Raw genomic sequence first — 72,089 nt, 5'->3', positions numbered from 1 at the left:
ATTGCCATTGAATTTGTCTTATACACTGCTAACAGGTAAAAGCATATCACCAAGATTTGATTCTAAACATTTTTGAAATCCTCTGTATAGATAATGGCTTTCTGAGCAAACTAGGTATTTGTGGCAAGATGCAAGTTAATGCATCTGTTAAAAGGATCTTGCATATTGACAGTTTCCTCAAAATCGAAGGTTTTTGTTTTTGTTTGTTTTTAAAGCAGTTGGTGGTTGCTTTGTGAAACAATTCAGCTTTGCAAAACATCTAAAATCTCACCTTTCATTTCAGGCCAACGTTCCTTATATAGCTATAATATATATCTATATAGCTTTATATAGCTGTAATAGCTATAGCAATGACTTTAAAAGTTACTGTTTTCTTGAAAGTACAGCTATAGCAAAATACAATATAAAAAAAGCACACAAAAATGTGTGCTAGCTCCTAAAAGAATGAACACATTTCAAATATATTTGAACGCTGGTTCAAATATGTTCAAACATATTTGCATATTAAGCACTGTTCAAACTGCTCAATCTGAATATGCAAAATCATTAGTTTAAATGAATCAGGACTGAGTTTTTAATTACTTCCCCCCGCCGCCACCACCCCAGAAGGGTTCCTAATAAATGCTACTCCAAGCACCACAGACTCTATTTCTCCTACAGGGGTCTGCACATCAGTTGTTAAATAGACGTTTGGCATGTAGAAGCTTTCAATGTATCCATAATGAACAGGAAATATTTTACTATTCATACTATGCACAGAGCAAAACAAAAGCAGTCATACTTAGCCTGGGAAGAAAAACAAATGCTGTACACAATTGTATTTATCCAGTTTACTATTCTTACGTCAATTTATATTAATAATATCCAAGATGTACTTTTGTCTTGTCACATATTAGCAACTTAAAATAGACAAATAAGATCCCATTTTGTTTTTCACCACTTTTGAGATCTAAAAAAGAAAAGATGAGCAATTTTGTCATCTAGTACTGAAAATAATAGGTGCTGCAAATAATAGGTGATTAATTTACCATCCCATTTTCTGAACTGTATTAAAGACAATGAATGCTGATAATGAATATCAAGAAAATGTGTAAACTCACAAAAAGATGAGCTGCCAATACCTGAGGTAAAAATACTGAAAAAAGAACCAGTTAAATTGATACAACGCATCTTTAAATGTCTGATGCTGAAAAATGGCAGAACTTTAATACTAACACCAAATTAACTAACATGTAAAAAAGCCCTTCAAAGATTTGGACTTAAAAACATTTTGTCCCACCAGCTTGCAAGGGTACACTAGAACAGCACTTTCTGACCCCTATCTTATGCCACAATGATTTTATATATTTTATATATATATATAAATATTCATCTATGTGTGCATATATATATAGTACATATCACAATCCATTGCCTCAGGCCATTTCAGTTGACTGGCTTTACTTTAGTTATAGCATAGTAAACATGAACTTTTTATTTTGCCTTTATGAAAGGCACAGACATAACAAGACATAGTCTCTTTATTTAGACGACAGTGAAAGGTCTGAGATCTTGGTTAGGACTGCCTTTGCCTAAGAAATTTTTAGCAATTAAAAGTCAAGTTACTGTTGCCTTGTTTATCTTAAAGTTGTTACAGTCACTGCGTAACAAATTATAGCTTTTTACATCAACTATAGGCAGGAGTCTATTCGGCAACCTTCAATTTTTAGTTGGTGATCAGCAGACTGTGTTGAAGAAATACTATTAATAACAGACCCAAGAAACAGAAGGTAGAAAACCTCAAACCTCAGATTACTCTTAGCAGAGACCTCATGATGCTGACAGCTTGTCACAAGCTCCCTCTCATCCTTCTTGAGGAAGACAAACCCTCAGCTTTGGGATAGAAAGAAACAGAATCCCAGAATGGTTGAGGTTGGAAGGGACCTCTAGAGATCATCCAGTCCAACCCTCCTGCTCCACCAGGGACACCTAGAGCACATGGCACAGGGCGGCATCCAGGCGGGTTTTGAAGATCTCCAGAGAAGGAGACTCCACAACCTCTCTGGGCAGCCTGTTCCAGGGCTCTGTCCAATTGTCCACAGGCCGCACACTACAGAAAGAGCATCGTTCACCAGTCATGAGGAGAAGTAACACTGTAAAACAGTTGCACCAAGAAGGATGACACCTACTAGTCCACTATACTGTTATTAAGACACCTTAGAAACAGCTCCATTTTACATACTTGAGAAAACTATACCATCTCTGAGATAAATGGATGCTAACAATCAGAAGTAAATATCAAAAAATACCAAAAAAACATTTAGAAGTTCTTTATCTATTTTAAAATGCATCATAAAATAGCATAAAGTAAAAATTCTGTTCATAATGCATTTAATAAGCCTGATTCTTGAGTGCAATAAGCCTGAGTCAATGTTTTAAATAACCATCAGACCTTGCTTTCTTGCCTTCTGAAGGTTGGCAGTGCGAGCAACAGTAAACACATTGAAATTTGTTTTTCTCTATAAACATACAAATATTTAGTGTTACTAATGTTACAACACTAGTGTTAACTTACAGAAGACCAGTACCTACTCACAATTTCTTCCAGGTCTCAAATTCTATAACTGAATCCATCCCCTTTGTGTCCTACTAGACAATGCTTAAGATAAAAAAAGGTTAAAAAATAAAAAAGAAAAAATTACTATCGTGAAAAGTAAAAGTCCTTATTATGACTTCACGGAAAATCAGAAAGGTTACTTACCAATCGGTAACCATGAGCTGTCGTCACAGAACCGTATTCTTTAAATGCAAAGCTTCCTGGGTATATAAGCAGATATCCCAGAAGCCAACATATTGGTCATGAAAACTATTTTCTTAAGGGTCTGAATCATATACTCAGTCTGAAGCTGTAAGCAGTAATATATCCATTAGTGTTTTGGACAGAATCCGTAAAGAATACAAAACAGGAAAGACCTGTAAAATAAGTAACTAATAATGAGCAATATGTCTATGCAAATTACTATATCTCTGCTTTATGGAAAAGCAGAGCTCAGCTTTTCTAAGTGCAAATGGAATCCTTGGGCCATTCAAAAACTGAAAGGAAACAAGCATTAACTTTGGGAAAAATGCGAACTGAAGCTCGAAAAAGAAAAAATGCATGAGAAAAATCTTTGTGCCTAACCAAGTACATCTACAGATCCACAGAGCAGGGACACTGTTTAGTCCAAAAAGTTGAAGAAGTAGAACTGGAATCAAGATATGGACTGAATTCTCCAACTGGGATCTAGCTCATGTGCGAGGGGGATTATTCAACCAAACAACTGCTCAAGCAATTCGCACGTAGCTATCTCTGGACAAGTTTTGAAATGAAACTAATAAAAGTTCCTATCTCGCAGTCACCTGCAATATTTAATCTGACAGGTCTGTGAATGTTCATTTATTTTTTTACTTTATTTTTTAAAAGATTTCTTATATTTGATCTGCACTTACTATTTGATTTGTTTGCTAGTTTTGCAAGTGCTATAAAACATGACCCAAACCATGGATGTTCTTTTCTCCTTAAAACAAACAAAAACACCCCCACAGCTTTGAAAATAAAATATTGTAGTGTAAGAAGTTATTATGAATACTTAAGCATAAACATAGCAGAAATAAAGATTACATGCCAATTTTAACACTTTTAAAGCATTAAAAATTTTTATAAATAGCTTTCTTAAATAAACTTGACTGCAGCATGGGAACTGTTGTACGTTGAACACACTAATAACTTATCTGAAGGAAGCAAAGTAACCAGAGATCTGACTACTGTGACATCACCCATTAAGTCTGTTTTGATACTGCAGGGCAGTGACTAAATAGATGTTTCCTGTTCCTTTAAGCCTCAATAGATCCAAATTACTGCTGAAAACAAGCTGCTCTAATTAGATGGTGTCCAAATACAGTCTTAAGAAGTGTTTGCAATCTAATACAACTGCTCCTTGAATCAAAGTCGGTACCAATGTTCTGACTCATTTAGACTCAGTGCTTCACCTCTGGCTGTTATAAATGCCTCCCATTCTGTTCAATTATTTTCTACATTCACATATTTGACACAAATAGGAAAATTACTTAACATTCCAAACAGATAAGCTCAAAGCAGCATATTTTGCGTTTGAGAGCTTGCTTGCATTTCAAACTTGGCTGACATAGCAACAAGTGATCTGTAGAAGTTATGGGCATTTGGTTTGTTTTTAAATCAGCACACCTGTAGTAATAAGCTCTGTAATGGATGCAGCTGCAGTGATATAAAGGCACTTTATACTGAAACTCCTTATTAGTTCTAAAGGAAAGTGGGGAAAAAAAAGCATTTTAGAAATGCTTTACCAAGCATTTTTACATTACAATAAATGCATCTCTACTAGGAGAAAGAACAGCTTAGAAATAGTGAAAGCAGCAGTAGTGAACTTCCTAAGCAGCAGCAGCTTTCTACAGAACATACAGGTATTCTGTAACACAGTCCCTTGAAGCACAGCATACAACAAGCACAAAACAAACTTTCACTTAACACCAGCCTGCAATAACAGACAAGTTCCCTATTGAAGCACTCAGGAAACAGAAGGCAAAGCAAGCTATGTGTCATTAATCTTCTGTAAGCATTAATGCCTTTCTTCCTCCTCAGCTTGAGTATTTATAGAGCAGTAAATACGTGAAGCAAGAGCTGCAGCACCTGTTTAAGCACTTAAATTATTTGCTGCAATGCCTGGAAAGGAAAATATCCAACTACAAGATTGAGAGTTAGGCACATAAGCTCCAGAATGAACCACCTCACAAATGGTGGTTACCAACAAATCCCCTTTTCTCTTTTTCTTGGTGCCAAAATATTAATCTAAGGCTGCTGGTTTTAGGATTACCTGAGGCTGAGAGAGGTCAAATTTATTCCTTCTACTTCTTCCCTGTCCCTCTCTCCCCGCACCCTGCCCCCCCCCCCAAAAAAAAAAAAGCCTAATGTAAAGTAGTCTGAATATGTTTATCCCGTTTGAGGTTGAACCTTTAATCCTTGGAATGCAAGCTATTGTGCACAAAATGCAGGGGGGGGGGGGGGGGGCAGGAGAGAAAGCAAATAAACACAGCAAGTTAAGAGTTAAAGAAGTAACGTTAAGGCATCAGAATTACAGATGACAGGTTTTTTGTGCTCATCCATGGAGACTTTATCACATACAGAAGCACCTCAATTTTATGATATACACGTTCTTTCTCAGTCACTTTCTGGAACTTGGAATGCAATACCATTACTTTTGGACATAAACTTTAAAGCAGCATAATCCAGCTTTGCTCTCAAATGAGAGAGTTCCCCCTTGTCCCTGTTCAACACACTCCATTTTCCCCCAGTCCCCGCACTGTCAAAAGGACTTCTGTGGCCATGCAGAAAAATATTCAGCCTGTCCCTACAGCACATCACTGAAGGATCTAGATGGGATCTCTCCATGGAAAGGAGAGAGAGAAGCAGAACAGGAAAAGAGAAAAAGAAGAAAGTATTGTATGTAAGTGATATTTTCTTGCATGTCTTTACTCACCAGGGAAAGAGGTAGATATGAGGTCATGGTCTTCAAAAGAGGTATTGCTGGATCAAAACGATCATGCAAATTCTGCATCAAGTAGTTTAAATTGTTTTCTTCCGGAAGACATTATTGGTTTAAATAAATGCACACATATATTGGCACTCTACCCAAGGATGAAACATAAGAAGAAAAACGGCTAAAGATTAAGTGATAGTTATACACACTTTTAGAGGTAATTATCATAAATCTGTCAAGTGGCATCTGCTGCTTCATAGGTCTGACATTCAAAAACACCATTCCGTCTATAATATGATATTTGTCTCCAAGATGCAGAGGTTTTTACTACAATCTGCAATTTTGTTTCAAATATAATTTACTCCTAGAGATAAAAGACTGAAAACCTAGCCTTGAGAGATGGGAAGGGGAAAAATAATATCAAAAAGATGCACTTCTGTGCTGTGGGAATACGTAAAAAGACATGAGATAAAAATCAGTCACTATTTATACACGCTATGTCATTTGACCTTTATCTTATATCTTTGATTTCATGATTCCTTTAGGTACTGCATGTTAGGTTGTTTACTGACACAATAACGAAAGCTGATATTAACCTCAGAGGCAATATTCAGACATTGGCAAAATACCCCATATCAGTCATTGATACATCGGCCTAGTTTTTCCTGAAACTCCCAGCTATTTCTGAGGAAACCAGAGATGTTTACTTTATTTTGCTGGGGCATAGGGTAGAAAGGCAGAGCAGAAGGGGGAAAAAAGTAATCTGCAACTATTCTGTAAAAGAGCACAGCAAAATCAAGTTAGAGAATACAGTTTCTGAACTTAGGAAAAAAAAGAGCATTGACTTTGAGCATCACATCAGATTTCTCACATTCAAGACAAGTCTGGGCCAAATTTATATTATTTATATTATAGCTGTGATTTCAGTCCACGTACAGAGATTTATCTATAAAATTCTGAGCAACTTGTGTGTAGGTACTTGATGGTCACCAAGTACTTCAGAGGAAGTTTTCCTCCAAATCCTCTTTCTCACTGGACACTGAGGCTGCAAATAAGTCTAAAGCAGAGATTTTCAGCACAGATTTACAAGGATTTGTGGAGGTGCAGATGGCACATCCACAGCTGATGGGACAGAAGACAACTCTGGTCCTTAAGGAAACTCAGATTCAACTCCAAGCTTTTGACTCTCTTTGTTCAAGTTTTAGCTATTCAGTGTCAGCACTCTGGTCGTCTGAAGAACAGTATAAGAGTATGAATCTGGAATCATTAGCTGATTAGTATTAGCTGATCTTGTTATAGATAATATTAAATAGGAGTAATAATTGATTCCAGTGTAATATTCTAAATAGCTCTAGCTTCACATCGCCATTGTCACAGTTGCCTCTGAGTGCACTACAGCTCACTGCTTTAAGTCTGAGAGGCAAATGAAAACATCTGTATGAAGGAAAGCTCTAAAAATCCTAACTAGAAGTCTACCAAACAATTCTGTTTATAAAGATTGCATATGTCTTGCTTTTATCATAGCAAATGCTCTACACTTAAGATTAATTTCGATAGTGTGTTTGTTGACTGAAGGGTTAACTAAGACCTTTTCTTGACACCTATCCTGCAAAAAAATATATATTTACTACATATGTCAATGCATCTACAATGGTAGACTATATCAAGGGCAGACTTTAATCCATGGCTACCTGGAGTAGATTTTCTAGTTATTAACATTTGTTTGAAAAACTGCTCATTATTTTTATCATTAAATGTGCTAAAACATATTACAATAACCTCAGTTAATTGAAATATATCCATAAGTGCAATGCTAAAGTACTGTTTTGAGTAACATACATTCGGTCCTGACACCCAAACAGATAAATATTGTTCAGCAATTCTCAAAATAACAGCTGTAGGAAAGGAGGAAAAAAGGCAGGTTAGAAAAACTACCTTTATTTTTAATTTACTTACATTTAAACAGAGGTGTATTTTCATTATTTAGACATCCAGGCAATGTTGACTTCATTAGTTTAGACAGGGAAAAAAAAGCACACAAATGCAAATCTTAAGTGGCTTTACTTGAACATACCTACGTTACTCACTACTGATTGATTTCTTTTGCTGGAAAAAAATTTCTTTATCATTAAAATGCTGAAAGAAATACTTGAGCACTTAAAAATATTGCTGAACAGCAAGTGTCTAAATATCTGTCATTGCAGCAAATAAACAGATTTTACATTTTAAAGTATTGCAATTCCATAACTGGGTATATTTTCTTGTTACATGCAAGGAGTTATCATCTTATAAACACTGTACAGGCCAAAAATCTCCAAGAGGAAACTAATTAGGTGCATGAGAAATATAAATCCTATAAGTATTTACAATATCATGAGGCAACAAATTTGGTCTAATATTTAAAAAAAAATCACATTAGAACAGTCTCTGCTCTGACCTCTTCAGCTCAAGAGAAGTAACTCCAGGAGTTTGAGATAGTCAATACACAAACAGGTAAAGTGGAGATCAAGTTGTACAGCATGTTTTTGTAGGCCAAGTTCAGTTACTTAACAAAAACTTAAGATCATCAATAGCAACGTGACAATAATGACCAAAGTACGCAATGGGTTCATATGAGCACATAACCCTATGCACTACCCTTTTCGTTGGTAAGGAAAAATAAATTACAAAATACAATTAAAATTCCTACAAATGCAATAATGATTTCAAAGATGTGCATTTATCTTTATTATACATTTCAAGTGTTGTTGGGGCCTTAGTAATGGGATTCACCTAGAAGAGAAGAAGGTGTTCGTGGGGAACTGGACTGACGCCTAGTGACCAAGCACCTGGAGGAGCACTAACCAGCTGGGAATCTGTAGCTGGCCAATGAGAACGCCGCTCCTCAGCGCATGCCCACCTGCACCGGTATAAAGCTCTGCTGCAGACAACAGCAGGGTGGAGTTGACCTCACTTTGTGTGGAGGTGTTGTTTGCTCTGGCTTGTGGGGAGGGCCTCGGTGCTTGGCGCGGATTGAACCGGCTTCGAGTTGGGGTGTTGCTCACTCCGACTCGTGGAGTGAGCCTCAGCATTCGAGTGACCCTCGACATCGTGTTACCACAAAACAGTTTAAAAATAAACAAACATGCCAAAAGGCAAGTGTGTATAGAAAAAAAAATAGTAGTTAGCTTTAGAAGACTTATTTAAAAAATTGAGAGAATTTAAGTTTTGGTCAAAAAGTATGTCTAGTCAATTCTGTCTTTTTACTTCATCTTTCCAAGTAACTAGCAGCTAAACATGACAAAAGCACACCTCTGTCATTATGGCTTTAAGAAGTAAACTTGCAAAAAATTTAACAGGTTCTCTTTTCTACAGAAAGCTGTTTTGTTCATACTGCAGGCACTTCTTAGATCTGCACGGAAAGTACCCGACCCATCCTTGTCATAGTGTTTTACAAAAGTAGTAATATTATAATGAAAGACAACAAAATTCCAGAAAACAAAAAGAAATCACAGCAAATTTCAGGTGCTATGGGCTAACATACAGAAAAGGCAACAGAAGTCTAACCCACTTTCACTGCATTTGTTTTCTATTTCAGAAAGTCAAATAATTTAAACACAGCGCTCTAACATCATTACATGGCACATTCACAGGTTCAATTTAAAGATGTTGTCAATCAGTAGTTACAGTAGTGAATACTTAGGCTTTAATACCAATTCCACTTTAACCACATTCACGTTTATTTCTTCTGAGTGTATTTTATAGTTCCTCTGTAGATCCTCTCTTCTGAAGTTATTTCAATCTTACCCATATTACTGGAAGCACAACTTACATTATACAAGCATTTTATTTATTGTACAAACTCTCATTATTTCTACTATACTGCAACTCCATTATAGATACGACAAAGGAAGATTTTGAACTACTAGAAATGCTTCTTGTTTTCTAGCATCACCAGCACTTAGACCACTATCATCAGCTTCACTGCAGGTTCCTACTTGATATCTCATGGAACAGTCGCTGTTCCGCTGTTTCGTGGTATCACAGAAAGAACAATGCTAAGACAATTTGACTGCTGTACCATCAGTAATACTGGAAAAGCAAAATCAACGCAAAAAAAAAAAGAAACCTTAAAGTAAGACTTACTTTTCTAAATGCTTGTGCATCTATTTTTTCATCATAAAAAAAAAAGACTGCATTTGATATGCTGTTACAGAACTCAATTACCGGATTTGTGACATCTTTCTTCCCTCAGTTAAGAAAGCGCTAATGCTTTGTAGGGCCGGTGAAATGCTTTTGAAATTTACCATTAATGAAGACAGCGTCCATTTCGTTGGTCCATTTATTATTACGGTCCATTTATTACGGTCAAAGAACTTATATTTGACAAAACTTCAAAGCTTCCAGAACAGATGAACTGAAAAACAGACGGAGGAAAACCAAACCAAAGCAGAGAGGCATGAGATTTTGTTTCTAATGGAGTTCTTGGAAAACACCTGCAGTCACTGTAGAGATGTTTTTTCTTTAGATCACAAGACAGCAGTTGAACAAGTAGGCAATCCTCCATGTTCTCCTCACTTCTAAAGTCATTTCTGGTGCTGAATGGTTTTTCTTTTCTTTTGCTTGAAAACACAGCAGCACCTGTAGGTATGACATGGATTACATATGATATAAAGTGACAAGCCATGCGGGGTGGGGGTGGGGGGTGGGGGAGTAAAACACTGTTTCTCTTAAAGTATGTAGATAAATTATAGCCACTTCTGCAAGAAATGTATTAAGCTCTATTGTAGGTGATTGACTTTTAAGTGAGTTAAGACTAAAGTGAAGTGGGTACATTTCACTTTTTGGAAACATATTGTATCAGTGGTAAGGTTTAGGGTAATGTGTGGTAGCATAAAAAGCAAGGCAAGTTTTAATTCCCATGTACTCTTTCACGTAACTTAATACGCCAAATACAAATTTGAACATCTCAACTTTGCCTAAACTGCATACTTAAGACTTTACTGTTGCCAACTCAGTGGAACGACTGAAATTTCCCTTTTGGCACTTAAGAGTTTTGAGAAGCCCTTCGCCAAAACACATTTTGGAAATAATGTTTACCAACAATAAAAATGATCTAATCACGCCTTGATATTAGTAAAGTGAAAACCATGGCTTTAAGTTCAGTAAAGTATACTGATATTCTTTTTTTTTTAATCATATACATATATGGAGAACTGAAATTAACAATTGTCAATTTCACTTAATAGAGAAAATCCAACAGTAATGACACATCAAAAGAAAAAAAGTAAAAATAAAAAAAAGGAAAGGGGAGTGCAAGGAGGTAGCACAGGGAGGAATTAGAGAGGTAATACAGAGAAGGATTACAGAAATCCAAGAAGTATTTTTGAAAGCAAATTAAAGAAAAGAAAGCAGCAAGTAAAGAACATTTCATTATGTAATGCTAGCCTGGCGTTATCTTAAGCAATTCCTACCGCCTCACCATCACCTATAGAATCAAAGCTTCCATTCAGGAAATTATTCTCAGTACTTCAATTGCAATCAAAAATGAACACGCAAGCTTCCTGTCTCAGGACGATTTACCTCCCACAGAGGGAGTTCTGTAGCTTGCTTAATGAACTGCTTATTGCACTGCCATTTACACTGTTAAGACTGTTACTTGAGAGTTTCTCCTCAAGCTATGGACCACAACAGAAATGACAAACTAGGAATTCAATGCATCACTACACCATCAGCAAGTCAACAAACTCATTAAGCATTATCTGTAGTTAAAGCTTCAAAAAAAATCTTGCTGATTTTGTTTGGAACATGGAAAAAGGGGAAAGATTTTGAAAACCAGGGAGAACCAGGGTCTAAAAACAAGGTTCTAAATGAGGTGAGAACAACATCCAAGGCAAGAGGAGACAGTTGTTACCTTCTCAAAATATCCGAGGGCACCCTGCTGCTCAGTCACTGAAAAAGTAGCAGTGGGCAGAGGCAGACCAGAGCTGCTCTGAGAGTTACATAACTTTCAGTAACAAAACAAAACAAAACAAAATGTTATAGATAGAGAGGGAACCAAGAATTAAAACTCAGTAGGGGAAACTATGAGGGTAAGAATTTTTATAGCTATCAGAAATAACACTAGATTTGCCTTAAAAGACTTAAAGAAGTTTGTAAAAATCCTAGCCACCAGCTGCAAGCAAAATCTTTTATATGTACAAGTCTTTTTTTTTTTTTTTTTTTTTTTAAATCTGTCTACAACCACTACCATTCATTTTACTTTAGCTTTGAGTTTGGAAACATATATACGGGGTCCAGTAACTTTACCCTTCATCCAGCAAAAACTTTTTCCGAATATTTTATTTATGTATATATACACGATTTACATCACATGAAAACAAAACATTTCATAATGGTTCCTTTCCTACATGAAGTAGGAAAGTTCCTACCCTGTGATCCTGTGAACAAAGAAATTCTATTTCATATTCTGAAGATAAACCACTTCTGTATATGCTTCAGCGTAAAAGACCTCAAGGAAAGCTTACAGAAGTGTTTTGTCTTGATTCCTAGTTTTATTGTATGGAGAAAGTATTACATAAGTAATGTAAGAAAAATTAAAGTGTGGTAGCCTTTTCTAGAATTTAAATTAACAATCTATCTAGAATTATTTTTTAAAGGTAGCTGTAGTATAGTTAAGGCTGTTGTGGCATATTTTGCATGAATGGAATGTGTACAAAGAACATCAGTCCGTATCCCAAGGATTGGTTCTGCTTTGACTCTCTGTGCAATTTAAGGATGCTTTGGGTTTGTTTGCTTTCTAGCAAATTCCAGCCCAATCGCTGTAATCCCTGTGCTGTCCTTTATTCTTCCTCCATGGCCTATTTAGTTTGTTTCTCTCTCAGCCAGAGAAACATGATATCACACAGTAGAGAATTCAAGAATTTTACCCTTAACCAATATTAAGCACTGACTTTTCAACCTCCTCATCTTCCGGAGTCTGCTTAATACTCTTAGGAAGTGTACTGTAATAACAACTATTGATTTTATTTGGTAAATTATTCTACTGTGTTCTAGTTCAGGAAATTTCACTATATAAGGCTCAAGATTTCTTTGGTGTGGAAAAATAAATCTGTTAACGTATTTAAATATTGTGCCAAAAAAATATAAATTCCATATGGCATTGTAAATCAGGAGACTAAGCTTGGAAGTCTTTCCTGAAATGCACGCTTAACATCTAGAAATTCTAGACCTAGTGAACCTCCCAAGGCCAAACAAATTCAGCACATTTAGATGGAATTGCAGGCCTGGGGTGAAGTTTTACAAAAAATGCAACCCTGTTGCTAGAGATCCACAGTGTAACCTCTTGAAGAATCAAAACCACTGTTGTGACACCATTGCAAACTATCACAACCAGCAGAGTTATGGCATGCATTTAAGAGAACAGTCACAAGAGGGCCTCATTATCACTTATGCACACATTACATGTCTTGAAGACAAATTTAAATTAGAGAACAAGGACACTGTTATGGAGTAAAATACAAGTTTATCGCAATATTGAATGTCCACTGAAAACATACAAAAAAAGCCCCTTACCTCCTTGCATGCTTTACCCAGTTTCATTAATAGTAATTATACTATCGTCCAGAAATGTTTTTACTTTTTTCTGTGGATTTTAGGTGACTTAAGACCCAGTCTAGCAAACTCAGTATTGCTTAGTAGTATTTATTGCCCTGCTTCAAAATTTTTATTTTTTGTTAAATATTCTATCACTTGGGAAGTCTCCCAGCATGGCAAAGCAACTTCAGTTCTCATTTGTGTTTATATAGCTGCATTTTTATATTTCTCATCTAGTATGTGACAGCAGTTTACTGTAGAATTATTAGCATGTACTTCAAGAACGTGGACTGCAGAAAGGATACAAAATCATTTCTCTTTTTCTGATTGTCCTTGTATGTCAATTTATAGCTGAGTCTTTTGATTCCTCAAACTGAACATTTCTGAGAAACACTTCTGATGAAGATGTCTAGCCATGGGTTTAGGCAAGAAAGCCTAATTGCTTAGTAGTAACTGGAAAGCCACCCATAGAAGTCCAGATCAACAGTCAGATACATCTAAATGTAAAAACTAGTTCCTTACATCATAAAAGAAAGCTAGGCTCTGCAAGTGCTCAGGTAGAGCAGCAATCATGTTATTTGCCCTCCTACAACTGGTGATATATTTGAAAAATGGCTAAAAGCTACTTTTCAAGAAGAAAAAAAATGCCTTAATTTAACATTGACAAATTAACTAATTAAATACTAAACTAAATTAAATTAACTCTGCTAACATCAGGCTTGTCTGACTTTACTTGAGGAAAAAGCCCTCAGAGGCAATGCAATATCTGAGGAGTATATTATAAATTACAGATTAGAATTTATGTGAATACCTATGTAAATCCAGAAATTGAACAATGGAAGTGTACTGGTCAGACCGTCCCCAGAACAAAATGCTTGCTGGAGGACAGCCTGATTTACAGGGTCACACTGAAAGTGTAATGGTACAGCCAATATTCAAACAATACTTATGTTCATAGTTAAATCACAGGAGACTGAGAACATCTGTTGAGTTTTTTTAAGCTTAGATATAGTCATTGTAAGTTTCCCAACATAGGTAAAAAAATTCAGAAAAGCGTTTCAGAAAAAAAAAAATCAAGTGTTTGCTTTAAGAAGGTGAGGAAATATTACAAGGTATCAGCAGGAGACGTTACCTTTCTCTGTATTTTTAGTTGGAGAAAAGGTTATTAAAGAGGTACAAAGTAATAACTTATTGACAAAACAATAAGTCTCCTTGGAAAAACAAAATGCCTATGCTATAGACAGGCATGAATACTGATATTGTATTTCCTTACACCGTTCAGCAACTATTAAACAGCAACACCTTTGATATTAAGCTTACAACTATTATATCAAAAAATAAAACTACTTAAGCCTTCTCAAGCACTGGTCGTAATGGTACTAACTGGTACGTACATTGGTACTAATTGGTATGTATACCTATACAGGGGTGTTTGGTAGCCCTTTCAAAATTATATTCTCAGAAAGATGAGATGTTATAAAGTGTCTTTAGCTATCAGGATCTGTATTTTTTGTACTTCTTTCCAAGATTTTGTACTTTTTTGTACACTTGATTATTTGAATGTATAAATGTATCAAGGATCTACCACATATTCTAAAAAAATAGTAATTGCCCCATTCATTTCACTGTAGTTTTGAGCATCCTGAACGTTTTTTTAGTAAGTCATTAAAGGGTTAAAGACTAAATGTTGTACTTAAAGTATCAATGTGGTAATGAACAAAGTTAGCACGTATTGCTTGTTCATGTATGTGAGTAACTTTCTATATGTTAAAACACTAGTTGAATGCCCCAACACTTGAAAAACAATCTTTTCCTCTTTAAAAGAGCACAGCAAGTAAAAATACCGTACTACTCATTAAAAAGGATTAAATAAGGATACACCACAGATTACACAGTTTAAAAGCAAGCAAGATTTGCAGCAGGCAAAATAGCTCCTCAGCATGACTATTTTTAAAAGTTAAGTGCTTAATTTAAATACTTTTCCCCTCCAATTTCCTCTATGAATTATTATATTAAACTTATCTGTAATAAGGTTTAAACCAATAGGAATACAGCCTACGGGGCTATTTCTGCCTGCATCTGCTTTAGAACTCACCACATGTTCAACACTTTCTGGCAGCTATATACAAAGAAAATAAGAAAGAAATGAGAATCAGAATGCAATGCAGGGGAAGAATTGTACATATATTTTACACATACATTTTGGCGGTCAGAACACTATTTTAAATTAACTATCTTGATGTTAGTTTAAAGAAATCATACATGCAAGCACTCCTCTAACAGACACATGCTATTGAGCGCTGTAGTCCAAAATAGCACAAAAAAGTATACCATTTAAATATTTAATGCCAAAATTAAGGATAGCACTGTACTATTTTGTCCCTCACCAGTCGTTATTTGGTTCAGACAAGATTTTTCAAATAACAGATAAACACAGGATCAAAAGAATCTAACATGAAGTACATACTTTGTTTCATCCATGACTTCTACTTGCGCAGGAGTCGTGATGGGTGCATTTGAACAGCCTGCAGTTGGGTCATCTCTGTTCAACTCTCCATTTGTTGAACTTACTACCTATAATCACCAGAAATAAGTGAAATCATGCTAGAGCCAGACTCTGTATTTGTAAATCCCTGAAGTTACAATAGACCTTCAAGACTTATTTTAGTTAATTCCACAACCCCCTGGTTTCCTAGTATACTTTCAACATCTTCACTAGTGGAACAGAGATCTGTGTGAATGACTGTTTAAAGATAACAGACTAAGCAGAGTAATTCTGCTCATCAGGTTTGCTGATTTCTTCTGATTTCTGCTGTTTCTTCTACAGGCCTTAAGGAAAGGCATAAAGCAGGATCAGGGCCTTTTCCTTTCTGATACTAAATTGGGCTGTCTTATCCTATCTCTGCTTCTCTGAAGCACTCAAGCTCCTTTGTGTGGGCTGACTGAGCTTTATCTCAAAGAGCACTCTTCAAGAAAAAAGGTTGCAGATCCAACAGTCTAGGTGTTGTTCTTGGTTCCCAAGATCGCAAGAGCACTACCACAGAAAAAGAGATTATGTTCAATGCCATCAATTTCCTCTCAAGTTCCTTCATAATTCAGGAGTCACCAGAAAAATCCCAGTTCTCAGTGTACATTTGTTTTGACTTTAAACCTAAAGCAACCCATTATTTTCTCTCACTATTCCTATAAATTTTACTCTTACTAATTAGCTTTTAACATAAGAATCTCTTTTTACTTTGGTTTGGTAAAGGTGGAAACAGCAGACATATTCTGAACTGAAAAACAAGTTTAAGATGAAAACAGGAATCACATTACGCAATAGAGGTGGCTAATATTATATAAGTAATCAATCATGCAAAGAAGCAGAAAATACCTGTACTGAGCCACCATGTCGGTCAGCTGCTAAGTAAGTTCTTAAGTGATGTGGATTGGTGTGTTGGGAATCCCAAGCTGCCCTATGATCTGTTGACTATCATTGTTGGGATGTGTTAGGCGTATATGAAAAGGAAAAATAAAATCCAGAACATTAAACCATTCACGCATAATCTTTCTAAAGACAACAGAATCTACATGTTCAATTCCTATAAAGGATGCACAATCATCTATCTGTATAAAAGCATACGTTTACAACTCCACTTGTAAACTAGAGAGCTGCAACTCAGATAAAACTAAATCCCTTATAAGAAAATGATCTAAATTCATGTTTTTCTACCATCCTGGTTTAAAAAAGAAAACACACCTGGCAAATCATTGGTTGAAAGACAAAGTAATGCTGCTAGTGTCACATGAGCAATTTACCTGATTTTTGGATTGCTGTATCTTTTCTTTGTGCTGATGTGTTTCGCTGTTTGATGGCAGTGCAGTATCTGCATGAATTGAACCCACTGGAGTAGGCTACAAATATAAACATTATGTAGCAACTGGTAAAAAAAATAAGTTTTCTAAGTCTTATAAAAAAAAACTGCATCAAAATCCAAAATAGTCTAAATATGTCACTAACTTTAACGCAGTTATCTCAAACCATTAAGTTAAAGCAAAACTACAGAAGAAATTTACTAATACCAAAAATATCAAAGCAAATCTGCTTCTCTATTTTCTTTATAATGTAGCATAACTAGGGCAACTTGCTGTTAAATCATAAACTTATTTACTTGCAATAAATTGTTATCCTAAATTGGCATGAATATAAGAGGGTACATATTTAAATTTATCTGTTAGCCCTGTAGTTTTCAAATGAGTCTGTGCTTTATTTAGAAGACTGGACCCAGAACAACTACATAAGGTAACAGTCATGAATATTCTCTTATGTCAATCTGCTGCGAGGTCTCTGCTTATTAGGATCCATTTACAGAACACTCTGGTGGCAGTCTAAAGAAAAAAGATTTAAAGCAAATTTTAATGCTAAACACTGAAAAAACATTAGCATTCAAGTGTCACAATTTTTCCACAGACTGGCACAGGGAACTTCAGGGGAGAATGGTTAATCTGAAATTGTTTAATTTATGCACACAACTACTCTCCTATTCGGTAAAAGACAACTTCCACACTCTAAAAAAAACTTATTTTACTATTTCTTTGAAAAAAACACAGTATTTAATTTTACACTCAGGGTACTGAAAACTGATTTCCTACACTGTATTTCATTGAAGATTATGCTTATAAAAAGTATGCAGTTTCTTCACAATAAACTGATCAATATTTAGCATAAATCTCTGGTGTAGAGAAATGTTTTTAAAAATATAGTAGAAACTCGGATATTACCCAAATAAAAGGAAAAACAGGCAGAGATAACAGTCAATTGCAAATTTTTGAAGTCTTTCTTCAGCTGAAAAAAGTTTTCGTTTCTACTTTTTTTTATAAAAAAAGACAGATAGATGGTATGAGAAGAACATAGACTAAAATTCAAGACTAAGGTACAAAACTGATGAGAAAATCCAGCATCTTAGCACATTAACTGTACTCACCAACTGTTTGCCAATCCAGTCATATTCATAATCAAACATATAGCCCTTGCGATCAAATAAGTCTGTGAAAAGCTTTCGTAAGTAGTCATAGTCTGGCTTTTCAAAAAAATCTAGCCTTCTCACATAGCGTAGATACGTAGCCATTTCCTCTACACAAATAAGAAATGTGCATAATTGTCATGTGCGTTTCAAGGACTCTCCAAAAATATTATGACATTTAAAAAAAATCTTTCTTCTCCCTCTCACCACAAGAGCAGGTTATTTGTCATGATGCAGTGAGTTATTAGAAGGAAGGAGAGTTTAACAATATTCAAGATGCATTGCCACATTCTAAATATTTTCTAGGAAAATACACTTACGTTTTAAAAAGTGAATCCCTTTAATTTCACCTTTGGTAAAGAACCTGCGTAGCACAGGGTTGGAAACAACTTCAAGAGGACAGCTAATATACCGCTCTCTATCCCACAGAGAATCAGTTATACCTGTCTACTCTGATTTCATACAACGACAGTGAAAAATTGTAGTCTTCCCGGCAGCTCTTGATAATCCCTAAAAGACAGGACTTTAAGTCCAACCTTAGTTGCTTTGGATTAAGTCCATTACTTTGTCTTCTCTGCTGTGGATATTACAAATAGATCCCTTTCATGTTTGTAACACCCAAAAGCTACAATAAACACTCATTTCGTAAGTCTTACTTAGGCTAAAACAATACCTGTCCTTCGGTCTTTGGTAAAACATCTAGCAAATATGACTTATAAGTATTCTCGCTGCTGTTCACAGGAAACCTTTGAACTAGGGCACTTTCTTGAAGCACAGTCCCTAAAATTGGACATGCTGTTTCAGCTGAGGTATTAGAGCGCAAATGGTATTTCATGTTTCTTGCAGGTTAAATCTTGTGCATATAACCCAGTTTGGTGTGTGTGTATGCACAAATATATATATTATTTTTAAATACAGAATAGCACTGTCCCCCATTCACTTTGTGTTTGGCTGGCCTTTAAACCATTACCAAAAGAACCTCACTGTAATCAATTTGTATTTGATCCTGTTTTCACATTACCTAGAATATATCCTTTTTGTATGTACCATATATTTTTAAAACATAATTTGTCAGGATCCTTTCATTCTAATTCCACTGCCCAAGCTACACATTTGAAGATTATCATTTGCAAGTTTAATAAACATGCAGAGTATTCACTAAAATACTGAGCAGTCCTAATAGATTTCATGTCATGTTTTCAATATGACACTTACCAGTACTTGAACAGCCCAATGGTTTTACAGCCTTTCTCCCAAAGTAGATTCATTTTGATTATACTTCTAAGCTAATTTATGAGAATATTTTGAATGTGCCAGAAGTACTAAAGTCTCGTGATGTAGGACATCTCCTCTCTTCTCCACATTACCTGTCTTGCCATAAAACAATCTAATTGCTTTGCCATGAGCTGGCAGTTTGATTTTGCTTATCAATCACCTCCTGATTACCTCTAATGACATTAATTTCTATTCTGATTCCCCACTATCAGCCAGAGCTTTCCAATTCTTCCGTTACTCCAACTTAAAAAACATAACTTTTTTCGACTCTAACACCTTACCAATACTCCCTGAGCTCAAATATTTCAAGCGGTCACTAAAGAGCATGTACTAACTGAAAAGTGGGTCATTTTTAAAAACAAATTTGAAATAAAGGGCAGTTTTAGACTTCAAAAGCTTGCAGAATTTTCTATTTGAACACAATTACAGGCTAGCTAATCACTGTGAGAATATGCAGGTTAGTGTTCCCTTTAGAAGAAATTATCTTTGAGAAAACAGTATTAGTTTATAACTTAAAAGGACAATTCTTATAACCACAGTTAAAATACATAAAATCTGATTTGGAAGGATTGTTTTACTTACAATATAAAATTTTATGAAAGATTATCTATGCCAGTTTTGTTTCTGAGATCAACATACATTTTAACAGCAGTCATTACCTGGGAAGTTTTCACACAATACTGCTATAGGTGTTGCTCGCTTTGTCTCTCCAATCTTCTGGTAACGTTCTTTTAATGTATCAGCCTAGGACACAAGAACAAAAAAATGCTCTCTGAAGTTACCCAATTTGCAGACAAATTCTACAAAAGAAAAAGATCATGCCAAGAAAAGCTAATGATCTGAAAACAGGAAGGAGGAAAAGATATCAAAAAAATCACTACCTTCAAACCTTGCCACGGAAGGCTTCCTCTGAGAAAATACATAAACATATGACCTAAAGCTTCCAAATCATCTCTTCTACTTTGCTCTGAAACAAAATCCAAATATTATTGGGACAATATAGCTACATAATTTTACATTAACAATATTTGCTTTCAAATTACAAAAATCAACTGAAAGGTAAGAAGTACTTGAAAACAAACCAAACTTTTTTTTTTTTCTTTAATGTGCCATCAAGTACAGATTTAAAACAGAAAATGCAGATGCAGACTGCTGGTATGTTCATCAATAGTATCAAAAAAAAGTTGTAAAAAACTGCTGTGATTTTAAGCTATACTTTGACTTTTTTCACATATCGATTGCATTCCATTATCAAATTCCATGCATTTGTAGGAAATTTGGAACAATTTAAGACAATTCTAACTGAATACACTCTAAAAAATAATAACCCCTTCATAGGGCTTCTAAGTAAGCCAAAAGTCTTCTGAAGACGACCATGGAGTATTATCATTTAATCAAAAAGGAGCATCTATGAGGCATGTACATACTGCCTGTTCTCTGGCATGGTTGACTTAAAGCTAAGTTATGTAAGAAACTGTTTAGCACAAAATTTATTTGTCTGCAGCCATGAAGTGCCAATTATCCAATCAGAATTCAGATTTTGGCTGAAATCCTTCAAATAGTTTACGGCAGTTTTATGAAATTGCAAAGTAACAGAAATGCAACGTACTCAAAGTGTATTCATATTACTTTTAAATAAAATACAATATACTTCAAAATTCTCAATGTAGTAGAGACAATAGTCAAGGTCTTTAAAGGACTTTTTTTTTTTTTACTTTAAAATAAAAGAGTTTTTAAAATTAACTTTTAAACTTTAAAACTTTTTAAGAAGTTTTAAAGTTTTTGAATTTAAAGCAAAACACAGATTTTACATTATCAACCAACTGCATTCTGCATTGCTGTAGAAAGAGGAACTAGTGTGTTACATTTGGTACTAGGGGGCATTACTTCCCTCTGACACCTTCCCCAACAGAAGATATAAAAACCAAATATTAACATTCCTTCTATCCAATATTTTCTCGACGATAAAATGACCATGCCTTGACAAGGAAAGCAAAAGAGCACAAAAAAGCAGATGAAAAACTGTTGCGGTTACAGTTTGAAGAAAGTTCAGCAAAGCCAGTCAACCCATCGTTATACTTTGTAAATACGTAGTGAATATTCTGCAGCCAAACAACAATTCTTAACTCAAATGAAACGAGAGCAGTTTTATGTCTTTACTTTCTTTTAAAAAAAAAAAAAAAAAAAGCCCTGTCTTGGTCATATTTGAACACTAGATGAACACACACTAACAAATGATTAAGGAAATATCAGTAAAATGTATTCAGCACGGACTAGAACCCCTCACTCCAACACACACTTGTCAGTCGCATGACATGCTCCTTTTGCTCTTTTGCTCTCGTCATTCAAGTGGGCCTAACCCTGCTGTCATCCCATTTGCCGCTTCATACTCCTTAAGTCCCATGCTGATGCATCCATATACATGAGGACAGGAATAAGTATTAAAGCTCCATGCCTGACGGATTTCAGTAGGTGACTCCAGCTGCCTCACAGAACCCTGTGCTCTTTAGGAGATGAGGTGGACATGGAGATAATCAGCACTTAATGAGCACAGCTCACAACAAGTTTTGTAAAATGCAACATAAATGTGCTTTATGTAAGACAGTTCACTGGCTGCACAGAGATCGTGGCAAAACAAAGTTTGAGAGGTAGAGTTAAATGCTTGTGAGCAGTATTAAAATACAGTCCACAAAAGGATATAGGAAAGCTCTATTTGGTCTTAGGGAAAAATAATTCCTCTCCTCTACATTAACTTCTGCAGATCATGGTGACGAAATGTTACCCTGTTCTCCTGTAAAATGGTTATTTCTGAGCCACTGTTCCTTCACTGAAAGCATTTTCCATTAAAAAAAAAAAAAAAAAAAGCTTTAATCCTTATTCTGATGACTTTCAAGTAAGAGTTTGGGTTTTTTTTTTTTCTCCATGAACTTTGGAAAGTTTAAGACACTTCTGCAGGAAGATTATTTCTAGGATACATCATTCAAAATTCACAAGATTCTGCCATAGGAAAGCTTCTTTAGTATCTCAGATTTTGTGTGTTACTACTCATAATACATTTAAGAATTCTTTGTTGATCACTGCAATGAACAATAAAACAACAATCAAATATCTTTTCCTCTAGTATGGAACACTCCAGAAACCTTGAGAAACAGAAAGTTCAAAGACTACTACTCTTAAGAGAAAGGCCTCGATGAAAGCTGGAAAAGAAGTAGGAGTGAGCCCGCTGATAGACAAAAGGATTTCAAATATCAGATGGAGAAAGAGCTGCTGACGTACATTGATCCTAGTGCATCACAGTTTAATGAGACTTAGAGGATCTGTTAATACGATCATTAGATGGCAAATAGAAATAAGGTTTTAGGGCACACAAAATCCTCTCTTAGGAGAGAGGTTTGAGGCCAGCTAGGGGATAGGGAAACTGATTGACTAACCATTATTTAGCTGACAAACTACAGTCAAATTAATCATCTTAATCAGGGTAGATTGAGCTTAATTAGAATTAGGACCTCATTCGGTAGGCCATCTGCAGAAATTACCTTTTCTTTGTGATAAAGTAATCATAACATAAGCCAAGTAGATGTGTACTGAAGACTGAATGCCCTATTATAAGCACTGTATTTTCCCTTCAAATAAAATATGTTACTGCTTCCTACAGAAATGCTGAAACAACAGAAATTTATTAACTATTTAGTGATCAGAAAGCACAGTATTGGCACTGGGGTGATTAAGTAGCCTGAGACAGAGGCTGTTTACTGTGATCACAGAACTGAGGGATAGTTCTTATCAACACAAGCTGAACTGCAAGTCACCCAGTAATAATGTGAAGTCTTTTCAAAATGGCATGATTCTATGCAATAACATAATAGCACCTCCTTCTGAACAAAATGATTAAATTTAAAACGAAGTTAAATGGTACTTTTACCATAAGCAAAATGGTACTTTATTATAAGAACATATTTCATTCCACATTGTTACATAAGGAAAACATGAATTTTAAGGGAAAATCCTATTTTAACTTGTAGCTTGAGGTGAGCAGAGCAACTTAATAACAAATGTTGAATTTGAATTTTCTTTTCTTAGCTTAGCATCTTGATTTAGTAGGGCATACTGTTTTATACTACTGAGAACTCTCAGAGTTTAAACAGAAAAAAAGACTTTTCACAGAATCACAGAATGGTTGAGGTTGGAAGGGACCTCCTATTCAGCTAACACTTGCACAGAAGTTGACCAAGATCAGAGAACTACAGACTTCACCATTTCAGAGATACTTATCTAAAAAAAGGCATTAAATAGCTATTAAAATTCACTTTAAGCATATTTATTTCACTGTGGAAAGATGGTCCTGATACCTGGTCAATACATGACTGAAGCTACTCTATTAACTTAAGCATAAAGACAAATTAGTTTCTCAGGAATAAGCAAAACAGTATTTGAATCACTAAAAACTAATAAAATCTCTGGGGAAAAAAAAAAACACAAAAACCACGTAACAACATTCTATAATTTTCAACCCCATTTGCTTACAAGTCACACCTGTTCACAGCTGAATAACACTCAACCCATACTCTTCTTGCCACACCACCAGCTTTGCATTAGCCCCATAAGGGTTACTGCTGTTCTGACCACACTCTTAGGCCTACGACCTGGCCCCCTGAGGCCAGGTGATCCACTGAACTTCAGTGGATCAGAGGAGACTAGCGAACATGTTAGGCTGGAAAATCTTAAGCCTGGAAAAGGACTTTTCCAAGCATCACCACTTCAGAAGCAAGAAAAAGTTGCTAGGGCTCCTGGATGGTCACGTCTGCAAAGGCATAGTCTGTAAGCACAGGAAACATTTCTTCTCAGTTTCATTACGATATAAGCTACTAGTTTTGAGTACAGATGTACACTATGAACAAAAGTATGCTTAGAAACACATTAGAATTGATCCACTGTAGAATTATCTTTGCTGTTCTGGATTTCAGAAAAGCTTAATCTTTAGAAAATTTATTTTAAAATCTAGAAGATAAAACAGTCCTTATAATTGATAGTTTAAGTTCTGATATGTTCCTTGATGAGAACTCCTATTTGTGAGAAATAAGGTTTCATTTGGCCTTTCAGTTAGTGTTACTGGGAAATTATTTCATTCCTAAAAGAGTTTAAAGCACTTATTACAAGACATCTGCCTTCAATAATTATGTGCTTGCAAGAGAAGATCAATATAAACAAAGATGTATACCCCTGTTTCCCCTCAGAGGGCATTAGAGATAGCCTTTCTATAGCACTTACAGCTTCATGTGACTAAGTTTTCTGTAATCGAAGTGTTATTAAACAAACAGAGAAGCCTTTTTTTTTTTTTTTTTTGAAATTAAGGAAACATCAGAAACCAGTAAAATCCCAGAACAATTTTAAATATTCATATTTTCAGAAAACATAAAAAATTCTAGCATTTTTACCGACATGGATTTCTTTTTTTAAAACTTCTTTAGTTAGAACACGATTTCTGGGATTTCCTTCTCCCTTCTTGTAAGGGGGGACAGGAAAATACGCATGAAATAATTTTATGCCCAAGGGAGATTACCTGATGTGTGCAAGGGAACCAATCAGTTACATGCTGATAAGGGTTATGGAATATCTGTCCCCTGCAAACAAACAGCTATCTAAATAAAGTCCTGTTTGTTGCTAAGTATTTGCTATGATACTTGCAAATGCTCTGGATCTTCAAATACAATATTGAAGAAAGGAAAACATTCTCATATAACATTCACATAAACAACATATATAACAATGTAGATCAAGTTAGGGTTTAATAAAGGTGTGTTTTAGATCACCTATAAAAGAATTTCAATCTGATAATTTAGTCAAACTGGATTGAGGCCAGCTGACACCTTAGGGTGTCAAGAAGTCATAATACTAGCTAGCTTTGCTATAAAGCTGTTCAGGTAGCTAAACGAATTACCTTCAGGCTGAAAATACTGCCCTGAAGTTTCAGTACCAGATTTTCAGACCTATACTGCTCAGCACAGAGAAATATCAGAAGAGAGCATTCAGCATTCTCTGTCCTGCTACTGTAAATAAAACTTTTAATTTTTAAGCAGGCAGCACAGAACATACACGGACCAAACTTCACACACAGCCTAAAGAGTCTATAAAAACAAGAGCCTCTTTTACATTATTCAGTGTGCGTTACAGGCCCAGGAGATATGACTAACAGTTCTCCCTCATCCATGAAATGCCTGAAATATACTTAGAAGAAGAGGTGTGGCTGTTTGAACTGGAGCACCCCAAAGTTCCACACTCATTCACTGCTTTGAGTAGACTCACTTTTTTCTGCTTATATTTAAAAATTACCCATGTCTTTGAGATGGAGACATGTTATAATGAAATGACACTTATTGCTAAAAAACATTAGTTACAGCTACCTGGCCAGAGGTGTCAGTATATATCTACCTACATTCTCAGTTTTGTATGGCTGAGAGGTATAGATGTATCCATGACACAATAATTAAGTTTGGCAGAATATTCAGACTGTTTTAATGGTTGAGGTACCATTAAATGGAAAACAAACATATTCAACCAGCAATCAAGACTCTGCCTAAGCAGTCAAAAATACTTTCTCTGAGGCTGGGGGGAAGTGTCTTTACTAGGTTCTCATTGCAATATTAAACATCTAGCCTTTCAAAGCCCAGTTGTGCTCCAACTACTTACCAGTTTTAAGCTTTGATTTATTTTCTTAAATGATACATGGGAAGGTACAAAGTATTTTATTTGAGAAGGACTAAAGCATGTTTGACTTTAAAAGTGATTGTGTTATCCTACATTTTGTTAGCATAAAAACACTTTATTTAATCTTAGAGTTATCTGTCTTTAATACAGCATAAACACAGTGCAATCTTTGAAATCTTTACTTGGTATAAGAACAATAGGATCTAGCAGATATGAAATACTTAAAATAGCTAAATTACTATTTTTTCACATATTTGTATTATACTTGTATATAAGTGTATTAAGGTGTGTGTTCCATATTTGAACAGTTCTTGGATGGTGAGCGGATTAGAAGAATCTTCATTACATCTAAAAATTAGAAAAATACCTGTTTTAATTGAGAAATAGCTTCTGATCAGGAAGTTCAAAGCCCTCTTAGACAATGCTGAAGTCTAGTAGTGATAAATTTGTCATCATTGCGCTTACAACCAGAAAATATTGTAGCAGTCTGTAAAGATTGCCGAAGCATTAAAATACGCTTCTCTATTTCAAACACTAAACTAAATGCTGAAATAAAGTTATTACACTTCCCGTGTGGCTAAAAGGCCAAAAAAACGTAGCTAGGCCAGTCCTCAGAAGCAATTTCAAAATCTTTGCAGAGATAGGTCAAATAAAAAAATTCAATTTTTCTTTTTTTTTTAATGAACTGAACATGATAACGAAAATTATAAGGAATTTAAGATTAAAGAATACTAGATCAGCGGGGTAATAAATAATCCTTTAAACCATCTGACAAATTTCTGACTTGAAAGACTGAGCATTCACAACCAAATGCACAAGAAAAACATAAAACTTTTTCTGCTTTGCATCTATTAGAGAATTAGTGGCCCAATAATGGAATCTATTTTTGCTGCAAACACTTTTGTAGTGAGGAAAGGAACTTGAGCGGTCAAGATGCTATGGTCAGTGTACACACTGATCTTGTGTGACCACAACTGAAATACAAACCTAATACTTTTCAATTCCAAGATGCTTTCTGAGCCCAAAAGAGTACTTCAATCACAAAATAGTGAGGCTAATAACATCTGGTATAAGGAATGATTCCACACCCGCCTTCACAAACGGCTAGAGATCTGAAAGCAAATATTGCAATCAACTCTGCAAGTACTCTGCTATTAAACTGAGAATTACGTAACTATTATCTAAACCCTACATAAACTAATTCACTTGCATTGATTCAAACATAAGCAATAAAAAACTCCAAATTCTTAAACTTTTACCACTATACTCAAACACAAAGAATAAACTTAGAATGAATACTAATGAGCAATCTTTAAAACCACAAACTAACATGGCAATTTGCACCTTCATTATGCTTACTGCATTTCCAAACACTACACACACTAATAACTTTCAGTATTCATCCTATTTTATAAAGTGTTTGTGATTAAATTTAAAGCTCTGCATCTAAGTGAAGAACTGAGTGGAAAACTGACATATTTCAGAGGCTGAAAATCCTTAAGACAGACTGTCATGGAATCCACATATGAAAACAGGTGCTATTTAATTATCTGAAAGTCAAAAGTTGTGAATCACTGAAGCCTTGCTAGTCCTCAACTTTTATTCGCACCAACCATCTTCTGCATATGGCGCTTATTTAAGGATGCTTCCAGCACTAATTCTGATCATCAGAAAATGAAGTTTGGAAGATGGATGACAAAGCTCCCCAAAACCACAATGCCTCAATTTGTATGCCAGAGGAAAATATTTCGCACTGATCTCATCGTATCGGCTTAACTACAATAACTTGATACACTGAGTAGCTTCTGCTTATGTGCCTTACTCTAAGAAAAGCAGACTGGATAACTTTTTCACAGATGTTTCATTATGTATGAACCAATTTAGAATGCTGAAAAGCTATATTTTATAATGCTCCTAGAGTCAAGGGTCCCAGGTGCTTATCACAATACTCAGTTATACTCTATGTATATACTGTTTTTGACAAGCAATATTGTGTGAATTATGCGAATTCCTAATGTGTAAATACCAGTAATTACATGAGTGTTTCAACCATTCAGTAAAACTTTCAAATATATTTTAATTTAATATGCACTATAGAAGCAACTCCAAAAAAAAAAGGAAAAGATAATCAGAAAATTTAAATTTCCCACCTTTAAAAGGGGAAGCAACTTACTAACATTTTATCTTGCAACTTCTCCTTTGAATGCATGTTTAAGGAATTTAACCAGCCCTTGAAGATACTTCCAAGAGGCAGGATAAGATTTTTAAAGCAACTTCAAACTACCTCTACAAAACAGTTATCAAATAAGGGAAATGAAGTTATTTATTAAATAGCAGCTTTTTCTACTTCTCTAAAAACCTATGTTAGCATGCAATAAGTTACTTCAATGCAGATGAAGAACACTATGCAATTATAGCTCTTACCAGACTTAGTTAGGTGGCCTTTCAGCAATTGTCTGATTCAGTGATTTGCGACCATATATTCCTAATTACCTGGGGATACATACAGCTAATCTTACATTTGGACATCTAACATTGGCATACATGATCCTGCCTCTTTCTCCCTACTTAATGCAGATATTTGAAGCTGCTTTGGAAATTCATAGGGAGAGAACCAGCCTAATTCACAATGAAGTCTGGTCTGCATACCAAAACTGGTTTTCACATAATAAAAGTGAAACACTTCAGCTTTATTTAGAAAAAAACAAACGTGCCAAAGGATGCAGAGATGAAAGTGAAGCGATAATAAAATTTAAATTAAAACGAGGAAGTAATTTATGGCCATATAGAATCAACACCCTTTGGAAAAGTGAACAGAAAAACCTCATCTTTTCATCATCAAGGTACCTACCTGAAGTCTTTTCTCTATTTTGAACATCTGCATTTTTTGTTTATTTTTGAAGAGCTCTGCATTCTTTAACTTGGTAGGAGATACTACAAATTTTCCAAGTTAACTGTACTAAAGTGCTATTGAAGAGCATGTTATAAATATGACTCTACACTTGTCATGAAAAGCTGAACATTAATTGTATATATTTATCTCTATATTTGTGTAGAAAAGGCATATTTGAAGACAGCATAAGCATTTGTGGAAGTGAAGGACAGTTCTTTCATTCACATTTACTGAGCAACTGAAGTGGAAAACAGAAGCAATTTCTGTCCTCCTGTCACAAAAGTATAAATTTTGAAATAAAAGAATAAGGAGAAATGGGAATATGAGTCCAAATTAAGTATAAAAATGCGCCTTTAAACAAGGTACCTTAAAAAAAAAAAATCAAGGTTGAACATGTGTACATGATTAGTCTCTTAACGGAATCAGTCACAAAAAAATACATGAACATGTGTTTTTGAAACATGTTAATGTCTTCAGCTACAGCAGCTAACTACTAAAGGTACAACTATTTGATTTTATTGATAAAATCTCTTATCATTATTAGGAATATTTGCCATATTAACAAGAAGTACTTTTGAAGTATAAGCACTGTGCAACATTATCACTGATTCAAACAGCATTCTATTTAGTGACTGTCACAGTGATTTGACTTTTTTTTTTTTTTTTTTTTTAAAACTAGGGTTATTTCTAATGTGAAGATTTTATAACAAAAGTATATCTTATCTTTCTTCTACATTCATCTAACAAAAATATTGCAGTTACTTGCTGAGATATGCCCATGATGATCAGAAACCCAAAATACCTTAATCCCATAAATGTTATTTTAATAAGGCTGAACTATAATTTTACGAAGTACAGGAAACTTCAGTTCTTAATGACTACAGACTGTTGACAAAAATTACAACTTGAAAACAAGATGATATCACACAAATAATGACAGCTGTTGAATTCTTGTTTCTGCACTTAAAAAGTACACGTACCTTTTCCTAAATGTGTATTTATACTCATGTATCTAGCTGTTCCTGTAAGGCTCTTGTGTTCTCGATATGGTATGTGCTTCTTTGTTTCTGGATCTATATACTCCTTTGCCAAACCAAAATCTATAATATGAATAATTTGCTGGGTTTTGTTTCCAGGTCGTCCTATTAAGAAGTTCTCGGGCTTTACATCTCTGTAAATCAAGTTCTTTGAATGGACATATTCCATACGAGAAATCTTTAATAAAAGGAAAAAATGACAAAAAGTTTAGTTTAAGCTTCAGACTGCTACAAGAAATTGTGGTAGAAGCTAAATATTTCTATATTAGTTTTATATTTAGAGGGTATTACCCTCTCAACCTTAATCTAAAGGGTAATTGCTCTTAACATGGTAGCTCCCAGTTAAAGAAAACAGCACACAGGCCTTGAGCAGATACACGCACGCACACACACACAGTGCACAGAAAACTATTCACATTTGAAGTCAAACATGAATCACTATACAACATAAGTTACAAAATCCGACCTTCTTTGAGAACTAGCAATAATAGTTTCTTGTGTACATTAAAACTAGAACCAGATGCCATCAAGATATAAGCAGCAAGGCTCCAGGTAGATCTATTACGCATTAGAGATGTCAAACTAAAGAAGTATTAGGAAGTCATCAATATTCATGCAACTTCCTTTTTAGGTGGATCTCTATCAGTGTTTACTTATTTGGGCATTAATAGTTATTAATGATGACTTCAAATCTGTGATGATTCAAGGTGTAAAAACAAAGTATTTATAAATGCTGTAAAATAAGGTTTATGTTAGTTTCAGACCTGTTATCCAAATAAAGTGTTTTAAATGAATAACATTTTTACTCTTCATTAGAAAAAACTGTCCCACTGTTTCAAGAAGAGGAGGCTCTGAGTCTTTAATATTTTAGAATGACCTATTAAAATAATGCACAAAATTAAGCTTTGTCTCTCCCCACTCAAGTGAAAAGAATACAACAAAAGAAGGAAAAAATGTTAATTTGTACTCTTAGCTTTTTTTTTCTTTTTCAATCTGAGAACCTCCAGGAAAAAAAAAAAGTTAAAAAACGCATCATTCAACTGCTTTATGGATTAAAAATACACGTATTTCAAGAAGATTTTGCTTTACTAAATGTCACTAGAATTCATGATTTCAGGCTGTGCTTGTGACAACTCAGGAGACAATGATACTATTTTCACACAACAATTCTGAAAAAACTAGAACAAAATGTAAGGAAAGCAATGTAAAGTCTTCCAGTTAAAACAGCTGAAAATGTCTACCACAGGCTCTTCAGAAGACTGAAATACCACTAATACCAATTTTAAACATGAAAAAATACAAATCTTCATTAAGTCAATGTGCATTTTAAAAATAGATCCAGTATTCTAACACTCAAATTAACATGCATAGCTGTATTTTACTTACCAACTGTATGGCTATCATAAGAACTGTTTTAAGAGAAAAAGTCCTATCACATAAATCAAATAAGTTTTCCAAACTAGGTCCAAGTAGTTCTAGCACCATGGCATTATATTTGCCACATGGGCCAAAATAGTAGACCTGAGGTATTCCATCTGTAGAAGGAAGACAAAATGTAAAGGGTTTAGATTAATGAACATAAATTACCTGTTTCAAAATTAAAACACTTTACTGACCTTAAAAACAAAACAAAACAAACAAAAAAACACAATAGATTAACGAATCCTCAAACACTGGTAAATTAAGGAGTATTGATTTTTATTTATGCAGAGCAGAAAGAAAAATATTTAGAAAATATTTTACACACATCACTAAAAACAAAAATGCTGTTGACAAGCAGTTACAGTCATCACTTTTTAGCAATATTATTTTTTCAAATGCAAGTATTTTCTGCGTAAATTTGCAAGGGAAGGCCTTTCCAGTCTTCTCCATTACTACTTCTTTCTGCTTATACAGCAAATAAAAATATTTTTCCTAAATCTGAATTAGTTCATTAAAAAAGTCAATAAACACCAGAGTTGAACTTTAACAAAAAATCTAGATTTCTAATAGACTGCAATGTGAACCGAGAGCAATTTATTCAAAGCACAGAAAGGATAGATATTTAAATATTAAGAACAGACGTCACGAGATTTCAGAAGTCTTACAAGGAACCTATTATGAAGAAAATGCACTTTGAATCCACTTCTGAAGTATCGCACCAGAAACTCATCTTGAATTTTTTTCAAAATTGAGTCCATGCTGTCCAGACAACACAAGAGTTTCAAATACTACCATTATGTCATTTAAATGGTCTAAGATGAAAGCTTATATTAACAAATACAAATTAAGTTTTAGGTTTTGTATTTATGACTTTATAACTTCTACCATACAGTCATGCCAAAGGTTTCAGAACTCCAAAATTAAAGACTCACAGCCTTTTCACATATATGCGTTATACCATTGCATAATTAAAAATAATCTGATACCATCAACTCCATCCTGTACATACTTTCTCATATGCTCAGGACCTTTTCCTCTCTCAGCAGATGGACCAGTTGCTGTTCATTAATAAAAAGCTTGCTCTTCAGTAGATTTCCTCAATGCCTTCCTTACTGTAGCTATTCAAACCTGGTTCCAAAAACATCTTTCCTCCCATATTGCCTTTTCTGTGGCATATATTATTACAAAACAGTTTTAAAAGTAACTACAGAATTTTTTCAGAGTAGCTCAACCTGTCTATTGTATTTCTCTCAGGGTCAAGTTGACGTTTAAATTTTTAAAAAATCTTCAATTTTCAGGGTTTTCTTTGAGGAGCATCAGGCCTTATTATTTTCATATCTTATTACAGCACTATTTACATTCAAAGTATGGATATGTAACTGTGTCCATTTCACCCCAAGTAAAAATACTTACTGTTCAACAAACATAAAAGCAAGAGAAAGCAGCATTTCATAATTACTTTTTCATCTTTTCCTACAGGTGATAATTAAAACCTTTCCATTAGACCCCCTAACAATTAGCTAGCTTAACTCTTTCAATTGCTAAAGTCTAGGGCTTGTTTAGCTTAAAAATATACAATCATATCTATATCAATATATTTAACGTACATAATTATACCCATTCCAGAAAGACTTGCACATGAATAGCTTATTCCTGCACAGGATTGCTACAGACTACATCAGAACATCATATTATTCCTGTTTTTTTTTTTTCTTAAAAAATATTCTCAATCAGAATATAGTGCTGCGGGCAAGATATACCATAATCATAAAATTCAAATCTCTGCTCTGCTGAGATTTGCTGCTCTGTCTCTGCTTTCTAATATGGGGAGCATACTCATAAATTCAGATTAATGTGCAGCAGTGATTTAAGTTATGCAACAGACAAGCACAAATGAGTCCAAAACCAATAGCTGGAGGGTAGATATAAAAAAGGGAGAAAGACTACAAGACTACTTGTAGTAGTACAGAGATACATTCTGAGAATCTCTAACTCTTATATCCAGATGTTTAAACCCATCTCACTCAAAAATATTTTCTAAAAGGTCACCTCCCCTACTATCATTGTCTCTGCTCTGTATCTGTTTATAATACTTTGAAATATTAGAAATACTTCAAAAATATAGAAGTCAGAAGACTTTGAGCCTTTCTTTAGATTTATTTCCACATGCTAGTTATCTGTAGGAACAAATTTATTTTCCTATGGGACAAAAATTCTAAAATGTTCAATATATTTGTTTACTAATTTCTAAGAGGTAAAAACGGAATTTTACTCCCAAAATTCCTTTGTTCGTAAATGTCAAAGATTAGTGTCTACAGAGCCATTGTACTGTCTACTCTTTTATATGGGTCTGAATCATGGGTCATCTACCGTCACCACCTGTGACTCCTCGAACGCTTCCATCAGCGCTGCCTCCATACAATCCTAAACATCCACTGGACAGATTACATGACTAATGTGACTGTCCTTGAACAGGCAGGGTTCACCACTATTGAGGCCATGCTGCTGAGAACACAGCTGCACTGGGCAGGGCACGTCTCCAGGGTGGAACATCACCGCTTCCCTAAGGCTGTGCTCTATGGTGAACTCACTACTGGCTGCCGCAAGAGAGGAGCCCCAAGAGGAGATACAAGGACTCCCTGAAACACTACCTCAGCTTTGGCCGTATTGACTACTATCAATGGTCCACTCTTGCCTCCAATCAGGAGACATGGAGATGCACCATCCATAACACTGCTGCTTCCTTTGAGAAGGCACACAGAATCAGTCTCAAAGACAAAAGACAACGCAGAAAGAACCGGGCCTCACCAATACTGCCTAAGGAGACCTTCCGCTGTGCCTTTTGCAACTGCGTTTGCCTTTCCCGCGTAGGTCTTTTTAGCCATCAGCGCGCTTGCCGCAAACATGGGTAAAGCCCTTTCCATATATTCGTTCGCAAGGCCTAACCATGATGATGGTCAACAATTCAAAATTCCTCTCCCAAAAGTTTGTCCTGTTTTTGCTTAAAGACTTTAACCTTTGATTTGCATCAGTTTTGCATGTCTCTACTTTCCCAGGACAACAGTAAATAGTAACATGTTAGTAATTAAGTGTTTTCACAATAGAGTTTTACATGTAAGATCTTACATAAAACTTCATGAAAGGTAGGGTAGGTTAAAAAAAGCTGTCAACCTAGACAGCCTTTGAACTTAAACACACTTTAATGGCTTACTGTTAAATTCTGAAGACTCATTAGGATCTATTTACGTGAAAAACAATAAATTACATAAGAGAAAGGCAACTGCCAAAACACAGAAGATGTAGGCAAGTTGTGAAAGGGTAATTTAATCTCTTCTCTTTATGCTTAATGGATCAAAAGCTCCAGTTTTTGATGGTCCTGTACATAACCTAAAACTCACTGTTTGAATAGAAAATAGTCATAATCAAAATCTATTAATCCTTTTCCTGCAGTTTTTATTAAAACTTTAACTGTTAGCTAGTCCCTTCAAACGTCATTTATAGCAAGACTTAAAATACTATTATTCACTATATAAAATATTACAGCATTTGAAGCATATTTTATATGAAATACTATCTGTACAACTTTACATAATAAACATTAATGCTATATAACACCCCAGATCAACAAACTATAATGTATTTAATATATTTGATATACCATCTATATATAATATACAAATTGTGATAATCTGTGATATACTATATTAGATGTAGTATATCAATTTATGATACAAAGCTCGCTTTGTATAGTCTTATTTTTGAGTAAATCAAAAAAGTTAATTTAGCAGTATATTTCTGCTTTGTGTTATGTACTTCGTTCTTTTTTGAACTAGTAGTCTGACATTTGAAGTAGGTAGTCTTATATTACTTCCCCTTTTGTAACTTTTGTTGACAAGAAAGGTATGGTTGAAGAATATTAAACATGACTAAAAAGAAAGTCAGAAAACACAGTTTGCATAAGATGCATTTACTGAATGTACTAGCCTTTTAGGAAAAAAGCTGAAAATTACTACAAGACTTTTTTCCTCCCATTAGAAGAGATCTAAAATCTAAGTTATTTAAATACTGAAAATAAATTTACATCAAATGAATCTCTATTATATGTAAAGATCCACTATTCATCTGTCATATATTCAGAACATTCATAGTACTATAGCAAACCGCCTGTTTACAGCTATCTCCTTCAATTTATACAAAAATACAGCATTTTTATTGGAAGCCATCCAATCAATATATTTTTTGTATGCTCTCAGGCTTCTTACAGTCACCTGTTTCCAACAATTTCTTACAACTACCTGTTTCCAAAATGATTTAAACATGTGCATCTATCAATCTAATTTAAATTTATACCACTGTCATTCTTACCAAATCGCTTATCCTTAAGTGTGTTTGTTAGCAATAGCACCCCTGCAGTGCAGTGTGCAGGTGCTCACAATGGCTCAAATTTACATTCTTTGGAATGTAAATACTGGCATAGTCACAATTAATGTTGATATAATCAACAGTTCAGCCTTGCTATTAATAAAGCAGTGGAATTTAAAATAGACCCATTTTTTCCCCCCAAATGATTGATTACAGAACCATACCAGTCTCTGTGTACACAACACAATACAGATGAACAAAACCACAGAATCCCAGAATGGTTGAGGTTGGAAGGGACCTCTAGGGATCATCTAGTCCAACCCCCTGCTCCAGCAGGGACACCTAGAGCACGTGGCACAGGGTGGCATCCAGGCAGATCTCCAGAGAAGGAGACTCCACAACCTCTCTGGGCAGCCTGTGCCAGGGCTCTGTCACCCTCACAGGAAAGAGGTTCTTCCACGAATTCAGGTGAAACTTCTCACACTGCAGCAGCTGACCACTGCCTCTTGTCCTGTTGCAGGCCAACACTGAAAAGAGTCTGGCCCCATCCTCCTGACACCCTCCCTTAAGATATTTATTTATACACATTGAAAAGATGTGTCTCAGCTTTCTTTCAAGAAATTCATGCATTTTAGGTGGTGCTAACATTAAAGTATTGATTATCATTTTAAAATCCAACCAGTCTGTATATATTAATGCAGACATCACATAAATAATGAATATACATAAAGGCATACATTCTATTCTTAGTTCAAGAGCAGACTCTCTGATAATATCCTAACAACATTGCTTAAACAGTCCAAGTAAGGTACTCAAGTTCACTTTAAATTTATACTGATCGTTAGCACAACATGAAGGCAAATTATGAAGTGAGAAAACCAAAAGACACAGAAACATCAAAACTGTATTTTCACATGAGGTGAAGTTTTCCAGAGACAGACAAAAACTCTGGAAAAGCATACAATACTTAGTGCTTGTTTCACATTATTCATAGCCTTTTAAGACACAGCTCTCTTCTGCAGTACACAACTGGCTATCTTCCACCTATACTGACAAAGCACTATCTTCTGGTTGCCCTTTAAGAAATGGGTTTTAGCACCAGAAGGGAAGTGCTAATTAAACTTCATCTGAAAAGACAGAAGAAAAATAAAGTACGGACAATATTGAGTATTTGCCTTTTCTGAAATGTTAATATAAAAGAACTAGGGTAATTCATAGCTAAACAGATCTTTGTTTCTTCCACAAAAGACCTCCACTGAAAACCTGACACAAATACCTCTTGGTGCTATAAACCATGCAACCATGGTACCCAATCCGTTCTAGCACATCAACAATTTCACAGACACAAGCTCTACTAGGGCAGGATCATCATCATCAGTAGTAACCATTCATTTGTTTTGCTTCTCAGACAGGTAAGTACAATAGAGTTCATTTACTTGTAGATATTTCCAAGCCATCAAAATCAATGGCCCTCAGACATACTATTAAGAGATAATAGAAAATTCAGATTATAACAGCTGAATAATTTTTATATTGTTAACCCTAACACCTCAAAATGTAGGTGGATTCCTTACTGCAATAAGAAACTGAGGCACACAGTAAGTTCACACCTGTCAAAGAAATACGTCTTATGTTTTCAAATATTTTGCTTTTACATTCATTTTTAAGGTTTAAATTTTTTAAAAAAATCTCATCTTTACTACTTAATCCTTAAATTGACTCAGTAGTTCCCCCTCCTCTTTACCAGTCTCTCCAGTAGGAAAGCACACTGAATTTACTTGCAGTTAAATTAGCATAGCACTTGATCGCAACTTAAAAACCTAACTTCCTGATTATGAAGAGAAAGATTTACAATGTAAAAAAAAAAAAAAAAGAGAGAGAAACTACAAAAATGTTATTGCCCCATTTCCCCAAAAGGGGAATACAACTGAGCCATATATGAGGTGGTAGTAAGCTAATACCCAAAATTAGGTTCCTAGATCAGCTGGTCACCAAGTAGCTTATACTGAACCCAGAACATCTGGCTCTAGAATAGGTTTCTTGAGCAGAAGAGATTTTGGGATCTTATATATCAGGCAAAGGTAGATTTCACCTTTATCATTTAATCGCACTATAATTCTTAGCAGCACACCTACAAAAAAAAGTTAGCTTGCCTGTACATACACTACCATAACCACTTTGATTTTAACCTTTCCCCCAACACTGTCACTGCTGAGACTATACTAGCCGAAAATATACTTTCTGGCATCACTCACCTATAACAGCAAAAGGTGTTTGCTGGGTCACTTCGCAAGGATAATTAGCAATTTGGTAATTTATGATGTTTACTAAAACGGAAACAACACCTAAATTGTAAGACTACTTAGTATAAGGCATAACCATACAATTTTGTAAAACTTACTATTTTTTAAATAGTCTAATGATGTAACAGACACACCTTACAGAATAAAAGTATTTTACCAATAGAAAATTCAGATTAATCCACTCAATCAAGATCTTTTTTTACTGCTGAAAATATCTATGGACACTTAAAAACTTGTATGCTATATCAGCAATGTGAAAATCAATACTGGTTTACATTACAGAATACTGCATATAACACATGCATAAAAACTTATGCATTTTTTTTTTTTTTTTACCTTCAGATCCTAGTTGCTTGTAGAATCTGTATTCCAAATGCAGCTGCGGTGCTCTTGACTTCGTTGGCTCCTGATTTAAAAACAAAAACATTTAAAACAGAGCCTGTCGGCTGCTACTCTGAAGACCAATACTTTCTGTACCAGTCATGCTAACCCCTGTGGCTTCTGAACCTCCGAAAAGAAACTGAGTAGTCCTTCTACAATGACTAGTAATTAGGCTGCTGAGAAACCTAAACCCCAGGCAGATAAAACTAAAGTGTACGGGAGCTTTTACATCCTGTGCTGCTCAGGGTCATCTTTTCAAGGTCCACCTTGGAAACCCAAATGCAGAACCCACCCATAATAAATTTCTTCTACCTGTGAGCTAACCTCTCCAATGCATGTGGTTGATAACACATCCTGTAGCCTTCAAAAGAAAGCATCAGAATACAGTTACATAAATGAAAAAGACTATCCACACCCCTGGTACATTTGCTAAGTGCATCTTCAGCAACAGGACTGTGACACAAAATACCAAATCCTTCCAAATAGTCACAGCCCCACGATAGTTAAGTAGCACAATTCCAAACCTTATGTATGACACCTAAAAAATGTCAAAGTAAATTTGCAGTTTAAATCTTTCTATGCCTAAATGATAAGTGTATGAAATTTTAGTTCTGTGTCTGACATGCAAATAGGACTCTGTCTCAGAAAAAGGCCACATCATAACAGAAGACCTTATTCATACACGAGAAAAAAGGCAACAAACCTACACTCCAAGTATTTCAAATTATCTTTGTAAATAGTACTTTATCATAAAACCTTCCTAGAGCATCTTTTTGAAGTCATGCTTGGCTTCATGATATCTTACATCTTACCATGCATAAATGGTAATTTGAACATTACCTGCTTACTAACTTTCTTGCACAGACTGCAACTAAACTGTAGCTTTTAATAGGTAAGATTACTAAACTATTTATCCATGCAAGCAGAGGACATACTGCTAAAGGGAAATTTCCAGGCAGTGTTTAGGAAATATTCTTATTTTCTTTCTCAGACCTTCTTCTCCAAAAGATAAGAGTTTTTAGCCTATATTATATTCTGCAGTGGTATATCCAAGGCCATAGAAGCCAAAACATCAGTCATGATGTTTTGCTACTTCTCCATCCTAGTCCAGCTAAGTTCAGGTGTTGCTACTTTTGCTAGTGCCAAACTCCTTGTCAAAGTCCAGCTGTATATTTGATTTTGGCAGGGTATCAGAAACTAGAAGAAGCAGCAAAACTAGACATAAAGTTTCCACAAAAAGGGAGCAGAAATTAATGCAAACACATGCTTTCCGAAGTCCAGAGTATATATCCTAGCTGAATAGTTAAAGTTCTTTGCAAAGACCTGAGCAAGAACTTTCTAAAACAAGAGGACCTGTTTGCTGTTTAAGCAACACTAGCTGCCCACCAGTCCTAAAAAGCCTTGAAAAAACACATTCTGAAGTACATGTAGCAAACAATAGTTTAAAAGAAAGACTTGGAAAGAGCAGAATTATGCTATGTCACATTAACACTTGAGTTATGCACATTTTTAAGAAAACATTTTACTAATTTCAAGTAGAAAACACTTTTTTTCAATGAGAATAGCAAGTAGCAATGTTGACACATGAAACACTAAATTTGAGTATAGATGTTGGAAAGCAGACATTCTACAAGATTTCAGGAGGATTCTTCTGTAGTCATTTGTTGTTTGATGTTCAATTTTGCACTCGTCCACTTGCTGACAGAAAGGAAGCTACCAGGTAAGATTGCTGAGGGTATCCTTGAAGAAGCAATCAATCATTATTGACTTTATAAATATAAATTTACTTCTGATAGCAGTGACAACATTTAGCACTGGCTTTATTCAATATGTACAAGTCATATAGTTATTTCTACCAGTAAGTATTTTTATCTAATCAGCTGAAAACTGATAAGACTAAAAATTTCAATGACAGAAATCAAACTATTATATACGACAGTGAGTCTGGTGAGTTTTTTTTCACCCTGCTTCTTAACAAAAAGAATATTAACTTACCAGCTTAATTGCCACATACTCATTTGTGTATAAATTTTTTCCTTAAGAAAAAAAAAGCAAGAATGTGAGACTCTGGCAGTGACAGTTTATAAAAGCAAATAACTTTTGAGGGATGTATTGTGCTAAGAATCTCTTCTATATAAAACAGACTTATAACCAATTTCTTCAGCCATTACTTGTCAAAGAACTTATGGGAAAGTATTAATTAGGCCTGTGTCTGTGACTAGTTCAGCTAACAATTTATTTGTGCTTTAACTCACTAAAGTAACACATGACCTTTGCAAGTAAAGCATGAATAGCAGTTTAGTCAGATTAAGAGAAATTGAAGATCTGTTTTGTGATTTACTGGAAAAAAAATCTTAACTGCTGAAAAAATATAAAAACATGCTCAATGCTTAGATTAATTTTTAATATATAATTTCATGTTTTAATACAGTTCACAATCAAACACAGGAATGAGCTACTGTAAATTTGTAAGACTCAAGATGCAGTAATAATTTAGTAAGTTTTCTGAGTATTTTTAATATTAGCTATATGACAGGAGGCCTTCAGAATCAACATCTCCTGAAAATGCTTTACCTAGAACACAGAACCATGTCATTAGAATACAGAAGTTCAGTGAAGCCAATCTCCATCAGAAGTATAACTACTATGCATCCTTGAATAAAACAAATACTCTTATTTCAAACTAGAGTCAAGGTTTCTGGTTAGACATTAAACAATAACTGTATACACATTCTAAGCTTTTTTTCAACTTAAGACTAGAGATGAATATACAGGCACCACTGTGACAAAAAAAAAAAACAGTTTTGTGATATATTTCAACAAGTTAACATCAATAAGTTAAGAGCTTGCATACCTCCTCTTCATAGGAGAGAATATTTATTACATACGCAAAAAAGCAGCAGAGGTTGAAAGTAAAAAGAAAAAAAGCTGCAGTCTTGGGTTGTCGGAATGGCAGTACGCTGTCTTTCACCTTTTATATTAGTGTCTCGCCTAACAAAACACGTATTCTAGGATTTGATTGCTACCAGTAAATGAGATCACCTGTTTTGGATTAATACCAGATTAACAGTGGTGTATGTCATGAGCAAGCCAAGATACAATCCCTAGAAATGTTAACAGTTGTCTGTAGTATTAAATGGATATATTAATCAGACTGGTATGGTTTAGCTCATGTAGAGCTTTAAACAAAAAACAACATGCAAGGTCAATTTAAGAAAACTAAAGAGCTGAAGACAGAATTCCTGACTAACTTGTAAACTGCACACAAAAACATGTGCAAACGCATATATCTAACACTTCAAGAGTCAAAATGGATCGTTCTTGTTCTGTTACAAGTAATTAGAGCGTATCCTAAGAAACTAGTTAACATACAGTGTCAGTAAGTAAAGAGCAAGAGAGAACACCTTTCTTTTCACAGCAGCAATACGCTGAGTTTGTTTACACTTCTGACGCACACCAGATATATAACGGCCCCAGGAAGAGCAACCTTAGAGTTATGTTATATTGTCTTCCTTTAGGACAATGAGAAGTTGCTCTACAAAGTGGGGAGGGAAAACAACAACAATACACACACAGAAACAAAACAGAAACAATAACTACATGTACACAGCCCACCATACTCAAATATCCTACTTTTAAACAGGTTTCTCTCAATCTTGAAACAGAGCAGTAATTCAAACCTCCCAGGAATACTGGAATAAATTCGTGTCATTCAGTGTTCAGCTATATTTGCTAAGGCATGCAGAATTCCCCAATCTAACAGCTTTGTCTAATCCTGCTGCTGTCATGGAAATTAAGTCCCGCCAAAATAAAATATCTGAGAAACACACACACAAGATTTTGTATACTATCTTAACAGTAAGAGAGACATCCAGAAATTCTTCAAAACTGCCCAGGTCCTCCTCACTCTTTGTCCCTTCTCCAAAGCTTTCTGCAGATGAATCCCTGTTGCCTGATCAGTCAGTCATTCCTTGTTCAGTCCTGCCATACTGATGTTGATGGCCAAGGAAATGCCAAACTTGCCTGCTGCAGTTCTGCCAGCCTGTTGCAGACACAGTGCACACTGCTGTTCCCCAGCTATTCCTAGGAATACAGTATTTGGGCTAGAAGTATGGAGGAAGGATATTTTACAACATGTGAAGAAGAAAAGAAGTAGGAGAAGGATGTTTAGCCCAAAAGGATCACAGTAATTTTAGAAGATCAAGAGAGACAGAAAAATACAGTTAAAAAAAAAAAAAAAACAAGTACACACACAAAGGCATTTCCAGTCTCTCAGAAACTGACTAAATTCAGCAGAACAGCTAGGTAGAAAGTACTATTAGTTCTAAAAAGTCTCCTGCTATATACATACACACAAACATATGACAGAGCTGTAACAGTCTTTCCACAGACATTTTTATTTTCAGTCTGCATGCATGCTTTGAATAATGTAAACCAAAACACAGATCTTACCTAATCGTAGTTCTCCAAAATTACCACATCCAATTTTTTTGCCAACTCTAAAATTAGGTCCAACCATTAACACTCCAGAATGTGAAGAACCAGATCCCCGTGGATTGTGGCCTGACCTCCCACTAGGTCGTGCCATTCTTTCATCTGGTTTGTCTTTGTCTCTGTTTTTACTCTCCATATCAAGTTTACTGTACTCCACTTTGATTTCTTCTTTTTAAATCAGTAAAAGCAAACTCAAATTCGGCAATGTGAAAACACAACATCACTAAAAGTGTCCAGCTGGTTTCTGTCAGTTAGTAGTCAACAACAGCATATTCATCCCATTTGCAAAATATTTCTTCCTTGATCGTTTCTGTATTAAACCTCCAGAATGTATCCTACCAGCAGGATTTACTAGTGTTTACAGGAACTCTGTAAATAAAAGACAAAGTTACTCAATACAGCATGATTCTTTAGAGTACTATCTCTCTTCAATTAAAGTTATACAATTAAAATACAACTAATGATATTTACTTAATAGGTCCTCCATGAATGACCCTACTGTAAGGTTAAACTCTCTCATTATAGCACATAACTATAGCACATAACTGTAAAAGAAACTAGCGTAGCTTTTCAGTGAGCTTTAAAAAAAAAAAAAAAAGCTAAATAAGTTTCATGGCAGCATTTACTTTGGGAAGAAGCACTTTCTGACCCAGTGAACACACTTGGCATTGAGGTTAAAACACTGTAGCTTATGCCAGATTTGTGAGAGAAAGTATTTTACACTTATTTTTTCCTCCAAGTATTTAATTTCTATTTTTTTCAAAGTAGTATCTGTTTATCTACTAAAGGAAATACTTAAACAACACTGAATGATATTCAAACTTAAAATGTTTTCATTATCTTAATTGCTACTTCTGGGAAATGTGATATATTATTTCAATGGCAAGGACACTGCACATCTTTCCAAAACTCCCAAATTTGAAAATACAACCTATTTACATATCATAACAATTCTGCCTTCCCCTAGTTCCCCCAATTCATATATTTGTTCCTCCTCCTCAATTTCATTGCCTTGACACTCCTTCCAGCAAGGTCTTCAGTAAGCACATAAGTGTTACCTTACTGCTAAAATAAACAATCAAAAGTAAGCTTTTGTTTTTATCTGGCCATAATCAGAATAATAGCTATCATTTTCTGTTTAACAACACTGATTAAAAAAAAAAAAAAAACACTAATGAAGTCATCGATATTTCCCTAGAACACAGCAACACCTTTCAAGGAGAGTTAAATATTCAATACATTTTGCTATATTCACTTAAGCCTAGCTTACTTTAAATGTGGGGAATATAAGGTAGTCAAAGAAAACATGCTCTAGAAAGAGTTAACTTTGTTTCAAAATGTTATTTATATAGCCAAAAGTCCATCATCAGAAGCTTTTTCTTAAACCTAACTCTCCATGATAAAAAATTTATTTCATACCTTATTACAACATTTTGAAAAGTTAAAGAACAGGTAGAGAAAAGAAAGCAAAAGGATATGAAAGACCACCCTACAAGTTGCACCTACTCAATCACAGATTATTCATGACAGGGTCTTAAGACTACAATAGCTGAAAACCACTAATCAATGGCTGACTACCAGCTTAATTATGAATCACATAGAAGTTTATTTCTCAGATAAACACAATCACACCAATGTCAAAGGGAAGGAAATGAAAGACTTGCTCTGACACCAAGGGAAAAAGTAAATGGAGGCCAAACAACTTTTCAATGCAAGCAAAAAGTACTGAACAGTGGTACAACACAGACAGAAGCATTTAAGAGGGAAAAAAAAACACTAGCACAGCAGTGTTAGCACAGCACTAGTACAACATACTCTTACAAGGTCAAGCACCATAGGCTATCCTAAAGCCACTTTTGAAAGCACAGATCTCAGAGAAATAGACTCAATAGGAAGTGACAGGTAATCTCCCTCACCCACTGTGCTACTCAAGTTAAGGAAGAATAAGAAATCAGAAATGGAATGCACTGAGTATAGGATTGCAAAGGCACCATCTAGTACTGAGAAAGATCAGCACATGTGAAGCAGTAGACATGTATAACAAATGAATTAAGTACCAAAGAAAAAGTCTTTACACTCCAAGTCTCACTTTCTCCAGTGAGAAATATCAAGGTAAACAGCTCTAGACTTCAAAGAGCTAGCATACAACCTTCAGAACAAATAAATGCTATGCATAGTACTGCCAGCACCAAAAGATAAAAGCCATCACAGCTGATGCCTTGCTAATCTCAGTAGCAGAGGGAAGGCTCAACTTCCTGGCAGTATGCTGCACATACCAACATATTAATATTGCAAAGAGCAGGGAGAGCTTTTGGCACAGTGAAAAGTCAGGGAAGCACCTATCGACAGGTCTCACAACAGAACACGAGAAGTGGGCATGTAAACAAATCTGAAGGGATTAAAATCTGATTTCAGACTAAATAGGGCTCCTAGCTAACTACTGCAAAAGCCTTGTTAACATATACAATATGTAATTATATGTTATTTAAAATTAATCTCTAACGCATCAAAATTTCACTTCAGAAAGTCAAAATAATTCTAAAGTTGTTGTTCTTCAGATCTTCCATTTTGCCTTTGCCTGCTTAAGTATCACCTGGGCACAGCATGCAGTCTTGCCAATAGAGCAAAAAAAAAAACTTTCCTGTAACAGGCACGATCAGAGTGATGAAAAGTAAGTGATGATGTGTCAGAAGCATGGAATAACAAACAGCCAGACAAGGACACAACGGTGATAAAGAAAGCAGCCGTGAGCCAAAAAAGTCTATCATCACTGAAAAAGCTCCCTATCTCAAGCTGTTTCAGCTCATGTAACACCAAAACAGCACCGAGCAACCAAGCTGTGAGCTCAAGGACAAATGAGTGTTTGCATCGCGCACACTAGCTGCTCTGTTCGTACGCTTGTCCAGATGAAGCTTATTAAGTAGTTTCCAAGATGCTGAAGCTTTACCAGTGAGAAATGAATTTGACAAAGTAATCATGTTAATCCGTCTATAATTCAAGGAAGAACTTTAATTTGGGAAGTCCAAATCACAGCTAAGTCTATCCCACACACAACCAACCACTAACAATGCCAAGAATTAGTCCTAGCTTCTGACTTTCAGTCATGAAGGCTTTCAGGGAGCCATAAGAAAGATTATAGTCTACAAAGTATCACCCACATAAGACACTCCTGTCCATATCTGCTGTCTCCAAAAAAGTGTTTCTGAAGCTCAGAGGATGGAGAGAGAAAAATGATGGCATATTTTCATGAAAACTGTTTTGAAAACAGGAGTGTTCTGCCCTTATTTGAAAAGTTGATATAGAAAACTCTTCTTTGAAGCAGCCTAACATGTTCCCCCAGACCTCCAAACTCTAAAGTGCAAGTGGAGGTACTGTCTTCTGCCTTCCCTGCCGCATGCAGTTATAAGCCCCAAAGGAAAAAATGCAAGATTTGTTCATGTTGAAGAGCCTCCTGCAACTCTAGCAGGTGCAGACATATATCCTCCCTACAAATGAGGCCTCCTGTTGTCAGAGGTTTAACATCAAAGGACAGCGAGAAATCTGACAGTCTTGTTCTTAGTAGACTCTGTAGAAATCCAAGCACCATAATACAGGACCCAGTCCAACCATAGAGGGAAGACAAAAGCTTGAAGGTAAGAGCGAAATATGTCACCAGAATTAGGAGAAAGTGAAAAAGTCCAGGAAGAAAGGGGCATAAAAAACAGAGCTCAGAGGGAACAGAAAGAAGACTGCCACTCCTGTTTGCTTGCCATCTCAAACCCTCATCTCAAAACTGCAGATGACTAATACAGTGGGAGGACAAACAAGGTTCTGTATCTATAACAGACAATGGTCTGCAATGAGACTCAGAGCCCCAAATTTCATTTTTCTTCCACAGTTCTGGAATATATATGAAGAGCCCTGGATGAATTATAGAAGACAATGAAACACTTGGCACAGAACATGGTAACCTGCTACTGCCATCTGTTACAGATCACACTAGCTTTATTTTTCTTTTCAGATGGAGCTCCCTGTAAGGCAATTGAACTACCACACATACTAAAGTGAAGATCCAGAGACCTTTGTAAATGGCACAGACTAAAGAAACCATAAAGAACAGCACACAGACTATACCTCCAGGGACAAAGTAGTTCCTAGGAACCAGAAAAGACAGCACAGGATTGTCAAAAAGCTGCCAAGAAGCAGTCACTCACCTGCACCGGGAAACAGTGGGTAAAGGCTGCCATGCATAAGCATCCCTACTTTCGTTCTATTTTTCCTAGATTTAGTCCCTGCTTAAGTCAGCTTTAATTGGAATAACATTCCCAAGCTTTTATTTTAAAAGTCTTTCAATCTTCTGTGTAAAGTTTACTATAACAAAATTAAGTATAAATGCCATGAAGTACCATCTGTCTAGGGGGCCTGCCATATCACTTATCCCCATTAAAAATAACATACTTATACTATGTATACAGCTCTCCAAATACCGGTATCTTAGCTATAGATAGGAAGTTACTATTCTGCTTTTCTTTATCCCTTATTATACAACCTCAAGTGTATTTTAAGATATCTTGTATATAACTCCATAAAGAAGCATCACATGAATAACTAAGGATTTCTTCTTTTAAGCATTCATTCATAGCCTTAAGGCTAAAGCAGAACCAGAAAGAGAAAATGCAACTTTAATGTTTTGTTCACTGCACATGCCAAAAGCCAACTCCATTTCTGTTAATGCATGTCTAGTGCACAGCACAATGTAAAAACATCCTGAGAACAGATTACACCAAACAGAAGCATTTAAATTGAGAACGGCAATATACTATTCTGAAAATACATAAATAAAACTAAATATTTTATGAAGTTTCTGATCTGCGTAAATTCTGTGTAAACCTGTGTAAATTCTGTGTAAATTTTTATGTCTGCCAGTTTTTGAAGTTGATTTTATCTTATGCCGTACTCTGAATCAGTTAAACATGCCTTCAGATGGTATGCCATGCTAGTTTTATATTCAGGAGTTCTATTTATAAATGCATTAGCGTAAGATTTGCACTTAAGCATGTGAGATAAGCATGTGGTATATTTATAATTTGTAAACAGTATTAAATTATCAGAGGTGGAGGCTTATAATAAGGTTACTCTTTATTTACAAAAACATTTTATCAGCATACTTGAACGAAGTTTTTCACAAATATAACAGTCTAATATTTTAGACGTTACCTAATAGAGATACTATTAACTGCCTTTCTCGACCCTGCTAAACTTATAAAATCTTTCTCAAGATTTTCCTTATTGCTTTTCTATATACAGCCTCAGACCGTTTTTAATAGCACTCCACTCCTAAACAATTATCCAATCAGATGTTCTTTGCAACCATTTGAACATAAGTTGCTTTATAAATTGAAACGTAGCTAATTTAGAATACATTTATGTCGAAGACCCTACCACCAACACTTAATTCTGCTTTTTACCCTGTATTTGAATTTATAGTAGTTGATAGTTACAATTAGTTTCAAAAAGCAATTTATAAGTATGTTCACACAACATTATCTAATATGTAACTGGATAGCACACCAAGACATGTGTCTTACAGCTACATATATTGTCGCAGAACTTAAGAAAACCTGGCAGGACTTATCCTACTAGAATCATTGGCTAACTTTAAAACAAATGAGACACCTAATGTTTTAGGATATCACTTTTAAGTGTACCATAAAACAAGATTCTCCAGAAGAAAAACACTTTTATTATTATTTTTACTATTTCTTGTACAAATACTCTACTCCAAACCCATGCCACCCTACCTCATAAAAAAAATTTAACTTATGCAGATTCTTCAATGAGCAATCAGAACGTTATTTTCACAAATTACACCCCACAACAAGCAAGGTGTTCCTCAAACACAATTTCAGGAACTGCAAGGATTTTCTGCAAAAAAAAAATCCCTCACAACTGATGTGATACCTCTTCTACAAAGGCACTAAGGAAAAAAAGACCAAGACCAAAGCAAAGCAAAACTGTAACTTAATCATGTTGCAACTACCTCCCCTCCTTTTCCAAATGAAGTTAAGCAGTGGTACTTAGTATTTCAGCATTTATTGCAAATTAATTCTATTTCTTACATCTGACTTGCAAAAGTAACAATCATATCTTTCAAATTTGGGAAATTCAAAACACTGAGTGTTTGGTGAGTAACTTTAAAGTAGCACTTTGAAGTAGCAATGCCAAAGCAAGGACAAATAGCCAAGCATGAAATTTTCAATTTAAGAAACTCATACTTTCAAACTTCCATATCCACACAAATCCACAAAAAGATGTTAGCCAGATATCACCTTAAAAATTAAAATGCAATAAAAAAGATAAGTTACACTGTGTACAAATGATAAAGGTAAGCATGAACATTTATCCCACAGCCATTTTTGTTAACAGTACTAATGTTTTGACAGCAAATAAAAGAGCAAGGAAAGCCACTAATAAGAAGAAACAAAGTAGAGTAAATCATAAACAAACATTACTTAACAAGTTCTTTAAAAAGTTAAATTACTACTCCATGATGATTAAGTAATGCTTTGCGGAGTGCTTGAAAGACTTCAAATCAACAGTTTTTACAGCCACACTACAGGTACACCTATTTAAATAAACTGAAATGAGTATCTTCTATCAGAGTCCTGCTAAGGGACATGGGAAAACTTGTACACTTTTAACATACTTAACATACCCATTGGAAGGAAGAAAAACACGCTTGTCAATTTCTTCAGGATACAAGCATTCACTTACAATATTTTTAATAAAATAATCTGCACATAATTTGACAAAAATAAAGAATTTAGAAATTTACTGCATACGAGCTGCTGCAGAACCCTATGAAATATTTGTCTTAGAAATCACACGTTCGTGCTTTTGTTGTGTTAGGGTTTATACATTACACTTACCTATGAAAGAGTTATTCTGTTCATGGCAATATCTGTTCTTCATCAGAATGGTCATACTTTGGATGGAAAGCCCTAGAAGGCAAAGAGATGTACGTATGTAGTATATCAGCAGCTTGGGCATTCTAATACTTCACATAAGCATATATTTTTGGTTAATAGCATTTTTTTAAAAAATGTTAAGTAGAAGCCATCTGATTATTTTGTTGAATGATTTAAAATAATTTAAGATTCAGAAGTCAGACACCACGCAAAAGTGCATATCAACTAAGACAAAACTCTTTTCTTTCTATATGAAGTTTAATGATCTATATTTTCTTTATATGTACTCTGCCCATAGAGTACACCAATTCCCCATTTGTTTTCCTGTTTCATTTTCATTATTCTCATAAATGAGCAATCTGCTTGTAAAAAAACATAAGCTATAAATAACTTGACCAGTAAGCTTTACCCACACAGCAGGGAATCCTAATATTTGAGCGCATCCTAGTTGTAACTGTACAAGGACAAATACACAAAAAAAGCCAAGTTAACAAAGCAATGTCATAGAACTGATATGTCTACTTATGTGGAAGTATGAAAAGGAAGAGGATGCAAAGGAAACCAAGAAAAAAGTCCTAATGCCATTACATAGTAGAAAAAAATAGATATTAATCAGAAATTAGGTCTTCCATTCATACAGATTGAGGATAAGCAGTGAAACGAAATTGGAACACCAGAAAGGAAGCAGTTAAGATGCAGGAGTGCCGTTAGCTAGAAGAGGTTTTATTTGATGAAATTGGATAGATATTCCTAAGCACTGAACAGAGACTGTCTGAAAAGCAGGAAAAGGAGTGGCAAAGAATGCAAGAGAAAGTGCAGATGTAAACTAGCCACATGTTTCATTTGGCAGAATGCACACCAGCATACCAAGAACTTGCCAAAAAAAAAAAAGTGATCTAGGCTTCAATTTTAGACAAGTGAAAAAGTAGCAAGGACAAGAGAGCCAGACTACTGGTCCCTGTCAAGACACTAGCTAGCTATAGATCACCCAGTCAAACTAATCTAATATCAACTTATCCATAAGACTATGGCAACATCAACCGAAAACACAAACCCAACTTGCAGTATGAAGACAGAGCATTTGCTGGGTACACAAAGAATGAAGTATTTTTGCCCGACGGTTTTATCTTAGTCTAAGCATGAATTCAAAGGCAACTCACTGCCTTGGATTCGCCACCAGAATGGTCTACACTGCTTCTGATTTTGGAACTACAGTAGTTACCCTCAGTTCAGGACAGTGCTCCACTACATGAAATTACTACATCATAGTATACCTATATATATTATTATTTCAAACTCTTACACATATGACCTCACAAATTCAATAGCATTCTTTTTACAGTGCAATAGGTGTTTACTTACTTGCTCACTAAAGCAAAAAACTACATGAACCATTCCCTGAAGTCCCTTCCCCAAAGGCTAGAGGAACCTTTTGTGGTATTGGCAGAAGACAGATGCCTTATTACTTGAAAAGCTATTTTCACTCTACAGAAGAATATTTTGCACATTAATGTTTGCAGCTAAAACCTGCTTAGTTAATGGACAAGGAGATTTGAACCAGCTTATTTGAAATGCTTGTTTTGCACACACTGATAAATAAATTTTACACACAGAGCAACTCTAAGTCACCATGGAACTCGCAAGCAAAAGTGATCTCGCAACTCATCAAAATTAAATTTTTGTATCTAAAAAAATTGCATCTAAATTTTGCACCTGTAAATTAAATTTTTCACCTAAGTCCATGTTGCACAACTATATAATCCTAAAGAATTAACACAAACTGTTTTATCCTAATAACCAGAAGCGCAAATGGTAAGTGGGCAAGTCCCAAACTCATCCTCACTGTAAAAAAAATTAAGCATTCCCCACATGTTCCCCCAACAGGTAGGTGGCTTTTTTTGATGACTTGATCATTTATGTTTGTTAATAGAATTAAAAAATATATTTAAAGACACTTAGGAAAAGCACTGCAATATTATACACAAATTGCATAAACAACTGAGTTTAAAAATATTTAGGCTAACATTCTCAATTTTGCTCCATTATACAGTCAGTATATTAAGCAGCTTTGCAGCTGTTACTCCAAGTTCATATGCCACTCAGCTGGAACATGTATTATTTAATATGTGAACATATACTATGAATTTACTAACTCATCTTTTTCTTAATCATCATTAAAGAAATTTTCTTTCAAGTCCTCTTGCTCTTTTTCTTCTAGATTGAGCATTCATAATCTAAGAGAGCACTGTGACATCAGCTATAAGCAAGAAGGATAATCATGCAAACCCACAAAATATGTATGTGGGTTTAATCTTTTTCAACTACATTTGCCCTTCAGGTGTCTCTTGGAGACAAGTGTCAGTCTTCCAGGTAACACCATTACCAAAGATCATACATACCCAACTCAAACAGCTTCTTTCATATTTACTGGCAAAAAATCCCGCATCCATTAAAAAGCCAGATGGGCTGACAATTTTAAACACCATGAATTTTATCATCACATGAATATTTAATTTATCGCAGTTTCACTCAACATCAGGTTTAGTGGAATCTAATTGCTGCCAGACTATTAGCAGACTGCTAAAATTCAAATTCTAATACATGGATGACACACTAGTAAAGGCTACACCCACAAAATACTTTAGATATATGTAGATAACAAATGGATTACATCTACACATCTCAGTGTCAGTTAGAAGTGTCTCACTTAACACATTATACGACATATAACAGACACTATTCGAAAATAATAAAAAAGACCCTTGTAAGAGGGAATTTGAAGACTAATTCACTTAAGCCCCCTCCTTCCGTGATTCAGACAAATCTCAGTGGTACTGCAGCAATACCACTATAATAGCATGGAAGTGTACATGCTTTTGGGTGCATGTCATAGTAATGTGCATTTTCAAATATGCAAGTCACCTTTTACAGTAAAAACTTACTAGGCAGTTTATTAATTGCTAAGGTTTCAGACCTATTAGTAGATAAACTTATTAAGGGAACATTAAAGAGAGCTGCTAAGTAAAACATGCCAGAGTCAGGAAGTAACAAAGTTAAATGAAATAGGCAACCTTAGCTACCCTCTGAGGTACCACATGCATATGGTTTAACCACAAGGTTCCTTATCAGTCCTAGTAGCAGCACACTACCATTTTCCGTAATTTTACAAGAAGCATATGATAGCACAGGAGTTAGGAAGAGTCCATGAAACAAGAAATAAAAACACACGGTCTGGGTAAATACTGAAGTACTCTTATGTTTAACCAAATTTCTACTGTTTTTGTAATGCTTGTTTTTAGTTTTTCTGGTTCCTCAAGCTTCTTGAGGTGCTGTGTTTTGGTACTTCTACTAACTCAGCAACAGAGATTCTCTTCCGACTCTCCAAAAGTTTGCCTCTTCCTCGGATTTCCAGGAGCCTTCTCTCAACATTACAGAACAATTCACTTAACAAATAACCCTCGCTCCAGACAAAGCACAGTCCTGTTCTATTTTTAACATTCAATATCAATATGCAAACCACACAAATATATTCACAGAATTGTTTTTACTCAGCAAAACTCTTTCAAAGTACTTTAAGTGCTGAAATATTAATTTCACAACTTTGAAATCAAGCTCAGATTTTGATAGCTTCCTTGATAGCTCATCAGTACACAATTGAAAGATCTAATCAACTACTTTAAGTATTGTATGCCTCACTGAAAAGCATGCTCTAAGGCTAGCTCTAAGATAACTGCACAGTTTTCATTCATTTTTATATATGTCTCCATATATATACACATGTCTCCAGCAAAAAGATTCAGAATTGAACACTGAAAACTCAGGACAGAGGATTTATCTTCAGTAGTTTCTAGCCTCCAGAAGGTTTTATGATGAAATATGAATCAGCTCTAAATGTTAAGATTCATCTACAAAAAAAAAAAAAAAAAACACACACATCAACTGGTGAGTAATTTCATTATTTTTGATTTACGACAGTGGTGAAAGCTTTCACATGATCTTCATAGGACCAAAAACAACAGTAGAGTTGATAATACAACAGCTTGATAATATTACAAGTTAACATATCTATAGATGTATTTTTAAACAAACAAATGATTCTAGGGACACTAGAATGGTTGGATGGTTATTTATTTTTATCTCTCATTTCTTAAACAGGGAAGTTATTTTATATAAGAACTCCATAACAGAATCAAAAGTAAAAAAGTTAACTCTATAACTAGGTCAAAATACTACATGATTTACCACACAGCAGAAGTTAAAAAAGTAAACACATTTTCCTTACTTTCAGCTGAGATGCTAGAGTTCTGAAATATTCAGAACACATACAGAACTTGCAAAGACACTACATACACTAACATGTTCTTCAACAATTCAGCAAATCTCTCTATTTCCTGATACACTTTTTGCCAGGCAGAGATTAAATTCAATTTCTATTTTCTGAAGTCATCAAAATAATCGATAAGCATGGTTTGGTCTTCGAACAGATATTAAAAATATTTTCTGGTAAAGCAAAATTCACTCTCAATAAGATTAATGACATTTCATCTTCCTATTTGTCAATAGTCTGCATATATGTTGTTCATTATTATTTTACATTTCTTGGAAGGCATTGTTTTAATTAACCTCAACAATAACAGAACTTATTCACTTGTAATTATTCCTTTTTGTTCATATTAGTTTCATCTACTTGACAGATACAAGATTTTTTTTTCTGAGTCTAAAGCAGTCTAATCGTTCTTTCTCTTAATATAACAATAAAATCCAGCTTTTGTATTGACTATTTCTGTCTTTGTGGGTTGAAGAGTCATTATGTTTTTAGGTGGTATTTGATTCACCTGATGAAGCTTTAGTCACATCATTTTATCATTCTGATATCACTCAGGAAAACTACCACCTTGCAAACATTGTAAGAAAAACAAGCAGATCGGCTGCAGCAACACTATTCCTCCTCTTTTCCCTTCCTCCTCTCCTCCCACCCCTCCGAAAAAAATGCAGCAGATTTGAATACATCTAAGAAACAGCAATGAACACTTTCAGGTTAGCATAAGACCTTTAGTGAGAAGCGAACTACTATGTTAATGAGATAAGAAAAAACATGTAACACAAGAAGTAAAGATGGACCCAAATCAGATCTTCTGCAAATATCCACATATATGTCACCAAAACCCACTGCTGACCATGTTTCCCAGACAATTTGTCTTTAGGAATACATAAGGTTAAAGTCTAGATATTATACCTTACTTTAGAAATATATTCACTACATTTATTTGGATAGAAAATACACTGTAATATACTACTCGGTTGGAAATTCTTCCTGGAGTTTCATCATCAAGGAGTTAAAACTAGCAAATCAGCTACAATTTTTTGATGACAAAGATCAAACACTTTAGCATGTTGCAGAAGAACAAGCGACAAATGCTTATTTACTTAGGAAAGAAAATACAATACTCTAATTGCAAGCATAGTCAACTGAAATATCCTTATAAGAATATGCAAAAACTCAGCTGTGCAATTTGTTTCTCAATACTCATGGCCTCAAAACATTTTTACATTGATCTGTGTTTTTCCCCAGCACTTAGTCTGAGACAACCACCAGATCATAAGCACTCTTAGTTTTGTTTGCATTATCAGCAATTCCAACACGACGATTTTTGCATCTCAAGTATCTTTTCCAATACTATTTCTGTCCTTTTTACTTCAAATCCTTTACATTTTTCACAGATTATTGTGATGACTTCATGACGACCTGCATCACCTACATGGTTTATGTAGCATCCAGTCTTCTCTGCTTCTACCTTCTGTGCTATCACATCTCAATTAACAGAGCAGTTTTGCAAAAATCCAAAAACATATATACAAAACAATTACATATTTTGGCACGCAAATATTGTGCTATCAACCTCCCTGATGTTGATAAATTAAAAGAATATTTTTGTTCACTTATCACCATTTATAAGATTGCACCTCTAAGTTAGGTAGGTAAAATCTTTTTTGTTAACTGAATGCAATCTATATAGTTCACAAACATATCGACAAGCTTCACTCACAGAAGCAGCCTTATTGAAAACCCTAGGTAAGTTGTTGTCTAAGCGACCTTTTCATGAATAAAAATTTAGTCGCTAGGTCTTCAAAAATTATTTTCCTGTCTAGATGTCTATCAAAAAAAAAATCCAAAGTTGTTTTCTTTTTTCAGTATCAGCTGTCAAACCACTAGCTGAAAGTTCTAGTATGAGCTTTCAAAACCACACTTAAAAAGATCTTTTCATTGAAAAAAAGATCATCAACAAATTACGTTACTACGTAAAACCTTCCTTTAATACTCAAAATGTAGTAGAAGAACAGGTTTGATGCTCTAAATTAAAATCTTGTTGCATATTAATGGGCATATCTGACAGATGAAACCAAACATATTAAGCCACCTAGTCAAAAACTAGCCACAAATGCACTTTGCATCTATGTAAAATAATTTCAAAAGTCCATTCTAGCTAAGCTACCACAATTTTTCTTATATCAAAGTCAAAAGTCAAACTTAAACAAATGTGAAGTCTTTAAACTTTAGTATCTGACCTGTACATTATTTCTGCCATCAGGACGACATGACCACATGTCATCTAACATCATAGCTGTATTTGAAGATAAAATTAAGTATGACTGAAGCACTCCAGCACTACAAAGAAAAACACTTCCTGAAAGCCCGAAAGACAGTTTTTCAAGTTAGAATTTGGATAAGAAATAGCGTGCTTTAACATTCCAGAAAAGCTGGAATCCAAAAAGCACCAATTACGAATTGCACTTTGCCGAATATACTGTATGTATCTATTATCTGTTTATTTCACTGAGGGGAGCATAATTTTTTTCTAGAAGGGGACTTAGAAGGGGACCAAACAATGTAATTTAACTGGCATTTTCCCCTTGTAACTGCAATCACACCAGACTTTCACTACTACCGAGTTCAGGAAAAATAATGTGTCACATACTGCTGCCTTACCGATCACCATCTGATCCCATAAGACAGACATCTTTCACCTGTCATATTGAATATTATTCTACTCCACTGCCCCAGAAATACGGTCCTATAAAGTTTCACAGGCCTTGACAACACAGAACTATTAAGAGTATGTTTTAGTACCTCTGCCTTTCTTCATTTTGATCTTACTTTCCTAAGAAATCTGGGTCCTCAAACATTCCTGAATCATTCTTTTTTTCCCTCCCCCTCCCAGTACTTTATTTCAGTCCAACCATGACTCTGCTGAGCTGCAACTCAAGTGTGCTCTGTCACATAAGGTCAGTATTCCTGGTTCATTTTCATCAGGGAGCTAGGAAGTACTCCTGGGTTCTCCCAGCTTTGACAGCACTCCTCATCAAAGACCTGCACACTTGTTCACCGCTCAAGCCATGTATTTCCTCCTTTTCTTGGGTAGCTATACAAAGGAAACACAAAGTATAAACTGGAAAGTCACTTGTGCTAAATGCTGTGTCCAGCACCACACTGATTGTTCTTTATAACCTGGAGCATGTTCCAGAAGGTTTTCCTAGACTTGGAGATAATCTTTATAGAATTTCTTCCAAAGCGTGAGCTCCATTTCATAGGTATAAATGGTGTTTCTCAAAGCCTTAAAAGAAGAAAATTTTGTTAAACAGTGGAGAGGTTGACAGACCACCCCACTAAACTTCTAGTTCCTGATTTAACAGGACCAGAGTTGATAAGAAGCTGAGGTTTTTGTTTCCCCCTCTCTAAATTTCTAGAGCAGGCTAAGTCTATTTTAGAAATTAACCAGTTTAATCTGACCTAAAACTATTTTTAATTCTGAGGCAGAAACTAGTACAAAAATCTTCAGCCTTAAATTGATATTTTTGCCAGTGAAAGTAAAATCTTACAACAGATATTAACCATAGAAGTCCATGCCAACTCCATATATAGAAGTAACACTGCAAGTGATAAACTATCTCATGAAAATTCTTAAATTCTGCAACTAAGAACCAAATTTCTGACAGTAGTAAGTGAACAGAGAAATCATGATACTGTAACTATAATAATCTCTAAAACTCAATTAGACAGATCTCTTACTGCAATGAGCTGTTACCACACACCTGCGGCTCTTCCCTCACATGAAGAGCTCTCACAACAATGCCTACTTAACATATCTTTATTAAAACACAGCTAAAGCACTTTATTCTCAAAAGGCTCCTAGAAAATGGTTTTTTTACGACTAAGTCTAGTACGGAAAAAGCATGCTATATACAAAAAAAAGAAATCTCAAACACCAAACCAAAATTAGCTTAGCTACTCCCACATTAAGCACATAAGATGCTTAGTGACTCTAATTTTTAGAGATATTAAACCACTAGTAACTAGTAGCAAAATAAATATTACGTAAAACATAGCTAAGCTAATGACCTTCTACCATGCTGCGCTTTGTAACATAGGTCTCCTTTTATACAAAAATAACACTGAACATGAAGTGCTTATGAAGTGAAAAGCTCCAAGAATTAAACAGCCAGTATTCTACTGAAGTTGTTTTTAACAGGAATCTAACATGAACTTAACTACCTTCACTGTTTTTTTGCTTAAAACAAAATTCTAATGCACTAAGGTACAACCTTACTACATAGTGCCTATATTAAGATACTAAGCTTCTTATTTACTACTTAAGAGATTACAACAGATTCAGACTAATCATCAGGTTGTTCCCCAAAAGCCACAACATCAGAAAAGCCTTTATCTACAGATTAGTGTTCTACATCCTGCAATATCCTCAGTTCCTCAGTAAAAGCCTCCATGTTTCCACAACAGTTCCAGATCTCCCTCTAACATATTGAGCTTTCTTTTCTCAAAACACTCAGTTTATTCACAGTTCAAACTTGGTTAAAACTAAAAAGTTCCAATCCCTAAGGGCAACAGATGAGAGAACTGTAGATCAGACAAACTGCACTTCTTAAAATAAACAAATAATGAAGTCTTCAGAATAAAATTCTAAATACAATTAACAAATTTCAGAGTGCAAAGCCAGAAATTTAACAACAGACATCAAAAGGGCATTCCTGGTATGCACAGACATTTCTCTCTCAGTTTGGTAAAGGTTTAGAGCAATTTAGACATCCTCTTCCGTTTGTCTTTTGATGAATATCTTCTCTTTTAAATGTAAATTCAAGCTGTTTCTTTTCCAGATATGTATCTTTTCCAGTTTAGACCAACCTCGGCCTGAAAATAGACAGTAACAGCCTCAGATAGAAAACATTAAACAGAAACAAAAAGTGGAACTTTCGAATTTGATCTGTGGAGCAATCTGCTCCTCAAATAATGTAGAAAATGAATGAGCAACAACTGTTTGATACAATTTTGCCTAAAAATGAACAGATGTTTTATACTGGGAGTCTTTGCTTTGAGAAGTCAGTGTCCGGAAGCCGCAAGTAAGAGAACAACAGTCAGGTTTTAAGAGGAGCACATCCCACATGGCCATTACTACAATCATGTCTCTTCCTGATTTTTTTTGAATGAATTTTGCATTTACACAAATATCACCAACAGGTAAACTCACACAGATAATATTATCAGTATACAAAAATAATTATCATGATTGTAAGCTGGTGGACTTAAGCTCTTAAGCAACACAGTATATTTAAAGGTGTTTTATATCACATTAAGAAGCTATTAATAGGTGAAAGTTGACCCCTAGCCTTCTATAACAAATTATAACTGATTCTTTTAAACACAAATATAGTCATAAAAAGGAAAATATTTAGTGCTTAATAAGAGGAAGGTACTTGAGATATAACAATAGAATTTTAAAACAGCACTTGTTTCTACATTGCACAGATGTCATTCCCTGAACTAAATTACAACATTCCAGCAAAGCTGATCTACCACAGAAGCTCCTGCTTCCTGAAGCTCAGCACATTTTTCCCCCCCTCTATAAAAATCTAGCCCATGCTGCCATTCAAATGTGGCAGATGAACATTTATCAGGTAACTAGCTTCTGAATCAAACACAAACTGAACCAAGCAAAGTTTTAAGGCTGCAAGACAGCTATTTGTGTTCAAAATAATTTTGAGGAAAGTGTCATGAGACAATACCGTGGCTCAGCACAGACATAAGCTAAGGCTCCTCTCCTGTTAGAGGTGTCTGTTGCTACTATTGCTCACACACTTGCTTCTGCACTCAACTCCCTTATTAAATTCACTACCTTAAGGGAAAGCTCATAAACTCACCAATATCTTGCTGCTAGGTAGTAGCCCAATCAACTTACTGGAGTATGCAAGAGACCAATACCAAGCATAACAAGAGAGGGGGCACAACCTGCCATAGGGCAGAAGAGGAAAGCCCAGGTAGCAGAGATCAGCGCTTTCTCACTTGGCAGCAGCCAAGCATTGAATCACATAAACCATCTCCTGCAATTTCAAAGTCTGGTGTTTCACAGCGGGCATAAGGTCCATTTTAAAGACAGCATGCTTGCTCTCGATCAGCTCCATATGCTAACTGACACCTGAGTACTGCTGCCAGCTGTGACTGCTTTTGTTTACAATGATTCAACTGTTGTTATTGTACATAGTTTACTACACAAAGACCACCAAAACAGCATCTCAGGGATTACTCAGAGGATAAACATGCAATGAAGTGTGATAAACCACATACTTCATTAAAAAAATCTAGGTCCTACTTGTCAGACAACACCTCAGAATTTTTACACTACTAATTACCTTCTGTTGTTATGCTCCATATTCTCATTGCCTTAGTATTTGAAGATAAAAGAACTTAAACATTTGATTGATTAAGAGTATAACCTGCCATACAGGTAATAATAGCCATGTAAAAGAGAAAAAAACATTTTGGGGAAAAAAAAACATTAAAACACTAATATATTATATTTAAGTACAATAAAAAGCTGCCAAAAATTATTTGTGTCTTCAAAACCAAATAGGCCAGTAAACTGAAAGGGAAAAATGAAGAGGAATTGCGAAACTGTTGTATTACATGAGGATGTTCTACACTAAATCAGATTAAGTAACCAACCCCCAGTTAGAGTATTTAAACACCTTACTTGTGTGTTTGTCATGCAGTTCAGTGACCCATAGTCATTTTCCAGAGACAGTTCTCTGTAAAGTCTCCTCCTATTCGTATTGATATTATTGGAGACCTGCTAACAGCAAAAGAGTCATCTTCCCAGTCCTACAAGGCACAGCTTTATTTTGTACAAAATGATCCTCTTTGAACAGTCCAAACGAGATATTGTCTATCTTGCATTAAAAGGCTCTCCTTCAAATCCTTCAAAACATCCTTGAAAAACATGGAATAAAGAAAATCAGAAAGTGGGAGTATCAGATGAGGACTAACTAGAGAAACAGGTTCAAATGAAAGCTCTTTAATGTGGTCTAAACACAGAAAGAAAAATACAGTCTAATCAACATTCTAGGAGAATGCACTGGTAAACACATTTTATTTATTAAAAGTGTTACTTATGTTTACACATAAACCTTTTCTTGGAAAGGAGCTGACTACTCCGTCATTTAAGGTAATGAATATATCCTCTATTGCGCACTAGATCTAAACAGAACAGAGGTGAGAAACATGACCAAAAGATGTTCATCTATATGGGTGCAACTTGCAAAGGAACAGTGTAATGCACCAAAGACCTTTTACTGAGCATGAGACAAAACTTATATACTGTACTATACTGGACACAATACCTTATTTGTCTACAAGTATGTGAAACTAAATACTAAAGTTACTAAATAAATCAATAATCTAAAGGCTTACATTAAAAGGCCTGGTCACGTAGCAGCTGTACAGTTGGTTTTGCTTTGTCTGCTGATAGAACACCTGCACCGCTGTCCTTGATGTTGGTTATCTACTAACAAGACTAACGAGATGTCCCCTACTACTGCCCTTGAAGCAGGCGTCCACATATATTGAGTATGCAGTTGAGTATTTTACTACTTACTAGAAGAACTTACTTTAAAACTACTGAAATAAAAGTGCCAAAATCCAAAACTATCCTGCAGCACAGACTGATACTGTCACTATGCTGAAGAGCAGACTTGTTTAATAAGTAGCTTATCTAAGGTCACAGAGAGGGATAGGTATTTCTGTGACTAGCTCCAACAGTAATCATTGGCCTAGCTTTTGACAACCTTCTTACCACTTTCCCTCTATTTATACAACTGCTTAAATATACACCTTTTCCTTCACCAAACTGTTTCAGCTGTGGCCTGCAAAATTCATAAACCCAGAGAACAATGTCTAGGGGACTAATCAGAAGGGAGATTACAGGATCAAGCCCTTATCAGCACACTTTATTTCACCTGTATTGGTTCAGTGCATCAGCACTGAATCATTAAAAAGCCGACTATCTCCAAATTATGGCATCCACAAATTAAGCTAAATATTAGTTTTTCACTTTTTAATAGAAGGAGGTGGGGCCAGGGGAAAATAGGAGGAAAGATGTATGTATATAAGCCTTAAAACCCTTGAAAAGAATGGTAATGGCACAAAAAACAAAGAAACCAATTCTTCTACTTTTGTGACTCTTCCAGGTACCTTAGCGATGACAATGGGAGTCTAGCATGACGGTTAGCTATATTCCCAGGGAGTAGCTAAACAATCCCCATGCTTCAGTTTCAGGCTCTAGCAGAGTCAACCCACAGACATACAGAGTTGACCCAAACTTCCTGCAATGTTAGTTTTCAGCCGGCCTGGTGAGTTTAACTGTGAAGCTGCACCTCAAAAAATTCTTTACGACAGCTTTGGTCTTCCCAAGGTTTGTGCCTGCCCTTAACCACCTTATAGCCTTTGCATACATTTTTGGGAAACATTTACAAAAGATAATGAATAAGAAATAGCTATCTTGTAAACAAGAGGTTAAAAAATTATCTATAGCTGCTATAAATGAACTGATCAAAACAGACAACATTAGAACTGCTGATAAGCTATTTTTGTAACTACAAAGTACTTGTAAAAAGCAACAGCTTTCGCCACTTCTGTAATCCACACATTGCGCTTCCTGTTAATTTCAGAGTCCCAGCAAATTTACATTCATCCTGAACACCAGGATCCTGAGCATTATTTTTTCTAATATTTTCCTTATTGAAGCACAATTCAACAACTATTCAGCTTTCCAAGATCAGAAAAAAAAAAATCTTACAAATGTGCACCACTCATACTTCTAACCATTAAACAACTTAGCATCGTCATTATGGAAACATAAACAATACTTCCAATTTTAATAGCACACATTTGGCAGGTGCAGTTCAGACACTAAGTTTTGACACACTGCATCAACAAGACTAAATATATTTATTCTTAAAAATTATGAGACTTTTAGACAGTGAAACATTACTATAAGCCAAATCGGTCTTGTTAACTGCACATAAATAAACTAGACAGCAGAATCTCTCTTTACAGTTAAATTTTTTTCTTCAAGAAAGAAGAATTACAGAAAGCATATTAAAATGGAGCAGGCTGAAACTTCTAACTGTCCTTGCCTATCTTTAGCTTGATCATTCAAAAAAGCTATTGAAAAAAACAAGAGTACTACAGTATCAGAATTGGTATTCCAAATTTTGAAATGCATTTACACTTCACTAGTAAATACACCCACTTGATGGGGAAGTGCAATATGAGGGCAGGAGAGCTGTTTCATCAGCTGAAAGTGATTCTCCACTGAAGGGCTTGACTACCTATTTGCCAAGCTGCAATACTTTTGTATTTCAGACAAGCACAATACCACACAATTCATCTCCCATGTAAATACTATTTCACTTCATGAATCTTCTCCGCTCAAAGGAAGCTAACAGAATAGAAGTAGGCCAGGTCTACAGAACACACCTCAAAATTTAGTTAGCAGAAATAGCTTATCCCTTCTCCTTGAAAAATGCTGCTACTCAGAGAAGGGACACATTTACAGTGTATTTACCACTGCAGTTCAGTATCACTATAGCAGTCACAACATAGGATCCTTGCACACTCATTTGTTCTGGTTCAAATCCAACTGAAAAACACAGTGTGCTATTAGTGGCCTGCAGTGAATAAAGCTCAAGTTTTCACCAACATCAAGCAAACACATTGCAAGTTTTATTCAGTCTAGTCAAAAGCTATTTACATAACATTATGTCTTCACCTATATTACAATGCATCAATTCTTAAAAATGAAAAAAAACTTAACAATTTTGAATGAAGTTTGTAACTATATGCTCCAAAACACCTTTAATATCAAGTGTATTAGAAATACAGTAGTGAACTTTAATAACAGTTGAGGGCTTACCTGCAAAGTCAGCAAGAAAACCCTTAAAAATAAGCTTTGTAACAGCAAACCACCTGCTTGATTACTCTTAAAGATATAAACTAACTTTAAACCCACTATCTTCACAGTGTGCATTCATAAACCACCGCCAGGAACACCCGCAGGGCCACCTCCCCTTGCGCCGCTACCTGCCAGCCAAACCTGCACGGAGCACCCAGCAACCTACTTGTACTGAACAGAAAGACAAACTTGTCGACCCCAGAAGCAATCGGCCGTGGCTCGGCTAATGGTCCCCAACAAACAGCACGGGAGGCAGACAGGCGGGCGGGCTCCCTCAGGATCGCGCGACCAGAGGCTTCGCAGCGACGGCTGCAGCCGCGCGAAGCCGCCGACACCTCCGCTCGGGCCGGCACAGGTACCCCCCAGCGCCCGCCTCAGGGACGGGATGCGCCAACCGCCGCCAACGGCCGCATACGCACCTGCCCCGCAAGGAGCCGCGACGCCCGCACGGGGCCACCTCACGCCAAGCCGCGCTCCTTCCCCTCCCGTGCACGGGGAACAAGGCCACGGCGAACAGCACTGGCCTCGGTCGCAGGGTGGCCGGTTTCGTGCCGGCTGCGCTGAGCAGGACCAGGCGCGGCCGCCGCGGGGCGTTCGCAGCTCCGCAGTGCGCCGGGCTCCGCCGCAGGCTGCGCCGGACGGCAGGAGCGGCGGCAGCGCCCCGCCCCCACCTCCCGGCTCCGCCCCCGCCGCCGGTCCCCGCCAGCGGTGCGAGCCACGAGGGGCCGGCGGGGAGGGCGCAGCGCCACGAGCGCGAGGGGAGGCGGCGGCGGAAACCGCCCGGTGGCGGCGGCGGCGCGCACCGCCCGTCCCTCCCCGCCCCCCGCCGCCGGCCGCGGGGCAGCGGCGCTCCGCGCGGGGGCGGGGCGAGGGCGGGAAGGGCGGGACTGCGAGCCAGATTGACAGGCCCGCCGGCCACTGGGAGGGCGCGAAGCGAACGGCCGGCCGCGCGAGGGGGCGGGACCCGCTGTTGGGCAGGGGAAGTAGCCAATGAGCAGGGCGTTCCGCGGCGGGGAGCGGCGAAGGGTGGGGCGCGGCCGCGGGGCGGCGGTTGGAGCCGTTGCCGCCTGTCTCAGCCCGCGGGCATTTCCCGTGCACCTGTGTGCGGATAACGCGGAGTAACCGCGGACGACAAAGCGCCAGTCTTGCTGGGTGGCTGCGAGCGCTGCACTGTAAACGTTGTAGGACAGACCTTGTGCAAAAGCAGAGCTGTGAGGCACTTGCCTGGCTCCCCGCTCGGGAGGGTAGCATTCAGGGAGCTGGGATAACACCGGTCTGTGGCTTAGGTGTTTTTGTTTTTTTGGAAACTTTTACCAAAAAAAAAAAAAAAAAAGCTTTAGTCACCTTCATCCAGGGGTGTACCACACTAGTCTCAAAAGACATGTGACCACTGCTTCCCAAAAGCCTCCATAGCAGATGTGCACCGCTGTTGTCCCCAGCATGCACATCTGACTGAGGCAAACTGTGACCCTGCAGCATGGAGCTGATGCTGGCTGCCCCCCCACATCCGATCCCACCTTGTGCAGGGATGTTCTGTGCAGGGGACCGCAGCACGTGCGGCATTGCTGCCTCGCCAGCGCACGGGACTGCCCCTTGGCGGGTGCACGGTGGGCACCTTTGGGTGATTCACCTGCTTTCACAGAATCACAGGATGGTTGAGGTTGGAAGGGATCTCTAGAGGTCATCTAGTCCAACGCCCCTGCTCAAGCAGGGACACCTAGAGCACAGGGCACAGGGTGGCATCCAGGCGGGTTTGGAAGATCTCTGGAGAAAGAGACTCCACAGCCTCTCTGGGCAGCCTGTTCCAGGGCTCTGTTCCTGCATCCTGCAGGAACATACTGCCCAGAGACATTGTATAGGAAAAATATTTGCCCCTTGTAAAGATGGTTTCATCAAAGAGCAGTGGACATATATTTAGTTCTAATTAATATTCCAGAGTTCCTAAAACTCAACGATGGAGTCACAGAATAACTGTGATTTATAATTTATTTTGCAGAATTTCTTTTCATTTTTTTGTCAGCTTTAATACAAAATGGACAAGTTCCACAAATACTCGCTCCTGCCTTCCCCTGGTTCTTCCACAGAGGTTGTTGCAACTTAACAACTTGTAGAGATTTATTTTTGTGTGAAGGAGCTGGAGGGCCTTTTTCCAGTTATGATTCCTAACTTTAAAAAATGCAATTAATTAGCCTTTCATTTCATTCTAGCACTTAGTGAGGAACGTAAAGCAATAGGGAAAACTATCATCTTCCACATCTGTTTGGAGGTGCTTAAAAAATCCAGACAATTATTTTGGGCTGCAGTGGTGAAGAAAGTGGGTAATTGCTACATGTAAACTATGTTTGTACTATTAATCATTAAGAAAAGCACAGACATACCATGGGCTATGTCAAGTACATAAAATAGGAAAGGAATGCTGCGGCTTGGACTTACAATGACACTGTGATGTACATGCATGAATGCTGTTCCAAGACACGCAAAAAGGACTTGCCGTGTTTAATCCCAGACAGAGCATTGTTGCCTTCATGGAATCTTTGGAAAATTCCTGTGCACTCAGTAAAATAACAGAGCTTCCCAGATAACAGGCCTCTTAACTTCTCAAAGCTTTTGATTTTTTAAAAAGTGCACTATCACAAAGTTTACAAGAACAAGATACTTAATTTTCTGTGAAATTTTAATTTTCATTTTAATATTCATCGTTTTGCACTGAGATTTCAACTGCTGTTTCCCGAACCTATACAATTTCATTTATGGAATGTTTCTATGAGGAAAATATTATTTCTTGTCATGTTAAAATATTTAATGGTTAAATGCTTTTAAATTAAGAACCTAGGGGGAAAAAAAAAAGTACGTAACTTAATCACCTGGCTTTTTACAGATGAGATTTCCCTCTGAAAATCTCTGTTCTTCCAATTTGTTAAAAAATTTGTTCTTTGTATGGAAGAAATAATCATATCACTCCTTCTACCATCCATTATTTTAAACTTATAAATACTGCCTTTTTTTACACTGTCCCATGATTCTCAAACCAGTTTAAGCACTTACAATGACTCTCCAACTGAAACCTATCACTGTCCTGGACAATTTCTGCCTTTCGAGTGCTGTCCTAATTCATGTTCATCAGAAGATCTAAACACCTAAAAGTATAATTGAATAGGAAGTAATGTAAGTTACTGCCACAGGTTAATTCTTTCCTATGGATTCTTTAAATTCCATTTGGCTTTTTTTTCAGTTTTTTTTTCCTCCTTTTTTGTAGACTAAGTGTTCCCATTCTGTGTGATGCAAACCACTGCAGTGTAGTAAACTGCAGAGTGATGAGCCAGCTACCAGCCCCGTGTAGAGAGGCATTAAAGAGGGATCTCTTCCTGGCTGCTGTAAATGCCTGCGCACAAACATGAAAAGAGCAAACTGGGTATTTTCATTTGTCTAAAATCCATGCAGTTTGGCAGTGCACGGTGTCCGTGAAGGACCACACCTTACCCGATTGGCCTGAGCAGTGTGTGTTGCGGAATTTCATTGAGATCCAGAAATATGTGTTAACTGCTTGGGAGAGAAAGGTGGGACTTACCTTGTCCTGTGCAAGAACGTGGCCTGGCGAAGGGGCAGGCACTGATGTTAACAGTAGAGGAAATAGGCACAGTGTCACAGCTGCTGATAGCATGCCCAGTTTGAGAACCCCTGTTACTCCTCATCATCATATATCATATGACATTAAGCAGTTGATAATGTCATTACTCAAATGAAAAAGCAAAAACAATCTTTGGCTGCTTATTTTTGGCTGCTTTTTGCTTATTCGGGCCTGGAACATCTGCCCTATGAGGAGAGGCTGGGGGAGCTGGGCCTGTTCAGCCTGGAGAAGAGAAGGCTGAGAGGGGATCTGATCAGTGTATATAAATACCTCAAGGGAGGGAGTGCAGAGGACGATGATGGTCTCTTTTCAGTGGTGGCCACTGATAGGACTAGAGGAAATGGCCGGAAACTAAAACACCAAAAATTCCACAGGAACTTAAGGAAAAATTTCTTAACAGTGAGGGTGACAGAGCACTGGAACAGGCTGCCCAGAGAGGTTGTGGAGTCTCCTTCTCTGGAGATCTTCCAAACCCGCTTGGACACAGTCCTGTGCCACGTGCTCTAGGTGTCCCTGCGTGTGCAGGGGGGTTGGACTAGATGATCTCTAGAGGTCCCTTCCAACCCTAAGCATTCTATGATTCTGTGATTCTATGATTTCACTTGGTCCATGGACAAACATCCTACTTGTTTCTGTACTGTTGGAAGTGTTGGTTCAGCTTCTTTCTTGGCATTTTGCTATTACCATTTTTTCCCCAAGTTAACTCCCTACAAACTGGGGACGCTCTCACATGTGGAGACGTACCGTGCTCTGGCTGATGCCTTCCAAACTAACAGACCATAAAAAAATGGTCCGTCTCTTAAAAGCTGGTGGAAATCACATCTCCGTGGAAAAAAAGAAGAAAGGGGACATGCACTGGGGCCATGCCTCAGCTGTATTGAAAGCTGTATTCAGTGCCATTAAATTGTGTAGTGAAGAAGTAATGGCATGTGTCAGGTGAAAGGACCGAGAAGACTATCACTGTGACAATCACCGGCTGCGGTACAGAAACGGCATGGCGCTTCAGCAGAACGTTAGCATTAAAAAGTATAAGAGAAAGAATGTGAACATACATCTAAGACTGCAGCATTTGGGTGAGGATTTAGATTGTTTTAAGCATTAAATCCTGCACCCACTTCAGTCAGTGGGAAACATTTGTTATTTATTTAGGTGGCTGGAGGCAGTACTTTGCTGCATCAGAAGTTAGATTTTTTCATTTACATATAAATGGTAGTTGAAGCTCAAGGTTTAGGGAAAAGAAAAAAACAATTTTTTTGCAAAAGAATTATTTTTAAAGATTTTCCTACCTTACAGTCTCCTTCAAAATTAAGTTTCCCAGCTAACTGTTGAGTAGTATTAAGATATTAATTTAATTATATGATTCCAAGTGTAATTAATTTAGTTTAAAGCTGATCCAAACTTCAAAAACGGATTTTTCATTGATAAATGTATTTTAAAACCTTCAAAAGCAATCAGTAGCATGTGCTTCCTTACATTCTCTTTACCCAATATTCCCCTTCAAATAATGCTTTAAAAATGCATTCATAACTCTGGTTGCAACCTGAAGCAAAAACAAAGCAGAAATACTGCTTAATTTTCTATGATATAAACATATCCAATTTTTCAGGCACTCTGCATCTTTGTCTTTCTTTTAATGTAATAGACTGGGAATACAAATAAATCATTTCAAGCTATTCTTCAGTTCTTCCTTTCATAAGAACTGTTAGTTTCAGGGGGGTTTTTTAATACTGCATTTGCTAGGCCAGCACAAACTGCACTATAAATTGTACTTGTTTCTTAAGCTAAACACTAAAAGACTGGAGACCTGGCATCATCAGAATTATAGTACTCTCTAATCCTTTTCCTTCAGCAACGATGAGTCCAATGCCCAACCTGTGTTTTTATCATTCTAACACCCCAATAGCCTGCCCTCAAATCCTGTTATTTCTCTGTTAATTTTATGAACTGTTCAAATGCAACACGAGGAAATTGATAGCTGATTACTTTTCTTCTGACTATTGCTCTAACTGCTGTTCCTCAATAACTGACTTACTGCTCTGCCCCCAATCATCACCAGAATAGGCTACAGGAACAACAAAGCAGAATAGAAAGATCTACTAGAAGCATCTGGGAAAAGTAAAAAATATATATTTTTTAAATTTTATTTTAGACACTTCCGTCCTCACTCTCACCGTCTCTTGGAGTTCTCACCCTTTCCCACATGGTCGATGTTTGCCTCTGGTGTTTTCCAAAGACATCCCACCGCTGTCTGCCTTCCGCCTGCTTCCCAGGAAACTTCCCAGCCTGAGATGGAACAAAGTTTTTCATAACAGCAGTAAGTTACCTTGCATATTGTATTAGTATGGTCAGAGGTCACCACGTATAGCGGGAGATAATTTAAATGGAAAATGAGAAATGTACGCAGATGAGGGGAACCACTAATTAGACTGCTGAGAGAATTGTAGCAGCTCTTTCCCAAAGCCAATTATTTTTCATTTAATATCATATAAAATCTTCAATAATATCCTGTTACTTATTGAGAGATCATGTATTCTGTAGTCTCCAAATCAAGGGCTGCACACATCAAGGCCTACCTCCATTTCAACACATGAGCCTCCTGTGTGCCACCTTTAGGTATTATTTGAACTCTGTGTTTGCCATTAATACTGCATAAACCTGGTTTTGGCTACCAAAATTGGCAAGGGTTCCTCTTCCTCCTCTGTAAAGCCTGTCGCCAGCTTTTACTCACACATACCAGAGTTATGTGCTTTGTGCACCTTGCTCACCTTCTGGGAGCCATTTCCCAGCTTAGTTCTCACAATTGTGAGAACAGGTATGTTTTGTCCTTCCCATCAAACAGTTCTTTGAGTAATGGATAATTACAAAGGTGCTGGAGTGTCACAGTGCTACACAGGCAAACAAGATTCTACAGGCTTTCCATTTTCCCTTTTTTGCCTTTCTAGTTGTCTTCCCAAACACTAGCATCCTGCCCACTGACACTTAGGATTTTTCCCAAAATTGGGGAAATGATCAGATGCAGTGCAATGACTGAATTATACTCTGCAGCCTAGACCAAATCTTTTCTGTGTAGAAGAATCTACAGACTCAGGTCAAGGTTGGTGTCCTACTGTACTGGCTAGCATGAAAATGGATGGGATGTAGTTGTCACAAAAATATTTAAGAGAAGCAAAGCATATCCATCACCACCTAAGTCTTGCTTTCCTGTTAGAATTAGCTAGTTTTACAGCACTTTACTTCATATCCAGGCATATTCATACTTACTTAATATTCATTTGGGTTGATCTTATTTGGTTTTCCACATATAAATATAGCACTAGACTGATGACTACTTTTATGTTTTCTCTGAGAACAGCGATGAATCGATTATATTTCACAAACAGTAAATCAGGGCAGAGTGTGGCCTAAAAAGAGCCTGGCTGTTAACCTGCATTCAGAAGGAGGATATTTATGTTTGTATTTATGCTGTTGCTTGCTTAGAGTTTCTTCCACTACATATGAATTAGATTTCAAGGTTTATTTTATTTGAACATTAACCTCTAAGAAGTTCTGTCTTTTGAGATTTGAGTACTAAATTTCAGTTCTTCACATGGATTTGAAGGAGAAAAAAGATTTCCCACTCCATCCAAAAATAGAAACTGTTCATATTGTCAGAGCATAAGGGAAGAGACATTATTTGCTCTGCTCTCTTAACCTTGTTGTCTTGTAATTTGATTCAATAAAAGTCTGTTTGTGAAGGCTCACTGTGTTCTCTGCATTACTGCTATTACATAAATATATCAAACTCAGTAATGGTGTGCTGAAAACATGGCTAGTTTCACAGAACTTCTTCATCCACAATAATTAATCTTACAGCTAGTATAATAATAAGGACAGGAGATGACGATCACTATGACAACATCAAGGACATCTTTATGAATTGCCTTTCTGTGAAAAACCTTGAGTTTGTCATCCGTAAATTCTAGCAGCTGCTACATAATAAATTAGATCGTGTGGGAAAAGGAAGAGAGAGCTCACATGGATAATGTGAGCTTTTTTACAAACAACTTTTTTACACATAGATAGACATCCATAAAGATATCGATATGTTTGTGGAGTTTTTTTCCAACAATCTAGACATTATTTCAAGCAACAAAATTGCAGAGAGAATTTATTAGTCCAAAACTGAATAAACTTCTACTTCTATGGGTTGATTTCTACTTCTATGGGTTGCATTCTATTCTCAATAATATCCTGTAT

At 36.2% G+C, this 72,089-nt stretch overlaps 1 protein-coding gene and 1 long non-coding RNA gene across 3 annotated transcripts; both read right to left on the bottom strand.

Annotated features, from left to right (window-relative positions):
• Nucleotides 1-11,386: 11,386 nt before the first annotated feature.
• On the bottom strand, nt 11,387-43,187 carry CSNK1G3 (casein kinase 1 gamma 3). Of its 2 annotated transcripts, XM_010227790.2 has the most exons (13): nt 42,940-43,187; nt 40,483-40,523; nt 38,443-38,512; nt 31,406-31,554; nt 29,963-30,197; nt 20,266-20,351; nt 20,044-20,128; nt 18,071-18,219; nt 16,905-17,000; nt 16,480-16,575; nt 15,574-15,680; nt 15,202-15,225; nt 11,387-11,517 (listed from the first exon to the last, which is right to left on the bottom strand). In XM_010227790.2, the coding sequence occupies exons 1-13, from the start codon at nt 43,115-43,117 to the stop codon at nt 11,460-11,462; spliced, it is 1,374 nt and encodes a 457-aa protein (XP_010226092.1). In that variant the 5' UTR covers nt 43,118-43,187; the 3' UTR covers nt 11,387-11,459. The 2 variants fall into 2 exon arrangements, with proteins under 2 accessions (XP_010226092.1, XP_088390827.1); XM_088534701.1 differs by lacking the exons at nt 11,387-11,517; nt 15,202-15,225 and having other exon boundaries at nt 15,589-15,680; nt 16,905-17,026.
• A 49-nt stretch (nt 43,188-43,236) lies between these two features.
• LOC148592455 (uncharacterized) lies at nt 43,237-49,955 on the bottom strand. The gene is made up of 3 exons (XR_015913931.1): nt 49,890-49,955; nt 47,095-47,174; nt 43,237-43,350 (listed from the first exon to the last, which is right to left on the bottom strand). It is a non-coding gene; the product is annotated as an uncharacterized LOC148592455 (long non-coding RNA).
• Between the last annotated feature and the right edge of the window lie 22,134 nt (nt 49,956-72,089).

The sequence above is a fragment of the Tinamus guttatus genome, unplaced genomic scaffold (genome assembly GCF_059628265.1).
Source record: "Tinamus guttatus ecotype Peru unplaced genomic scaffold, ASM5962826v1 Tinamus_guttatus_pri_ptg000591l, whole genome shotgun sequence".
NCBI lineage: Eukaryota > Metazoa > Chordata > Aves > Tinamiformes > Tinamidae > Tinamus > Tinamus guttatus.
The sequence above is the reverse complement of the archived record's forward strand: the minus strand, read 5'-3'. Positions and strand labels throughout refer to the sequence as shown.

Bases quoted from the DNA above. Each gene is read 5' to 3' on its own strand.
- CSNK1G3 (XM_010227790.2), bottom strand. From the start codon at position 43,117: ATGGAGAGTAAAAACAGAGACAAAGACAAACCAGATGAAAGAATGGCA. The intron at 20,352-29,962 runs GTACGTGTACTT...ATTTTGTTTCAG, and splicing joins AAATACACATTTAGGAAAAG to AGCAAAGTAGAAGAGATGAT. The intron at 20,129-20,265 runs GTAGTGATTTTT...CTTGTGTCCTAG, and splicing joins TTCCGTGGCAAGGTTTGAAG to GCTGATACATTAAAAGAACG.